This window comes from Alexandromys fortis, unplaced genomic scaffold (genome assembly GCF_014885135.2).
Source record: "Alexandromys fortis isolate MF-2015 unplaced genomic scaffold, M_Fortis_MF-2015_v1.1 scaffold_44, whole genome shotgun sequence".
NCBI classification, from domain to species: domain Eukaryota; kingdom Metazoa; phylum Chordata; class Mammalia; order Rodentia; family Cricetidae; genus Alexandromys; species Alexandromys fortis.
In genome coordinates this window covers 8,123,957-8,196,045 of record NW_026067921.1, presented here as the reverse complement: position 1 = coordinate 8,196,045, position 72,089 = coordinate 8,123,957, and the positions used below count along the sequence as shown (strand labels likewise).

Here is a 72,089-nt window from a genome sequence, read left to right as displayed (position 1 = left end):
TCTGGGCTGCTGGTGTGAAGGGAGTCGGCCACAACTACAGGCTGATGTCATACAGCAGAAGGTGAAGAATTTTGGGTCCGGGGGACACATGGCAGAACCTACATGATATGGGATAAAGGTGTGAGCTTAGGAAAAGCCCCCACTCCCCCACCAGGGACCTAGAACCTGGGCTATCCTTACTAAACCTGCCTGGGTTAAAAGACTAGCAGCTGCATCCATGAGACTTCTTGTTACAGTTTCATTACGCAGCCCTGATGTAATACACATCTTGCTAATACACTTGTGTTAGCACATTAAGAGGTCCTACTCTTGATTCTGCCTTCTATGGGGGAAATCAGGGTAGTGGTTGTTGATGCCCAGTCAATATGGCATCAGGATCCCTTCCAAAGACATTTCAAAACTGTCTGGAGACTCTTATCACTTGCCTGCTGTTCGGTTACTGAATCTCTGGGTCGCTGGCATTTTCTCTCAGCCTCTCTCCTCCTTAGCTCTACTGTTTTTGTCTCCTGACCTACGCAGAAAATAAATGAAGCAGAGTTAGACCAACGGTCAGTGTATCGTCCATTTTAAGGCTTCCTGCCTCCCGTTCTACCCGTCCTTAGCCTTGTCCTCTGGCCTATTCAGTCACAGGAAGGGAGCCTGCAGAGAGGGGCAGCTGTTCGCACACAGGGAAAACGCCTGCTTTAGAAGTCTATCCAAGGGCTGTCCTTTCTCCCGAGACCAGTCCCAACAGCAAAGACGGCTGGCACCCAACTGGCACACTCTAGTGCCTTTGTCATGTCACCTCCTGCCACATCAAGCCTTTGGCACAGTTCTGGTGACTCAGCCTCTGCCAGGCCCACGCCATCTTCTGCCCAACCCATAGCGGGTGGTGTCCAACATGTTCGGGTTGGTACAGGTTGTAGTAGGCCATAGTTTCCTGGACTTCGTTTCCGAGGTAGCGTCTGCAGGAGTGGTAGGTGGAACACCATTCTTCGGGTTTTCTCTTTGACGTCCCCCTGTGACTTCAACCAACAAACTCCTGGTCTACCTTCAAGCCCTTTCACCTCCGGGAGGAGGCATTCTGTGCCCACTGCCCCGGTGTCTCCTCTGGCCTTAGAAGGGGTCGGCCCTGACACAACAAGCCAGCACAGTTTAGCCCAAAGCTCTTTGACCGCGCCCACATACCAAGGCAGTGTGGATGCCAGTGTGTTTCCTGCAATGGCACCCATCCAACGTTTCCTTAGACCAAGGGGGCTGGGAGAGGTTCTTTCTAACTCTCAGTCCCCGTGGGGGTCCCAGACATGCCCATCTGTACCTCTCAGCCTCTCGGCAAAGGGCTGATCACTGGTGGAGCTGCCATCAGAACTAATTTAATATTTGTGGGGTGCCTTTTACTCTGCAGACTCCAGCCCGTCCATATGGAGCATCCCGAATCTGAAATCCAAAATGCTCCCAGTCAGCCATGGGTGAGAACCTACAGGACGCCTCAAGTGGAAAATTCTACACCCCACCTTGTGTGATGGGTTGCATTAAAACATGGCTGCTTTTAAAACAATGTCTGAAATTACCTTCAGGCTGCGAACACACATATGAAGCACAAAATCAGTGCTGGGCATTGACTGGAATCTCATCCACAGATTTTCATTACATGCACACAAATATTCCTCCCTAAGCTCTTCTGGTCCTGTGTGTAAGATGGGCTCAACCTTTAGTGTGGACGAAAGAGAAGGGGGACATTAGGTTACTAAGGCAGGAATATTGACACCGCAGTTGAAGCTGGCACCAGGCACTCTGCAGCATGCCCACTGCAGTGTTATTTCCTGAGTTCCCAGCAGCCTCAGCCAAATGAAGACAATTTAACACCCTAGGACTTGATCTGAGATCGTGTCAGGTCCAGTATTATTATACAGCTGCTTCAGGCCCTTAGAAGATGGCTAATAGAGAGATTTCAGTGTAACCTTCCTTCCCTGGCTTTACCTGTAATGGAGAAAACAGTTCTGTTATCAACTGCTTGTCTGTAGCCCCAAGGACATCACCTTTCTCCTTAGCTTGGCATGCATACGATCCCAGAAGTCACACCGCCTTCCGGTTCTGAAAGGCTGGAAATAAAGATCAGAAGCCCAGGAGGGCGTCTGGGGTGCACAGTAATGTCACGGTGCAATCTGTGGGTTGGCTCGTGTCTCTACAACAGTCAAAATCATCATCAAGACGTTCAGGACAGGAGGCTGCTGCTTAAACCCAGCTGAGTGCCTGCTGGCTGGGCATATGCTGGGGTTTCGGCCCTCTGGCCACAGCAAGGCAGCAGAAGGGTCTCTCCTGTCCCCTTCCACTAGCCAGGCTATCAGCACTCTAAAACAGCCCACGAGCCACATGGAATCCTAAGGGGAACTCTAACTCGACTTCGATGGGCTGAATCCACACCAACACTCAGGCTCTCTGACTTTTTCTGCTTTCTTCAAAACAGGACATTGAAAAGCACTTTTAATAATTTATGAATTCTGGCTTGTAAGGCCATCCTTCAGGTCTATTAAACTTTGCATGTACCGAGAATCATACCGTTAGAGCTAAAAATGGCCTCAGAGATGCCATGGGCCAGGGGCTCTGAGCTATGGCATGAACCCGTGAAGGGCTGTGGACAGGAAGGCATTGCATGCCTGACCCTTCTGAACTATTTAGCTTTAGATGCGCATTTGTAAGGGGCTGAATTAGTTACTTCTCTTGGTGCTATGGCAAAATCTTTGGTGTAAGTAACCTAAGGGACTCAGGTTGTTGGCTCGTGGCTTCAGAAGCTTCCTCTGTCATAGCAGGGAAGGGAGTGTTGGCTGCAGTTCCAACAGCCAGTAGGTATCAGTCAGTAGGTACAATTATCTCAGCTGCTTCATAGCCTCCAATACATGCAACTGGAGCATGAATTCTAATTGTTATTAATAATAAAATCCCAAAGTCAGATACAGGGGTTAGCGCTGACTATCAGAGAAGCAAAGCAGCCAGCCACTAGAGAGTTCTTTTACCTCACCAATGCTTAGAAAGAAGGAGCAATCCTGTCGTCAGATTATCTCCTCAGACCCCAACCGTCTCCATCAAACCTCAATGTGCTCCGTCTCCTCCTGCCTTATATTCCCCTCTCCAGCCAGCCACATCACTCCTGTCTCCACCTCCCTAGTGCTGGGATTAAAGGCGTGCACCACCACAGTCCGGCTCCCAAATGTTGGGATTACAGGTGTGTGCCACCGGTCCCTGACCTCTAAGTGACTTAGCTCTGCACTCTGATCTTCAGGCAAGCTTTACTTGTTAAAACACAAACAAAATATCACTACATGCAATATGCTGGGGATCAAGTATTCAAAACATGACCCTAAACACTAAAACCTTAACGGGGTCACAATTTTCATTAGTCTTAAAAAGGACTCTCCAACGGGACCAGTTCATTTTAGAGATGAAAGAAATGGGCTCCATGAATGTAAAATGACAGACGGCTGCACCCGGACCCACAGCAGGGACTCTGGGTTTGTGTACAGATGGTACTATTATTCATCTATAGATAGATGTATAGATACTACTGTTACATCCATAGGCATAAAGCAAGTTGTGTTCTCATGAAATGTCAAAACATCATAAAGGAGGAAGAAAAGCAGACCAAGCAGGTGCAAGACAGAGTTGGGGATGGGGTGGGCGCGGGGAAAGGGAAGGAAAGGAGGGGAGAAAAGAGAGGGAGAGAAGAATTAAAACAATTTTGTTTCTTACTAATCATCCAGGATTTGGGAATACAACTGAACAGAGATATGAAAATCTCAGGGAAGCTGATTTCAGCCAAGAAGTCAGCTAAGACACCCTAAGTTCCAAACAGAGCAGGAAAACAATGGGACACCAGAGCAATGTCTCTAGAACAATGAACAAGACAAAACTCTTGTGGACAAACATGATGGAACGGGGAGGGCCTTCTGACTTAACTTTGAGGATGCAAAGATGCTCAGACGTCAAGAGCACACACTATTCTTACAGAGGATCCAAGTTCAGTTCCCAGCACCCATGTAGGGCAGCTCACAGCTGTCACAACTACAGTTCCAGGATATCAGATACCTTTGGCCTCTAAGGGCAACGGCATGCACAGACACAAATACAAAATGATGGTGATGATGATGATGATAACAACAACAACAGACTCAGCCAGGTGGGGTGGTGCACGCCTTTAATCCTAGCACTCAGGAGGCAGAGGCAGGAGCATCTCTGTGAGTCGGATGCCAGTCTGGGCTGTACAGTGAGACCTCAAAAACTCAGATATCGCAAAAAAAAAAAAAAAAAAAAAGAAAAAAATCTTTAACATTTGACTGCCATGACTGTAAAAGATTATTCCCATGAATAAGAGGTAGGACAGAGAATGAGAGTGAAGATATCTGTGGACTACGCTTTAACAAACAGGCAGAGGGGCTGTATTTCCACAGATTACACGCCACACAGCATACTATGGAAAGCCCTAAGGAAGATCCCCATACCTGTGCAGGAGGGCTCAGGAGCTGGGGCAAGTGGCAGTGCCTTGAAGTCAGAAGTCTCTGGAACAGAGGTACAGAAGCTCAGTTAAATTCTAGTTTCTCCCTAAGGACTCCCAACACATCTAACTCTTGGGAGAGCTTAAGGCAGAGGGGAGTGCACCTGGAGACGGTGGGCACAGTCAAGGGAGTATTGAGTGACAGGTTACAAAAGAGATGAATTAGAAATCCACATTCGAACAGTAGGACTTGCTGCCCCCTCTTCAATTCAGCTTCCAGAATCTGATATGTAGGTTTACCCCTGTAGGATTGAGTCTCATTTGCTGCCTCTATCTTGTCATGCTAAGGTTGGAACTACATTTCCCAGGATCCTCTTCTCTATGATTCCAGGTTACAATTTGGCAGAGGGAGAAACCTGAGTCAGATGTACAATGCTTACAATGAAGTTATTATTCCAAGGGTCAGACATGGTGGTCCACAGTCCCATCTACCTGCCTCTCCTGTGCAGCCAGCCACTGGTGGGCAGACTTGGCAGCTTCTTGGAACTTCTGAAGGCTCTGACCCTTGTGATACAGGCTCAAGACTTGGGTGAGAATTTCTCCAAGGCTCTGGTTGAAGTTTTCAGGACTCTCTGACATCAAGCACTAGCTTTATTCTTGTGTTATCTTTAGAGTCAGGTAGGTGGGGGCCGAAGAACCCACCAGCAGGCAATGGCACCGGTATACCCCAGGGGATCCAGCAGACTGAACCACAGGTCTTCTGTCTTGCCCTCCCTCCCTCAGAACACAACATTCCTGGCCAGGGCCCTCTTACTCCATCCCCAGAGCAGCTGCGTTGGGTCTCTCTACTTTCCTCCATCCTCACATCTCTGACCACAGCCAGGAAGGGGCTCTGCTTTTAAGGCCAGGTATGACTGGAGAGCTCCTGGACCAGCCAGATGTTGTGGTGCTGACCCACTGCATCTAAGCCCTGTATGGCATACTTTCACAGGTTAGGATTAGGACTTTGTTTCTTAAGATTTTTTTTTAACAAAAAAACTTGTGCTTACATATATGTGTTTGAACACATGCATATGCACATTTGCCCATGGAGGCCATGGGGGGGGGGTGTTGGCTCCCCTGGAATTGTGGTTGCATGTGGTGGTGAGCCACCACACATGGGTGTTGGTAATAGGAACCAAATTTGGGTCCTCTGCAAGAGCAGTATGTGTTCTCAATTGCTGAGTCATCTCTCCAGCCCCACGACAGGGGCCTCTTTCTGTGTGGATGAGAGGACCATTGTTCCAGCACACAGGCTGCAATCAGGCCAGCCGGAAAGTCTGGCCAGTGACTGGAGACCTTGACATTCTACTCCCGTCCCAAATATGAATGAAGAGCCAAGTGAATCCGTAACACCAAAGTCAAAAAGCCCAAAGCACCTAGAAGAATTAGACTCAGCAGAGGGGGCAGAAAACTATCAAAGGACAACAAAGCCAACACCGCAGAAATGGCCATGAAACCTCACGCGGGCGGAAATGACATCAAAACTCATCTTTCAGGTACTGAAGAACATTAGCAGAAATAAACACCCACGGTGAAGTTTTAGAAGACATGGTGTGGGGCTTTTTTCCAGAAAGTAGAACACAGGAACAGAAAGGAGATGAGGAGAAAGGTAAGTCACAAGAGCGAATCAGTGCAGCACACAGGAAAGGTGGCCTGGGAGGAAAGAAAAGCTAAAACAAGGCAGGGGATTAAAAAGGCCTGGGACCAACCACTAAACAAATACATGCGTATGTACATGTGTGTTTGTGTGTACATGTGTGTATGTGTGTATGTGTAACTGAGTCTCCTACTCCCAAAGAGTAAGGTCCAGAGATCAGCTCTGCATTGCCCTAGAGAATGAAATACTGGGGGATTTTTCTTTTCCCAACCAGGAATTCACACCAAGAGTATAAAACTTAAAGAAAAACAAAGTCCCAGCAGTCAGTCTTTCCCAGACGACCGCTGAAGGATGTATACACATCTCTAAACACATACACACATGCACATGTACACACACACACAGACTACTGGACGGGAGCTGGGGTCCAGAGGGTTAAAGAGCTGAGGATCTGGGGTGCGTTAGCCCAGAAGAGGAAGCGAGGGAACCAAACAGCAGAGGAAGGCACACATCCAGGTCAAGGTGGGAGGAAGCCGGGCTCCGAGAAAACAAAGCACAACACGGTGACCGCACACTCGTCCCAACACGCTGGAGGGGAAGCTACAGTCCCAGAGCCAGGATTAGGCATGAATGGGGAAGCACATGGAAACTTTAAAATGATAGTTACTCATTTCAGAATCTAAATAAGGTTTCTCCAGAATGTGAATCTGTTGGGTGGGCTACAAACATCCCTACGTATTACGGACACTAGCTCTTCTATGTGCACAGGTGCTCATGTGTGTGCGCGTGCACCTTTGGCCCCCCTGGGCTTTTGAAATGGGGTTGGTCACTAGTCCTTGATTTAACTTGGGCTGTAATTGCACTGTGAAGGTAAATGGGGTGCAATGTTGCGGTGTGAGGCAGGGCCAGTGTTGAAGCTAAACCCTCACACCCACGGGGAAGGGAGAGGGGAGAAAGTCGGAATCAGCATACCCCTGTAAAATGTATGACATCAGAAGGCACAGATGAAAGAGCTGAAGATGCCAGGGGAAACTTTGGGGGTTAGTGGGCAGCTGCTTGTTGCCATGGGGCTCAGTGCTCTTCATTTAGTCTATGGACATGAACCACATGAACCACATTAAAAGATTAAACTTAAACAGGTTAACTCAAATGCCAAACTGATAAATAAACATGGTGTGGTTATGCCCATAATGAAGTATCATCACACTGTAATGTGGGTGAACCTTGAAAACATCCCACACAGTGAACAAAACTAGACAGAGACTTTCATAGAATGTAGGATTCTGGGATTGTACTAGGAGTCAGAAAGAAGGGAATGAGGGACGAATTGACAGCTGTACAACACCATGGATGGCTTAAAAGCCACTGCATTACCTACTCTAAAATGGTTAAAATGGCAAGATTTGTTTCCTCTAGCGGTTACTTAGTTTTACCTTAATAATAAAAACATGTAAAAGCACTAATGTATTCTATGTCTGTGGTATACTCCATTTTAACTTCAGCTAAGTAAAAAGCTGCTTGCAGTCTGTCTCAGCAGCAAACACGTTCTTCTGCTTCACTCAGCGCCAGGGTCACAGGCTGCGCTGCCGTTCTCAACAGTCGCATGACAGAGGTGAACCATGAGCTGACCTCAGTATGCAGCACTGCTAGGAGCCGCACAGGCTGCTCCAGCAACGCGGCAGCTTGTTCACTGTGACACACAGAAGCAAGGGAAATTTGGATGTGGGGTTCTGGGCACTAAGGCCTAGGGAAGGAGCTTCCTGTTTCGTTCCTATTTCGTGGCTAAATTTCATTTCCCTCTCCCCCTCTTCTTGGGACATCCCCCGCCCCACTTCCATAGCATCTTCTCTTGATGCTCAGTGAGGTCAGGGAAGAACCTGACCTCAGAGTCAGCAGCAAAGCCCAGATTCGTCATTCATTTCAGACTTCAAATTTGATTTGTAGATTTTTAAAAATGGTTTCTTTCAGGTTTCTGTCAGTTGACTAAGAAAAAAAAAAATTAAAACCCCATCTCAGTTAATGGCTTTTCAGATCTGCCCAAAGCTTAGTCACCTGTATGATTCATCCGACTTCTCATTTTTTAAGTCTAGTTAAAGTTCAACCAGGAGGGAATGTAGATTAAGTACCACTTAAAAAATGCTACAAATACCAGTCAAGGAACGTCTAACCTGTGGTTCATGGGCCACACACCAGGACAGCTACAAATGCTGTCCACCACATTGTAAGTATACTTAAAACTTATGCAATTATTTTTTTTGCAATGCCATTGCATTCTTCACTGTGAATTTTGTAGTTGACAACACTGCATCGCAATGTCAAAAGGCTGGACACATCCCCCAGGGGGAGTTTGTCACAGAGACTGCCTAAAACCCTGGCTCACAGGAGGTCCTTCCTTTCCTTCTAGAGTCACAGCACTCACACCCAACAGAGAAGCTTGCAACAGTAAGTCAGGGTCGCAGAACCTGAAGCCCATGGCTGCTCTCAGGAGTCCAGGGAAGAAAGTCACGCTCTGATGGGACAGCCACGTTAGCCAGTGTGAAGGGCCCACAGCAACACGGACCAGCACACATGTGATCTAGGGGTTAGGAGAGTCCCGGAGGATGTAGGCTGAGGAGGAGGAGGGGGGAAGAACATCTGGACAGAAGGGCACTGTACGTGCGCATTCATGGAGGAATCTAGCAGCAAGCTGAGAGAGCTCAGAAGCGAGGTCCTGAGGGAAAGCAGGCAGACAGGGGTGGTAGTGCAGGCTGGGGAGGGAGTCTCAAACAGCCTGTGCCTGGCTGAGCTACTTCCCCGAAAGGCTAGGGAGAAGGAATGAGGCTGAATACATGTTTTACAAACATAACTGGTGGTTACTCAAAAGGGTGCAGCCAGGAAGCCGTGCAGGAGGCTAAGGGGGAAGGGAGGGATGTGAAGGACAGTTCTGAGGGAGAGGGCGGGGATAAAGCTTGCTGAGGGTGGATGTGGGGAAGTAAGGGGTGCTCAGATTTAGCTGGGCAGTATGGGAGAAGTCAGCTTTGCGGAGACCAAGGACATGGCTCTGGTATACTGTGCGAGGTGGGTTTAGAAAAGCATGCTAATCTGCCTAGGAGACACTAAACATAGGGACAGCAGATGTTCTAGGCAGCCCCGGGGGGTTGGCCTCCAGTCTGCCAGAAGCAAGAACTGCCGATGTGTCTGGATCCTGGGAGTGGAGATCTCTCAGGAAATAGAGCAGCCAGAGTCCCAGGGAATCAGGTGGCTGGTGAACTGGCTCAACCACCTTGCTCCAGGGGACAGAATGCCTCAGCTCCACATTGTCTTAACTTGGAGGCAACAACATCCCCAGAGAGATTTTCAGGAGGGCCGAAAGGCAGTAAGTGGGCAGGAGAAAGCAGCTAGGGGCTTCTGGATTGCTAGGGTGGTCTTTGGTCTTCCAGTGGGTGGACCTGTTGGTGACCGCAGCACCTGGGGCGGGAAAGCACTTATATCCGGGAGGTATAGCGGCTGCCTCACTTCAGTTCCTGGACTTAGGAAAGTCAGTGTGGTTTCTACCAAGCATCCCTGTACTGAAGACATTTCAGGACAACATCTCATGTAGAGCCTTCCCCTTTATCCACATCTACTTATTTCTATGCCTGCTAATTTAGTGAAGTCCCAGATACTGGCCCACCCAGTTAGTTAGCCAAACCATCGGCTACACGTAGCCTTTAGCCTTCCTTAGTGAGGATCGCTAACCATACAATCAATAGCCAGTGTATGACTGCCCCCAGGTGAGCTAATAGAAGCTTCTAGAAGTAAACTGAACTTCCTCCCTGCCTGCTCCTCTCAAATTGACTTCGTCAGTTATTGGTTTTGCCCTTTATCCTCCAGTTTTCACCAAGCCCCAAATGTAGTAAACCAATTCTCTAAAATGTAACCACCAGCACTATGTGAACAATTAATTACCTGTCACTGTAACACGTCACTAAACTCAAGTTAATAGGAAGAAAATGCACCTCAGTATTTCTTGGTATTTGTTTTCCTAGTTCTTACCTGTTGCCCTGAAGTCAGCAATCAATTACTCTGTCAGCCGGCGCATGATGCTTTTCCCCAATCTTTATAACCGATTTCAGATGGTGCTAGAAAATTCTATTGACTCTGAACACCAAAAGAAATCAGTCATCCTCTAAGGGGTCACAAGAGGTCGTGTGGATTGGAAATGCCCAAGCCTTCAATCTGTCGTCCAGGCACGATGGAGTCTACTTCCAGAGAAGACTTATTACATTAAACAAGTATAAAATTCTACCAACGATGACTAACTAGCTACACACAACACTGATGTCAGCAGGACAAGGGCAGGCCCGCTGCGACTTGAGCAGGTCTTGGTTGCCTGTTTTCCCCTTTGGATACTTCAGGGCTGCGGAGTTGTTCTCCACCAAGAACACTGATTTCAAATGGTGCTAGACAATCACTATTTAAATCTAAACCACCATATGAAACCAGCTTCCTGAAGAAGCTTTATCGTCTGTCTTCATGTTCTTCCAACAATCTCCAGACATCCTACAAAGGGAAAAGCTGAAGTCTGTGCGTTACTTGCCAATTTCAGGCATTTGTTCCTGCGCTTACTTCATCCGGCTGGAGGTGGGGGTGGGGTGTGCCAGCTACTCACTACATTCTTCCCCCCAAACGGAAACGGTAAACCGCAGCCTTGGCCTGAGCCCTGAACTCTCCTGAGGTCTTGGTCACTGGCAGGAAGCTTCAGCATGCACAGCCTTGAGTGAGCCAGCACAGATGAACTGAGGACACTTCGGGTACTTTCTACTTCCAGATCATTCCATTAGATCTGACCAATGAGTGCGATCTGGGATTCTGAGGAGCTCAAACACTGGGCCAGCCACAGAGTGACTGGGAGATGCTAATGAGGCCCCGCCCCTTCCCTCCAGAACAGGATTTCTGGGCAGCAGTGAGCTCAGGCCTTTCCCTAACCTTCAATTCTCCTCCAAAAGTAAGGCTTTGAGTCGCAGATCTGACAAATTATCACTAATTATTTCAAACAGGGTTTTACTATGCTGCCCTGGCTGTCCTGGAACTCACTCTGTAGTCAGACTGGCCTGTTAACTCAGAGATCTGCCTGCCTCTGCCTTGCAAGTGCTGGGATTAAGCTGTGGCCACCACACTGTTATTTTGTGTAGCTCGTGTCTCCCTCCCATTAGCTCTTGACCCTGTCTTGCTGGGCAGTTTGCTGTCAATCCTTCTAGAGTGCCAGGAATCCTGCTGACTACGGCATCTACCTTCTTTTAAAAGCTACTGGGGAACATTTCAGATATAAAACTGTTAACTCTTGTCTTTAAAAAAAAAAACTTAATAAAGTTATATAACTTTTAAAAATAACTTTTTTTGAGATGTACTGAAAATATGATTAGTATCATTTTTCTCCTTCCCATTCATTCTCAAACTCGTGGCCTGTTTTAAAAATGCCCCTTCTCTCCTCCCAAATATGTAAGTATAACCTGCTCAGTCCATATAATGTTACTACTATGTTTTGATTTCAGGGCCAATCACTTGGTATTAACTTTCTACATGACAGTAAAACAAATTCCTAAATTTTTTTTTTTTTTTTTTGAGACAGGGTTTCTCTGTAGCTTTGGTGCCTGTCCCGGAACTAGCTCTTGTACACCAGGCTGGCCTCGAACTCCCAGAGATCCGCCTGACTCTGCCTCCCGAGTGCTGGGATTAAAGGCGTGCGCTACCACCGCTTGGCCAAATTCCTAAATTTGTAGCTCCTGAATTCAACAACTGAGCATTTTTGCTTCAAATATGCTAACTAAATACAATCTATATCATTACCTAAACGTGATATACATGGTTCTTGCTGCATTGTTTGAAAGCAAGGGATGGGCTAGGTTCTCTGCTCCTAGCTGCTGGGGCACAACACTGCTTCAGGAAAATCGAGATCACTCTAAATTATTTTAAAAAGGAGGAATACAATACACTGTCCTACCTGAGAAAGTGAACAGTTCCTCAGGACTGTGAGATGGTCAGCATAAATTCAAGTCTCATCAAGGCTACCGGACTCTCTAGTCTGTATCCTCAACACTGCTACCTTTAACAGCAAATCACCATCCGTGTGCACACCAACTTCCCACCCTGGCTGTTCATCGCTTGCTCCACCAGTGCCTGCTCCATCAGCTTCGCTAATTCACTGACCCTTGATGTCTCCTTAGCGCTCCACTCCACACTCTTACACCTCAGTCTTGCTGCAGTACAGAATCTTAATCTAACAATGTCCAGAGGCTGGGCTACAGAGTCAGAAACTCTTTCAAAAAGAAAAGAAAACCTAAATATTAAAAACAAAAAAAGAGGGACAAATCTTTGATTAGCTTAAGAAAACCTTTTTGTTCTCTAAAAAAGTACCAAACTGAAAGAAAATGTTCACTGCAGATAAATCTGAAAGATCCTAGGTCTAGAATCTATAAAACTTTTTGGGGCTGGAGAATGGGCTCAGCTCCCAGTGCCCTCTTCTGGTTTCCGTAGGCACCTATAGACATGTGCACACACTCATAACCGGACAAGCATACAATACAAACATGCATGCACACATGCAGGGTTCTTGAGTCTGGACCATTCTCATATAACCTCAGCAAGTCCACCATGAGCGGCAGGGAGACGACAAGTGGGGGCACTCTGTCAGTCTCTTTTCAGGAGACGCACAGAAGATGGAGGGACAGCCAGTGGTGTGGACTCGGATGCCTTAAGTGGCCCTCAGCTGCAAGCACAGCCCTCCAAGAAGAAAGGCTTCCTTCACTCAGTAAATACTGTCAGGCTTCCTTTCTCCCTACAGACAACTGATCATGCTTTGGGGCTAGGACGCAGGAGAGCTATGTTTCTGTAAGCTGAGATTATTGTTATTTTGAACTAGCTATAATTTTAAAGTACTACAACACTTGAAAAAAATCACCTTTAAAACACACACTTGGGATACAAGAATAGACTCCTAGGCACCTCTCAGTCCACCAGTCAGGAATACGTGAGCCTGATTCACAGCCCACTCTGCATGCTTCACACCGCTTTCAACACACTGCCCTTTGGTGCACTTCTTCCAAATCTGACAGCAAAGTTAGCCTGGAGTGAGTCAGTAACCCACAGCAGGACGCATGTGTGGTGAAGTTGGGCACTGCTCCCATTGACGTGAGAGGCCAGTCTGCTCTTGCGTGAGCAAACTGGATTAAGGTGAGTTCCCTCAGGGCCTGGGGATTGCACAAGAAGGATCCCATCCAGAACTGACACCTTCTGAAGACAGCCTGAACATGCTAGGGACACTGGGACTCGGCAGCTCAGACCACAGACACTTGTGCTGCTGTGGCAGCTGTGCTCACGCATCTGGAAGCCATGCTCAGATGCCTTCATCACTGACTGCGATGCCTTCAGTCAACGTTATCGCAGGAGATGAGCATGGATCTGGCTCTGCTGCTTACCTGCGGCGTCATCTTGGGCAAATCATTCAATCTCCCCGATCTAGGAAGAGAGGCCTACTCCTATGTGCTGGCAGTTAGGCTGACAGGTCGGAACCCTGGATTGTCTTTTCAGGGAGAAGGCCAGAGTGAACAGCAGAGGGAGGAAGGGTACTCTTGAGAAATACTTGCAGCATACACCTTCAGAACGCTGACTCTGGCTGTGTGCAGAGCGCCACTCTGGACATGCACAGTCATCTGAACATAAAGATGCAGATTTCTTGGTGAGGGAGAGCACAGTGAGGGTGTAGGCTCCACAGCTTGTCAACAGCAAGCCTGGGTCTCTGTTTAGCTAGCCTAGTCCCAAGCCACGAGGGCTTTGCTGCCAGAGCTTTTACAGTTCCTGTAACTGCTTATCTTTGCTTGACACGGGGAGCATCCATTGACTCCAAATCCAGGGGTTTGCCAGCTAACCATTAACACCAGCTCTGGCCCGATTCAAACACCCCCCCCCCCAAAAAAAAATCCAGCCACCAGTGGGAAGGAAGACTTGAAGTCAGTAATATTTGGCCACACCAAATGATCAGAGACTCTCAATCATGCACCTGACTTGCAGTGTGTTCCTGAGCGTACCCCATCTTCTCTGTAGCCTGTCCCAACTGATGTTAAGCAGCTCAAGTGAAGGGAGTTATCATGTCTGGTTCCTAAGTCCTAGTCCACATGTAACAGTAAATACTGTGTCTCTCCAAAGCTTCTTGTTTCTACCCTGCAGTCGGGTGGCGTGTGGAGCCATGCCCAGCTCTGCCCGTCCCTGCAGAGCCCTAGGTTAGCCAATTCCTTGTTAGCCAGTTCTTGGGTCTCAGTCTCCTCGCTGTTCCTGACCCACCACACTAGACATATGAGGGTACATCAGGGAGTCGAGAGGTGACTGTAAAGCAGTATAAACCTTTTCTTGGGTACAAGAGTGGGATGAGGCTAAGAGGTCTGCCTCAGCTGGCAAATGAGACCGCTCTCCCAGTGTACTGGAAGAGCACCTGCAATACACTCCGATTACCTCTCCGCTCAAAGGCCTACACGAGAGGCCTGCGCTGCTGCTGCCGCCACTGCTGCTGCTGCTGCTGCTGCTGCTGCTGCTGCTGCTGAGCACAAGTTTATGCAGATCTTTCCTGACTGTGAACTGGCAGCTGGGCATGTAAGAAAAGAATGGACATCAAATGCGACGGTCACTTACAAAGTTTACTGAGGATTCACTCGTGAACAAGGGACAGCAATAGCTCTTTAAAGGTCATTTGCAAGCATGAGTTTTTACTTCCATAGGGCCACAGGCATACCCCAGGCATGTTGGGAAGCCCTTCTTTAGAGGAGCAGTGTGTGGTATTTCAGTGACGCATCCCAGGGAAGCACAGGAGGTAAAGTGTCTCTTTTTTTTAGTCCGTCACTCCTCTGGTCCCTCAGAACATGAACTCTAGAGTCCTTTCTCTTTCTGGCCTGAGAGAGTTCCTGTCCAGTGAGTCTTATCTGCCTCCTCATGCAGACCCTGCTCTGCACTGGAAATCTGTCTGTATCTGGAGACACGGCGGGGGGAAGAGGGCAGTGGTGGTGGCGGCTGTAACTAAGGAAGCTTGACCTTCCTTCCATTCTGCAGATCCACAAGGTGTGCTGTGCAGGATCAGGATTAGGAGCTGCAACTTTGTAAACTGATGGATCCAATCACGCAGGAATGGAGGAAAAACACCCTACACAGAATGGGTAGTTTCTATTTTCAAGGCTGATTTGCAGCCCCCAAATTTTAGTACTGCAGGATGCAGAAGGCCCAGAGGGAGCACCTCATTACACGTGTCTCCAAGTGCAGTTTCTGATTACTTCATAGCCAAGCAGAGGGCAATCTGGAACTCAAACTACATTATACTCTACTCTTTCCTATGTGGTCTTACTTTAAAACTCAAAATACCTTTCACTAGACAGCAAGCCAAGGGCGGAGACACACTGTAATTCCAATATTGATCACTCAAGTTAATAAACTGAGAATGCTGTCCCTGCAGGCCCACACAAGATACTTTACAAGGGACTTAACATCTCAACAAAAGAGAGGCCCAGTGACTCAGCAGTCAAGTTTCCAACAACAGCAATTCCTAAGTTAATGATTGTAACGCCCCCATGGAACCTGGGACAGCAGAAGCTCAGAGCTCAGGATGGTGTGGTCCAGTCTGCAAGCGGGTCAGGCTGGCAGAGAGCTGCCTGTGCACCGCAGGCAAGGCCCTGCACGCGTCTTTCTACTGCTAGCATTATCTCACCGTGCAAAGGGCGGCTTTCACCATGCCATCTCCACACACCTCACCCGTCTCTCCTTCCCAACACTCCCCTCACGCTGTCCATGTCTTTTATGTAAATGTATGGATTAGGTCAGTGATTTTTGTTGTTGGTTTGAGACAGGATTTCCCTGTGTACTTCAGGCTGTTCTGGAACTAGCTCTGTAGAGGACACTGGCCTGGCACTCAGATAATTCCTCTGCCACCCAATGCTGTTTTTGTTTCTAAATTTAGATTCCATATGTAAGAGGACACATGCAGTATGACTTGTCTTTCTGAGTCTGGCTTGTTTCACTTAACACAATGACCCTCAGTTCTATCCATTACCCTGAAAAGGCCTGTGGGAGAATTGTCTGTATTCTGTCAATCATGTTATAAATAAACGCTGATTGGCCAGGCAGGAAATATAGGCAGGAAAACCAGACAGGAAATAGAAATGATATAATGAGAACAGGAGAATTCTGAGAAGGAGGAAGCTGACTCCTCCCACTCCTACCCAGACCACCGAAGCAGCAGGATGTGATCTGCCCCACAGAAGAAAGGTACTGAGCCACATGGCTAACATAGATCAGAAAAATGGGTTAATCAAGATGTGAGAGTTAGCTAGTGAGAGACTAGAGCTAATGGGCCAATCAACTTATAATTTATGGAGACCTATGTGTGATTTTCTTTGGGGCTAAACAGTTGTGGGGCACCAGGCGGGAAAAAAACCCAACAAACAAGCAGGCCCGTCCATGTTACAAATGCCCATAGTTTCTTCTTGTTGTAGCTCATACCCTTCAAGATAATTTCCAAACAACAGAAGTGTCTACTGGGAGGGTTCTTAGAAGAAGCACTGGGATTAAAGTCTGAAGATGCTGGCTGGTGAAAGAAATATCGAGAAGTAGCTATGATTATGTTCAGTACTACGTTAACTATATAACAGCCTTTGGAAAAAACACCCTCAGGTTCAAAATTAAGGAAGGAAGGAAGATGTGTCAAGACAACACAAAGTGAGAACCAAAGTGCAGGTAGTAAATCAAACGCTGGCCGCAACTATCTATTCACAAGAGAAAGGAGAGGGACCAGTGTCCCGGAGGGTGTCCTGCTGCAGCTGGTCAGTGAAGAGTCTGAGCATGCCTAATTACAGAGCCATGTGTAATGCATCCTCTCCCCCAGGACCTGCGAGCCCAGTGGCCACTGCTGTGCCCTGCAGCTTCACAGGCTGTGGGTCACATGTGCAGTTTCTTTAAGAAGAAAGCTGCAGGGGCAGTGAGTTTTCTCCTATCTAAAGGTCTGACTTGACACATCACCTGCAGTCTCTCCCACCTCCTGCTGTCCCCATGAGGATTGGCTGTCAAAGCAGCTCCTGACGGAAGCTTTTAGCAAGGCTCACGCTGTACCCACCACCAGCTAGAACAGAGCATCACGTTAGCTCAATGGAGACACACCCACTGAGGGTAGTACCCTGGCTGCCTCTGGCAAGGTGGCAGCCGTCGCAGTCTGGACTCTACAGACGGAGGGGCTGACCCAGGAACCAGACCTACCGACAAGCATCTTATCACTCCTGTTCCTTGGGAGTATCAGTGCTTCCGAGTGCCTGGACATACACATACATGTTCCCCTTTGTCAAGTGTCATAAAGGGATCTCGTGACTGATGGCACCTCTAACCTGGGATTAGAAGGACAAACAGCTTAAGCCCTGGATTAGAAAGATCTAGATGTCAATTTCTCTTCTGCTGTTTGTTATACAGCCTTGGGCAAGCTTCTTCACCTTTTCTTTAGGATTAATTCTGAGAGCTGTGAAAACTTAGAAAAGAAAATCTGTGGATGGCAGCAGACATCTGCAATCTCAGCACTCGAGGAACTGAGGCAGGAGGATCATCTGGGCTACACAGAATGATTGTCTCAAAACAAATTCTCACTCCCTTTCTCGCATACCTCCCTCCCCACCTGAGGGGTTTTCAATAAATGTGTCTTTTCTAACATTTCAGTTAAAACATCAAGATTGTCTCTACTTACAATCAGGATGTTAAGATTGCAGAAAGACTACAACAGGACTGAGCATTAGTAACTAAATGCTGTGGGTAGGTCTGGAGGTTTCTTTGGAGGCCAAGAGATGTCAAAACAAAAGATCAAGAACTGAGTAAAAGAGATTAAGATCAGAAACAGACTGAGGTATTCTGGCCATTTCAGCCCGCCTACTCAGGTCCCACAGCTTTACTGCCTTCATGGTACTCCAGGGGCTGGAGGAGTGAAGCCAGAGTACAGGAAGAGGTGCCAGACTCCATAAACCATGCACATGGAAGGGACATGCCACGTCTTCTGTAGACAGATTAGCCATATGGTGCTAGTCACCCTGGGGTTGTAAGACACACAGATGACACCAGGATTGGGGAGAAACACTGTGATAGACACAGGCCAGGACTAGCCGGTGGGGCCTGGGTCAGCGTCCCAGGGTGGCTGGGATAGCCTTCATGCACAGGGTATGCACATGTCTGTCTCTAACATGGTTTGGCTGGAGGGGGAGAAAGACTGTAGCATATCCTCTAAAGGCCCTTCAGCCCAACACCGGTCCTCTTCTGTTTCCTGACTCCTTTTACAAGTTATGTCACCAGCCCCAATCACACTCAGACTGACATGACTTTTGAAGCACAACCAAGATGCAAAGAAGTGTTCCCTGCAACTTTAAGTGAGGACATTTGGCCTCACAAAGAATGGCAAAGGAAGGGGAGGCCAAGACCCAGGAGCAGGCAACGCCTCCAGCCTGAATCTAGCCACTCTGCAGGACATGGCCATGATAAGGCCCTGCTCTGGAGAAAGAAATGAAAACCCTAGGTATGGGCTGGGTATGGCCCAAGCAGTTAAGAGCACTGGCTACTCTCTCAGAGGCCTGTAGTCTGGTTTCCAGCACCCACATCACACACACACAACACACACACACATACACACACACACACACACACACACACGGGCTGAGTGGAGTACTACTGTGATTATTTTATCTCTTTGTGTCATGACAAGACCTACTTCCAGAAAAGGGACTCCTGCAAAGGCCACCATGAACAGACACACGGGTGGCTCACTTTGCCAAGCTCTTTCCTTTAGCGGGTCTTTCTGTAAAAATAAAATCATCTTAAAATAAATTTCCTATCCTAGATATTTAGACAATATAGGTCCTAAGAACTAGGCAAGATGGTATCCCTCCACATCCCTTCCATGGGCTCTGAGGAGGGAAAGCCAGCACTGAGTGTCACTGGAGCTACGAACAGCTGTGTAGGAGAACCTCCCCTTCACACTGACAAGCTAGGTTTACACACTCCAGGGAATGCAAGCTTTGCAATAAGGGGGCCGCTATGAGAACTAAAGCATGAATGACAGCTGTTTGAAATCCTACCTAGAAGGACATGCAGATTTGCTCACAGGGCTTCCTGGCAGAGATCTGGGTACAAATCCCATGCCTTTGACTTTATTTTCTCCTTAGACAAATTATTTAATCTCTTGGCTGAGGTTCCTGCCCTTACACAAATAGAGACAGCATTACACTGTCTTACGTGCTTATGAAGGAAAAGCTGGTGGCTGAGCGCCAGCGTGCTACGGGTGCTGAATGTCTTGTGTCCTCTCTGGCTGGGGCAGCTCAGCATGTGGTCTGCTGTCTCCTGGGGCAGGGGCAGCTGGTCCCTCAGGTTTAGGAGGAAATGAGTCCTTCCTCCCTGTAGTCTCAGCTGGGCAGCATGGGTCAGTTAACTGCTTTCCCTAAGCAGCCCTCACCGGCCCCTGCACGATTTCCTCCTCTGCTCTATCTTCTAAGTGCCCAGAGCATCTTCTACATGGGATGTCTACTCAGGCCCTGGAGCTCACCATGTTCTAAGGACATTGCTCAATTCTTTCTCCTGTGGGAAGGCTTGTTTTATTAAGAACTACTGTGATATAAGTTTTCATCTAAAGGGAAAACCCCACAAAGGCCTGTGAGGTCCAATTCTGGCAGACAGACGTTCAACACTCATTTTTCCATTTCTTTCTGCAAGAGCTAGTAAATGTGTAACACACAGCCAGGCCTTCCCAGGTTGTTGAAAAGCCTGCCGATAGCACACACACATCTGTTCTACTTTGTTTTAAACAGTGGCTTTCCTTTCCCATCCAGAATTTTCTGCAAAAGCCAATGACATGCAGGAACCTCTTCTGTGGTTTGGACTGGGAGTCCCGGGCTCCAGACCCGGCGGCCAGCCTGTCTGGGATTGGCTCTACTCCCAGACCTGTGACCCCAGCGGGCCCAGGCCTACTGATGCCGTCCTTTGTCTGAAGTAAGCAAGCCATTTTTCATTTCCTCCAAAATGAGACTTTTTTTTTTTAAACCAAATGACATTAAGTGTGAGGCTGGGTTCTGCTTTCAACCTCACCTAAAGAGATTTTACCCATGCCTGAAAAGCTGTTCTGCCTAAAAAAAAAAAAAAAAAAAAAAAAAAAACCTGAGTTTTCTGAACATTCAAAGCCATTAAGGACATTGGCTTCAACTTCAGAAAAGCAAGATAAACAAACCCATGCCTGCTGGAGCCTCTGCCAAGCACACTCGAGGCCCCTTGGAGGCCTCTGTATGGTCGGTCAGAGCCACCCTCAAACATTTCGCAGGTACAGGAGACTCACTTTGGGTCCACTGCTCAGTGATGACATGTGGTCACCAAGACTGGTTCTTCTGTAACCTCTATGCAAACAAGTCAGTTCTCTCATAGGTCTCAAAATAGAGCAGGATGCTTCCTCCCTCCCCAGACCACACTCTTCCAGTTCAGGGAGCCTGGAGAGGGAGGTCTATAGAACCAATTGGCCCCAAACTTCAACTGTGATTAACTCTGGATGACCTGAAATCGAAGGTACAGGAATTGGGTCTGATTCTGGATTCTAGAATTTCCCCCAATTCTGATTTAATAAAACTAGGAGGAATGGGTTTCATGGACAGTACTGCAAGGAGGAAGGAGGGAAGGGGGTATTAGGAAACCTCTTGGCCATTCTTACATTTTGTGTACACGACACTACAAGACAAACAGAAAAATAAGGTGCAAGTCCCAACTTCTGGACCACAGGCTACACTGTAAGCGTGCACCCAGGCATCTGAACTCAGTGGAGCAGCAAAGTTCCGGCAGGCCCCAGGCCGATCCCAGTGCTGAGAAAGGACTAGTCAATCAAGGCTGGCTTTTCCCTGTAGGACACTTGAGCTTGGCAACACAATTATCTGTCACATGGTGTATGTGGTCAAAAACTGAAAAAAAAACCTCAACTTTCAAAAGTTTTAAGAGGGTCAATACTTGGAAAGCAAAAGCCCCACTGTTTTCCCTTCCCTTTCCGGAAGCTCTAGAGGGGACATCACAGTTTGCCATGGTGGAACATTTGCATCATGCACGTTTTGCTTGTTTGTAACAGTTTTATTGGTTTCCCAACAGTCACCACTCAGTCAGGAGAGCTTTTGTGTTGTTTTTGGGAAGTTTGGCTGACATGACTGGTTGGTCAGTCAGACCAGCATGTTTTCTTTTGTTGTTTGCCTCTCAGGCAAAGAGGGAAGTAAGTTTCCAGCTACAGATTCGGTAAACTGAGACCATCTTTCTCTGCTGCGTGCTGGGTGTCTAAGCCAGATGGCTGTACGAAGGAGCTTTCAAAAGGAACTTTTTTCTTCTCTTGCTTTGGACATGATAAGCATCTGAACTTTTTAAAGCAACCAACAGAATGTCTATAAATAAATAAATGAAAATAATCCAGGGTGGGGAGATGGCTCAGCGGATAAGAACACTTATTCTAAAAGCGTTAAGGCTCACGTTCAGACCTTCAGCACCCACATAAAAAGCTAGGCGTGACTGTGCATTCCTGGAACCCCCTCATTATGGACAGGTGATCCAAAGAACCCGCTAGCCAGCTAGCTTAGTAGCTTAGGCAAGGGGGAGCTTCCATCTTACTGACAGATCCTGTCTCAAACCTGTAGGGTGGTGATAGGTGGCTTCCACGTGTGTGTGCATGCTTGCCTGCATTAACACCTCCCCCCACAAAAACAACCTGAACCTCACAGCCATGTTTTATTTTAATACAATACCAATGGTCTCTATTTCTCCCCATGCCACACTAGTCTTCACTCTCTCAAACCACAAGTTCAAACAAAACCCCATTTAAGAATTCCCTCCCTCTATTTCTAAAAGACATCTGTAAGTGTATAATTTGGGTGTACTGAAATAAGATGGCCAACCACGGACCTTAACTGCAATTATGGGAAAACCTTCTGTGTGTTCTGCCAGAAATTTCCCATGTTCTCTGCCCATCCCTGTCACACTGAAAGAGCCCTCACAGGCTTGCAGGCCAAATGGAGAAGACCCAGTCAGCCTGGGACAGCCTGCCCAGGGCACTGTTCCCAGGGTGGTGACTCAGCTCTGGAGGACCACCTGCCGCCGGCATGTTGTTACTTTCCAGGTCATTACAGTCACGAGGGCAGAGGGACCCAAAAGACAGCAAAGAGAGCCAGGCCAAAGGCCGTACCTGAAGGAAAGTCTTTGTTTCAGAAGAGCCAGTCCTGTGGTTGAGGGGCTTCACACCGGCAACAAGACCCAAGCCACAAGGTCACAAGGAGGAAACTGAGGTGAATGCCATGACAGGAAATGAAGGCAGGCTCGCAGGGCACTCTTGCTTATAAAGAAGACTCTGAAGCAGCATAGAGTAGCACAGCCATGAACTCTAGCACTTTGGGGTGTGTGAGTGGGAGGATTAGGAATTCCAGGCCAGACTCAGCCACATCGTAAGTTCGAGGCCAGTATAGCCTACTTGAGACCCTATTTCAAAAGGAAAAAAAAAATGACTCTGATAATCCATCCTTGCAAAACACCACGGGGAAGGCTTTGGTGAGTTCTAAGATGTGACTGACACTGGCTACAAGATGTCTGAGTGTGCCCACGGCCTCTCTATGGCGAAATCCAGCTACCCCAGGGCAGCTGCTGTAAAGGAACCCTCTGCTAGGGAGATAACCTGCTGCTTTCACGTGGGCTTCTCCCCTCCTGGTCTGTTCAAGACAATGGATGAGTTGCCAGAATCTCAGAAACTGAGTTTTTCCTCTGGGAAGTCTTTTTTTGTTGTTTGTTTTGTTTTAACTCTTTCATCCTTTAAATGTAAAGAACTTTAGCTGTCCAGTTCTAACAATTCCTACTTGTTGGGCAATAATTACCCAGATCCATTCTGACATGCTGCCTCTTCTGGACTCCCAGCAATCACGCTGATGGTGTCGAAACAACTCATGTTCCCTGGCTCCGTACGTGTCAAGTACTTTCAACCGACAACACTTTCAAGTCCACAGTGCACACAGACATCGTGTCAAGTGCTAGGGCTGTAAAGAAAGGATGGCATGGTCATCAAGGGAAATGGGGCTCTGAGAGGAAGTGGCTGGCTCTGTCTAAAGCAGCAGAAGCTTCTCTGTGAACTCAGAGCTGTTTGTACAGAATTTTAAAGAAGAGGTCCACAAGGAAGGGAGCGAGGTGCTGACTGGTACCCGTGTGCTCAACTTCACACGGCATTTGCTGCTTTCTATCTGCAACCTGAGTGAGGCCTGGGGGCCACAATCTTTTCATGAAGGCTGAGCACTCCAAGGTGTGAGGGGAGGAGACTACAGGACGGGCCTGGAATGGGGCATTTCATAGGAGAAAGGCATCTTCTATAGGTGTTTTCTTAAATCAGTACCATATTCCCCAGCCATGGTCTTGGCCACTAGTCGCAAGCTGCCTGCGACAGTCTCTTCTCTGCTGTCACTCTTCTGAATGGCTCTTGTAGCATGCTCCAACCTCTTTTGATGGTTCCCATGGTGACCTGCACAGTGTCTTATCCTCAGAGAAGTTCAACCAAACGCTCCAGAAGTGCCTTTGCCACACCATCTATCAAATGGGCATCCAGTTGCTAAGCCCTTAAGTTCAGGTACAGACCACAGGGAGTAGGGTGGGTCATTTGACGGGGGCCAGGACTAAAGCGCTACTGAAGAGGTCTGGAAAGAGGGTGGTAGGAACAAACTTTTAAGCAATGCGCCTGCTGGCACTGGGGGTGGCTGAGGACACTTTCTATGCAAAAAGGCGGGGTTTGTGAGCAGTGCTCACCAGTTAGCTTCAGCACCCCCACTTGGTTCCTGGCCAGTCCTCTAAACCCCGTGAGCACCCCCAAGTTTTTTCTGAGCTCCACCACTTCAAAGACAGCCTCTCTGCCTGCTTTGATTCTCTTTCCTTTATTCCTTCTCGTAGCCAGTGAGCAATGGTCAGATGCCAGGCACGATCCTATTACATAGAGACCCAGAGACAAAAGGGAGTCTCTACTTTCAACTAGCTTGTGGAAGAAGGAAAACATCTGATTATAACACAGTTGTTAAATCCTCTCAGATTTCCTCTCTCCCTCCCTCTTCTCCTTCCAGCCATTTGGCTTTCCATTTCTTTCTTTTTCTTCCAAAAAAGGAGCTGAGGCATGCTGAGGGAAGTGAGCCAGGCGCAGTTAATAAAGAAGTTGATACTGGGGGGCGGGGGTTGAGGTGACTGTCAGATCAATGTTCATCAGCCAGGTAAGTTGGAGGGGAAGGCACTGTGGAGCAGAGAGGCTGGCAGAGCTCCTGACAGCTGGGTTAGAGCCTGGGACCCGAGAGAACTGATTCACCTTTCAGACAGACTGGCCTGGAGCAGAGCAGAAAGGCGTATGGAAGGCGACTCTACAGCCACAGAAACTGAAACACAGACTAAAAAATGCCAAAGCAGAAATGCTAAATCCTTAAGCTGGACTGATGTGTGCAGTGAGTGTTGGGATCACTGTTAAATGTCCTTCCTGGAGCATGAAGCAAGTCACACATTGCCTGGCTCTGGCCACAAGGTGGCAGCCTTGCACAGCCATTGCAATGGAAAACAAAGCCCTTTAAAGGGGAGGGAATGGGGCTCCCACCCACCGTAGGGCAGAGCCCCCACCACAGGGCAGGACCACATCAAGTTCACAGGAATGCCCTGGAGGGTAATACTCGAGCAAAGCTCTCACACTGAAAACGCTGCAGAAGCACTGGGAAGTCAGCGGGTCTGGGTGTTACAGGCTGGGCCTGTAAGCAACACTCAAAAGTGGGAAACGATACAGGGAGACCACAGAGAGCTCCAATTAGAGCAAGGCAAGCAGGTGAGAGTCGGCTCAGTCTGAAAGCAGCAGAGTTAGGACTTTTCCAGTATATATTATGCTAGATCTTCTGAGCATACTCGACTCAGGGAAGTGGTTATCTGCTCCCAATTCCACAAGTAGGGAGAGGTGGCGAGTCAGAGGAAGAGGCAGGACCAGGGGCTCCCAGTCCTGTTCCAGCACTTCTTCACTGTGCCACAGGCTGGGCCGCCCAGCAAGGCAACCACCATGCAAATAAAAAAGGCATGGTAATACAAAAAAGGCATGTTAAAAGCCCTCCAGTAGGGATGTATGCTTTTCTTGTTACATACACTAACCAGCTCACCATTGCAAGGGGCCCAGGGACGGTCCCCTGCACTCATCACCCACTGAAGCTGCACTTGTACTGCCAGAGGGCTTTAATCAACACCCCCAGTTGCTTACGTCACTGCACCCAAAGTACTGTAGCAGCCACACCATTTCTACGTCAGGGCCTCAGAGCAGACAGAGGAATGGAAACAAGAGTTCTCCAGTCCCCAGGTTTTTGGGGGCAACCACAGCTCTGAGAAAGAACTTCTGGTCACACCACACACTTGGCAGAAAGGAGGGACACTGGACGCACGGAGGAAAAAAGAGATGCCATGTCCACAGATGTCAGTTTGGAAGCTACTTCTTCACATTGACCATGCACACCTTTCTCCTGCATGTCCGAAATGGTAACACATCCAATCAGAGTGAAGGGCACTCACTGCTGACTCTTCCATTGGGACTACAGGGTGGGGGAGAGACCTATTTCACAGCAGCCCTGATCAGCTAAAAATACCCTGAACTTCTCAAACTTCCTCTTGTCCGGTTACAGCCCCAGACGCAAGCTCAGCACAGCCTTCCCATACCGTCCGCCGCCGGCTGCTTACGGCCACGTCTGGCTGGAGGATGAAAACTTTTCCCACCTTTCTCCTCAAACAGCAGAACAGACGGTCTTAAAAAACAGCTGTCCAAGTGAGCACTTTAGCACCTCAGGAACATTTTAAAAGGAGGGATCCTACCACCACCACCACATGTCCTTCCTGTCACTACAGATGGCACGGCCACTCTTTGAAAGCCCAGCTGTAAGCTTTACACTGGCATGGAAATCACTTCAGAGAGTCAGGCAAATGAGGTCCTGTAAAGCGAAGAGCTCAGCAGAGCGAGCTCTGTGAAGGAGCTGCCCTGACCTCCTCCTGCAGCTTCAAAGATGTTCGCTATTGCACAATCATAACCTTGAAAGAATTTGGCCTTCCCTGCCAGCAGCAACTCCACATCCACCTGTCCCTACAGGTAGTAAAAGATTAGACGCTCAGAACCACAGTGTTGACACAACACTTTTGGGCTCCACGGCGCTTCCTTTTAGCTCCCACCCCAAGCAGCCTCGGAGGTCGAAGTTCACCACTTCTAAAAAAGTGGAGCAGTGTACTTCCAAAAGGCAGAATGGGAGGGGGGGACTGGATGGAGAAAAGAAAATGGATGCTCATGGGGTCTGCACATGAGGGTGCGCAGGACTGTACAGGGGTGTCTCAACCGTGCTGAGGTTGCAATGCAGAGAAAAAAGGTCCTTTTAATTCTGTGGACGCTGCTAGGCTTCTCTTTCCAGAACAACTGCCATCTGTGTTTGGCATCCTATCACCTTTCTCTGGTTTCATCACCCTTGGCCATGGGAACCGCAGAAGAACAATCTGGGTCCTCTGTCCCCCAGCTCTAACAGCCTAGTAGCCACTGTTGCACTCAGGGGCACCTGACATGGGGCTGGCTTCAGATTCCTTGTTGCAGCTTTCACTGCCTTCTTTGTTTATTCCCCTCAACAAGGGACAGTCATAGGAACAGGAAGTGGCAAGCAGTGGCTTAGGGTGGGGCTCTCCTAAGAGCCTGGAAACTTCCCAGGGGCGTATCCAGAGATTCCATGAGGCTTCTGAAATGGAGGCACCCAGTGTACTGCCTTCATTTTGATCCTCTAACATTGAATTTGCCCCTCCGTAGGGCAACGCTTCTCAACCTATGGCTCTAACGACCCTTTCATAGGTCGCCCAAGACCATCAAGACCACACAGACATTTACATACAGTAGCAAAACAATGAAGTAGCAACAAAAATAATCTTATGGTTGGAGGTCACCGCATTAGAAGGTTGAGAACCACTGCTCTAGAGCCTTTTCTACAGGCTCCCCGTGACCCCTCTGTGCCAAAATCTCCTCCTAGAGCCTCCCTTTCAAGGGTCACCTAGGTCCGCACAATGGTAAAGGCCACACTGCTGCCCTGAACCACTATCCATCATTCTCAGCTCAGTGCTGACCGGGGACTGGCACACAGCACAGGACAAACACAGTCAGTTAGCCTTGGTCTTCCTGAGCTGAAGGCCTCCAATCTTCCAACACTAGAGGAGGAAGGTCTCTCTAGAGAGCGAGACATAAAACATACAATTTCAGGCCAGTATCGCAATCACTGAAAAAAACCGATTAACTTTGGTCCTGTGTTCTACTATGGTGGCAATATTAATTTCTCTGTGAAATTAAAAATCCCCACTTTGACCAATATTCCCTAAAAGAAAGCCAAGTTGAATATTGGGCTGATTCATTCTTTCTTTCTTTCTTTCTTTCTTTCTTTCTTTCTTTCTTTCTTTCTTTCTTTCTTTCTTTCTAATTTATGAACTGCTGCCTGGACTCTCCATCCTTCAGCTTACCTGCTTGTGAAAACTCGTGTCTAGCTCCATGTGTCCAAAGACATTTCCAGCTTTCTCGCTTTCCCGGTTCCCCTGCAGGCCTGTGGAGAACACCGCCCTGCTGTTGGTAGGACCTGTTCAACTGTTTAATTACACAGCTTGTCCTAGCCAGCAACCTCTCAGGCCTCCTTTGTGCCAAGCACATGGGCCGCCCACGCACATTCTCTTGCTCACTTCCTCATTGCCCAGGTATACACACCTCCCATCTTCACTACTTCTCACTAACACAACCATGGTTTGCACATTCAATTTGCTCTTGTGCTTTACCTAAATGTCATAGCTTTCTACTTTGTCAAATCTCTACAATAACAAGATGTAGCCGGCCTGGCCTAAACAAAAGATTCAATGTCACTATCTTGCAATTTGGAGAGATTCTACCACTTGGGAGTGCACAACTTTTAAGTGAAAACGCGTGGGGGAGGGGCAAGAGGCTGCTAATTGGGGGAGAAGAGAGCAAAAAGGGAAAAAACCAAGTCCCGTTGATTGGGACAAGAGCAACACAACACATGACCTTTGTAAAAGACTAAGGAAGAGCCACAAGGGAACCAGGAAACAAGATGTAGGCCTGCAGAGTTGAGGCCCTGGCTGTCACTCACCAACCAAGGGTCAGCATGGGGCAAGCTGCTACCTCCTCATCAGTGAGATGGGGACAGAGAAAACTATCCAAGCAGCTGTGAAGATCTACATATGTGTGAACATGTTACACAGATCTGTAAGTTCTGACTCTCATTCAAAGGCTGGGTATTTACCCCAACTCCTAAGTCAGGAAGGCAAACACTGGTGAGTCATAAGACATCTTGGGAGTACCCAGAAGGGGTGTGTTCCTCTGAGGTGGCAGAGGGAGGGACAACTTCAGCCCTTTCCTACTCTGTCTATCTGGTGGATAACATCACTGCAAAGGGGAAGCAGGCCCGGAATGCACGGGAGGCCAAGCTCCCCCCACAGAAGAATTACATAGGAACAGGCAGCAATCATATCAAAAGACAACTGATTTCTGGGCTGCAGTGCTGCATTTAAATTATGGGACCTGAACCTGCTGGAAGGCGCAAGAGTAGTGAGCTATCATTTGCTTCTAATCATGAAAAGGGAGTTGGCCCGCCATGAGCCACACAACTTTTCTTACTCTTGGCAGTTGAGTCAGCTACTCTGTGACCTGCCTTTGTTGAAAAGCATCTCTTATGGTCACGGCACATTCTGTAGAGCCCACAGGCAGAGAGCATTCATCATTAATAAGCGGTCACAAGGTGACCTAGAACAAGGAATGCCATGAGGGCATCCAGTTGGATGAGAGTGTTCTTCCGCAATATACTGAAGATACGTGACTACATCAGACTGAATAATGGTCCAACAGATAAAATCTAAAATGAGTCAGGAAACCAAATAGGATACAAATTCAAAGCTTGGGTGTATCTGGCAGACCACTGCGATTTGATTCCTGGTTCCTGCATTTGTTGGCTGTGTGACTGCCAGGAAAATGACTTTAGTTCCCCAACCCTTAGTTTTCTGTGTGTGGAGGGTACTGCAGTGGTCTCCTGCCACAAAAGAACATGGTACAGTGCCTGGCCCACGGTGCATGCCTCTGACATGTGTTGCTGTCACGGGCCTCTTCTATCTGTGTTGAATCGGACTCCATGCTGAGGACAGTTTACATGAATGAGGAACACGAACACAAAATGACTTTTCCCTATTTACTCTGGCCCCGGAACACTGACCATAGGAAATGTGCCCACAGTAACTTGTTCTGGGCTTGACACCATTACCACGTGGTACATTATGGGTGAGTTGGCAGTTTGGCACATGGTAGTTACATTTCAACTTCAAGTGAGGAAATCTCACAGTTAAATAAAAACATAAAAATGCCGTCCTGGAAAATATTCATGACTGGTCTGAAATGCTAAAAGCCCCCTTTAATTTTTTTTTCTGGTAAGTATTCCAGAGGTAATAGCACAAAATACCCCATTGCAGTTCCCAATACCAAGTTTCTAAAATAAAGTCACACCTCATAATTTATATTCTTTCTGCATAGCTGGTCTTGTTTCATTTTGAGACAGGATCTAGCTGTGTGGCCCACCTGGCCTTCAGCTCATTCTGCAGCCCAGGTGGGCCTTGAGCTCTATGCTCCTGCCTCAGCTACCAACATGTTAGAAGTACATGCGTGCTGACCACACATGGTGGCAAATGAAGAGTCTTATTTGCTTTGTTAACCTGCTATGCAGCCTCAGGGTCTATGAATACACATCCCAACTTTAAGTTTCATCTAAACTTAAAAGCTGGTGGCAGGTTATAGTATTTTATCCAGGTAACACTTGGGAGCTAAGGTTCCATCCACATGGGCATGACTCAGCCTAAGAGCAGCATTCCTAAGACACCCTCCTCAGGATTCCACAGGGCTTATGACCTCATCAGTCTTATTTCCTGCACATCTAACCTTGGAGCTAACTCAACCCTAGTCATGGATTTAGAAGGTGATTCATATAAACTGTGCATACCACGGTGATGAGAGGTGTGTGTGTGGGGGGAGTCTTTGCATCTATCTTTATATTTTAACACTAAGGAAAATAATATGCAAGAGAAAAGTTGTGTATGTCCCCCTTTGCTCCTGGATAATTTTGTAAAAGCCAAATAGTGTCCATTAGCATCTGGGCCTCTGTAAAGCTGCTGGCTGCCCTGTCCGGAGTCCTGACGCAGAGGGAGGTAAAGAAGCGAGGTGAGGAAGCACAGAGTGGGGCGAGGGGGACATCAGCAGGAAAAACAATGTATCAGCCCCCCCTGAAAACCATTTGCTCCAACAGAATGCTGGTCTGAACACTGAACCTGCTAGATCCTTAATTTAGGTGATATGATTTCTCTGGGTATTCTTGGAGTTACAAGACTTTGTGGGCTAAAACACAACTGTCCCCTCTGTTGGGAAGCAGGGGATTTAGAGCCCAGGTGACGGTGGATCACAGTGTGTCTCATGGAGGAGGCCATGGCATAATGCTGGTTAGCAATCACCAAAACTCCTGCCAGAAAAGGAACCTTCCCCGTTTGAGTGCAAGAATGTCACCCATTCTACTTACTGGACCTCACCCCACCCCCCATCTCATGGGCAGAGAGAGCCTCACCTAACAGCCTCAAAATCCTAACTCCAGAGCAAAGTCTGGTGAACTTCACCATGACAAAGTGATGCTTAGGAAAGTGGTGGTGGGGGAAATCGTCCCTCAGGTTTCTAAGAATGGATACTAATCTATATTCAGTGGTTTATCATAGAAGTCATGCATTGTTGATAAGGAAACCATCGGTGTAACCATAAATCCAAGGCATTTTTATGGATGGGAAACTGAGGGAAACTGGGGAAAACAGTATGGTACACTGCTTTGGTGAGCATCTGTGACTCCTTCCAGGCAGGCTGTGTATTTTCTGTTTGGCTGGCTGTGTGCTAAGACAGAAGCAGAGGCCAGCTAGCTGTTACAGCAAGGCTACAAACTGTCTCCAGGCTGTGAGCCCATCAAGGGTCATGACCTCCTGGGAATCTATGGTGGTGGCTCTCAGCCTGGACAGAGGGCTGGAGCTCCTTGACCTGAGGTCTTTGAAGACCTGCTGCTCCCTGTAAACAGCTCTCAGGAGGAACAGTCTCCAGGACAGTCTGCTTCCCTGAGAAGGGCTTCCCTGCACAGCAACATCGGGCCAGCAGGAAAGGAACCTGTGACATGGTCTGCTTTTAAGGCAGCTGTTTCTGCCCAGCCCAACCTCCCATTCCCCAGCTACTGTAGCATCCTGGGAAGGACAACCACTGTTAGCAGAGGACACTTGTGACAGGGAACCAGGTTTAAGAAATACATGTATCACCTCACAAGCCTTGGAAGTCAAGTCAGCAAGTTAGACCACAAAAATATGCTGGGAAACAATTTTCCTCGATACATACTGAGCTGTACACTATCTACAGTACTATAATATCAATTCCAAGAGTCCTCAAAAGCAAATCTACAAATTAAAAACAAGCCAAATATAGATTAGGGAAAACTTCTTTAAGACTCTTTTTGGAGTTAAAAATCATGGTTTAGAAAGTGTTACAGCAATAAATACATGTTTTGTTTGTTTTTCTTTCTTTTTTTGTTTTTTTTTTCAGACAGGGTTTCTCTGTCGCTTTGGAGCCTGTACTGGAACTAGCCCTGTAGACTAGCTTGGCCTCGAACTCGCAGAGATCTGCCTGCCTCTGTCTTCTAAAGGCTGGATTAAAGGTGTATGCCATCGTTGACTGGCAAAATACATGGTTTTAATAAAAGAGTGCTAAAATACGAACTGTGGAAGGGTTTACTATCAAACTCTTTCGACTTTGCTGTACACTTGACTTTTTTACAATAAAACGTTTGTAAAGACTATGCTCATGCCCTCTACTCGAGGGCTGACATCCAAGTGCTTCATGGCATCCTGCTGCAAAACCAAGTGTGGAAACAGAAAATAACGGGAACACCACAAACGGCTGGGGAAGACCGATGACTCAGTGCACCACGCTGGGGATTTACTCTAAAAACCCATCTGAATCTAAATCTTTGCTTCATGCTTTCCTTTTAATGTGTCAACTTTAAGGAAAAAGATGAAAATTACTTCTTAAAAATAAAACAAATACTGTCTAATTTTTGAGTAGGAGGAAAGTCCTCAGTATAGAGGAGCAAGCTTTAGCCAGGGGAAAAACAAAACACCACTAATACACCCAAGGGGGAAAAAAAGCTTATGTATCTTGAGGAAAACAACAACCAAAAAAAGGGGAAAAAAAAAGAAAGAAATTAGAAGGCAGAAGGGAGGGAGAATAGATCGCCCAAGTACTTCACATTCAGGATTTACAAACTGTATTTCAGGAAGTCGTAGTTCCACAGAAATACAGGGAATGAACACTGGCCGTCATCCGCAGAAGAAAAACAGAGTGGGGAACACGTGAACAAAGCTGGGCCTACTGGGAAAAACACACAGGGTGGGCAAGCATCTCATACCTGACCTGTTGTATAAGTGAAACAAAGGTAATGTACTGTTTTTTGCTAAAGACCACCAGAAAAGGTGGCAACAGCACCTATAGAAATGGTGAGAAATTCCACAGTCTGCTAACAATGAGTCTACTATGCTGCAAGGGCTTGAGAAAACCAGTCAGCAACCCTTATCAACATCTTGACTTCGGTCCTTCAATACGCACTATTAAGCATAGTCTAAGGTAGTCACAAAACTAGTAAAACGAGGCAAAGTCTCACTATATAGCCTTGGCTGGCCTGGAACTTGCTATGTGGGCCAGCCTAGCCTTGGTCTCGAGTGCAGGGGTTAAAGGTGTGAAACTACCCATACCCATACCCACAGGAAGCAAATTTCCAGGACTCGTGTAGTTTAAAGGATAACTATTGAAATATGAAAAAAAATTGAACCTCCAAAGGAGAAAACAAGACACCATTAAAATGCTTTAATGGAGAAAATGCTCATTTACAAAGTGGTATAGATCGAGGATCAATAAAACTCATGCACACAGTGTAAGGAGGTAGCTATGGGAAGAGAGACACACAAGCATTAATGTGTGACATTAATACCAAAGGATCTTCAGGAACTTAAGATAATTTCACTTCCTTTTCATATATGGACTATAAAGAAAATCAAGTATATAGAAACAAAACAGAATACTGGCAAGGGGGTTGAGGGATCTAGGTTAAAAGGGATATAGTTTCTGTTATTTGAGATTAACCAATGGGAAGTATGGCAGAACAGCAGTCAATATTGCATGACAGTGATGTGGGAGTGTCATATATCAATCCGTTGATTTCATTGGTTAATTAAATAGAGAAACTGCTTGCCCTGATAGGTTAAAACATAGGTGGGAGGAGTAAACAGGAGGAAGAGGAAGTGAGGTAAGACTCCTCAGACAGACCCGACAGCTCTGCTCTCCCAGGCAGCCCTGACCCAGGATGGACGTAGGCTAGAATCTTCCTGGTAAGCGCACCTTGGGGTGCTTACACACATTATTAGAAATGGGCTAGTCTAGGTGCGAGAGTTAGCTGAGAAGAGGCTAGATATAATGGGCAAGCAGTGTTTAAAAGAATACAATTTGTGTGTTGTTATTTCGGGCATGAGCTAAGCAGGCAGCTGGGGTGCTGGGGACATAGCCCCGCCGTTCTTATTTCAACATAACAGGGGAATTTAGGTGCTTTTATATACATAAACTCAACCATCTGAAATGCACATATAAATTTATTAGACTGTAAGTAATTATAATTCTATCAAAATGTCATACCGTATACCTTACACATATACAACGGGAATTGTTATACTACCAATAACTTTGTACCAAATTTAAAATTACAAAGGCCAGGTGAGGTGCATGCCTATAATTCCAGCATTCAGGAGGATGAGGCAGAAAGATTGAGTTTCATGCATGCCTGGGCCACATGGTGAGTTCAAGGCCAGTGAAGGCTATTAAAGGTAGACCTTGTCACAAACCAATAAAACAATAAAAAAAAAATCAAGAGAATGACCACTGCTTTGGAAATGGTGTTTACACTGGTCAAGACCACCTGCTCATTTGAACTGTTTGCTCATCAAATTTGAAGTCCACGTCCATTAAGCGGGCTTCCCTCTCACTCTTTCTCTCACATCTCCAGTTACCTGGCCAGTGTGTGCTTTGCCATGCCCCACTGCCACCTGTTCATTCCAGGCCTGGACTTCCCCTGGCATGTGTTTCACTGTCCTACACAGCAACTAAGTCGCTGTGCTGACTTTACCTTATCCGTCTGCTGACTCTTCTCTTGGGAATCCACTACCTTCAAGTGCAGGAACCTCTTTATCTTGCCTGACCTGTCCCTCTACCCACCTGCACAACACTCCAACAAAGTTGCCTTCAGTGTTGCCAGGTCATCTTTCTAAGTTGTGCATCTATCCGGTCATCATGGGAGGCACATCAGTCCTGTGTAAACAGCTCCCTAGAGTCTGCTCCCATCATTCCTTTCTGGACCCAGGGCCCCTGTGTACCGGGTCCTCAGAGGGACGGCTCACCACTAACTCCTTTATCTTGCTAACCTCAATGGCTGCCCTGTAAGGAGGCAGTGTGGACTTCACCTCCATCAGGAAGCCACATGAGGTGGTGGTTGAATGCCACAAGCCCCTACCGCATGCTGCTTTACGTCCCCACAGTAGTGTTAGCAAGCACTGTGATCTTCCTTTTGTACCCGCCTACCACAGTCGGCCCAGGCTGACGGCTGAAATAAATGTTCTACCACTCAAAATAGTTCCTTTCTTTCATCTTTAGAAAAATCATCACCAAAGATTTTACTACATCCCTCAGCTCAACTATTTTATCACCTTATCTATTCATTACCACCAGAAAATGTACTATTATTCCCGGGTCACACCAATAGTTCCTTGGATTTATCTGGATGTATTTACTCGTGGTGAGTTTATTATGGAAGTGTTACAAAGCATTCCTACTCGGTAGCTACGCACTGTGCTGCAAGTTGAGGAAAGCAGGCAGCCTGGAGGCCAAGAACACAGGAGAAAGCAAGCAGTTAGTGCAGAGGATACCAGAGACAAAGCCTCCCTTCCCTTCGGACTAAACCCTCTGTTTCGTTATCTTTTCCTAGAAGGGTGGTGTGCAATTCTGTTGATTGTGTATCAGCACTTCACAGTCGCCCAACATCTTTTTCAAGCATGACTCAAACTGAGTATGATGTGTCTAGCGCCAGTCAAATAATCCATCCCTTTCAGCCTCTGGGTCACACTCCCTTCAACACTCAAGATTCCTGTCTTCTTGTCCACGATGGCCCCAATGGTATTTGTTTCAATGTAGCTACTGAGAAATAAAGACTATTCTTTTTCAAACACTGTTCATTTTGCATTCAACAACATCCTCATATACTTACCCTGCTACGTTTCTCTCAGGAGTATAACCACCTCTCCAATTTGTTATGAGTGTTAGGAGTTACATCCGGAAGCTCAGGTGACTTGTGCTCCTACCTGACTTGGTGGCATACTAACTATGGAAAAACTAACAAAGGTGGGGGGAGGAGGAGGAGAAGGCAGGAAAGAGAGAAGGAGGGAGGGAGGGGGAAGAGAGGGGGGTATTTCCTAATTTTATGGTGTAAAAAGAGATGATTTAAAAAAAAACTAGCCAAAGTGGTTTAATACAAGTCTTCAGCTCTCTACCTGAACTGAACAGAAACTCTGGGCTCCACACTTGACACCCCTGATAATATCAACCGCTCTCTGATATTTACTGTTAGTCATGTATCCTCCACACCCCTTTGTCCTTTTTTCTCTAGCTCTGATCTCCACCCAGCATCCATATGGAGTGACTTCTGGCCTGGTTATTTCCTGTTTTTAACAGCAGTAATTTGGGTAGCACAGCCCAGATAAGGCCCAAGAGTCTAGTTCAGCCTTCTATATCTGGGGCATCTACAGAGGCTTCTCTGTGTCAATGGATATCTCCAAGTGCAAGCAAATGTTGTGTATCAATGAGGTTAAAGGAATTCATGGTTTCACCAGAATTTAAGTGGGGTCTAAAATACAGAACAGACTGATGACTTTAAGGGCATAATTCAGTGCGCAATAGGAAAACACACTACGACAGGCTCTCCTCCTACTCAGACCCCCGGCGGGAGAGTAAGAACACTCACAGCAATTACCCATCAAGCACCCTGAGGATGTAATCTGAGGATGTGATTGGGGGTGACAAACAGCACACCCAAGACAGAGGCAGTTCTGTATCTGCAACGTCACAGCTATCTTCCCTTAGTCTCGGTGTACTTCCTATGTTCTCTTCTGAAGTCCATGCTGACAGTGGACATCCGAGCATCAGAACTTACCAACCTCTCTCACATAAATAGTACATCACTTGCCACGACTGCACATCTTTATTTTTTTGCTACAATACACTGATCTATTTCCAATTATGCTTTAAATAAAGAAGCACTTACTATACCAAAATTGCAACTGCATTTCTAGACATATGCTGTAAAAATAGAAGTAAGTCTTAATTCTCAACTTCCATGGCTGCTGACAGGTTCTGTAGTTATGACCACACCCATAGTACATGGTTAAGTGAAATATATTACAAACACACCAGGAAATGTGGCTCTTGGAAGCTCTTCCTCAGACACAATACCATTTACAAGTTTCTAAGCAAGATTCAGTGAGCACCAGAAACTGCTGTCACACATACTCACGGTTGATGGGTCGGTTGGACTTGTCCTGGAAGCAGGGGACTGAGTTCCACAAGGAGAGCAGACACGGCGAGTGAGTGCCAGCACCACCTTCCTCCAGCACATCTTAACTGCAGACAGGCCAGGGATTCTGCAGTCTTCGAGCATTAACAATAAACCACACTAGGTTGTTTTCCTAATTCCTATGAAATGAGTCAGTAGGTCAAGCAACTGATCCACTTGAGAGAACAATCCTTACAGCTACACTCCCTATTTCCAGTAACCCAGCTCCTTCTCTCTGTCCTGACCCAAGAGCCCAAGGGGCCTGGCAGACCATGTATCCACTGACAGATAGCCAGTCTGCCCTGGGTTTAGCATCTTCCTTTGACAGAGGGTACCGCTGATATAGGACCATATGGTTAGCATAACTTCTCTGCTGAGACTATGTTATTTATCTCTGTCACCCCAAAGAAGGGTCTGGTGCTTAAAATAAACATAGAAACCCAATTAATTACACCTCTAAAAGTCCCCCCCCCCCGAATAAATCACTTCCTTCTGCAAAAATACCTTCTCCTCCTCAAAAGATCTTCATATTCAGAAGACTGGACTCAGTAGCCACTGTTAAAACACTCCTCTGGGTCCTCCTGACGTCCGGCAGAGTCAGCCGCTGTACCTCAGAGAGCACAAGTGTGTGAAAGCTACCAGCTTTTAAATCCTGCCTTATAAATCCATGACTCAAGCTGTTGAACACCTTTAGAAACTACCACCTACTCACCAGAAGAGAGAGAGAACTGTCGTGTAGCTAGTGACCTTCTACATCGGAAATCACCAGCTACTACTGGTGAGCGGTTGGTAATTCCAAGAACTCATCCATGCAGGCAGATCTAAGGACACACAGCTCGACACGGAGGTGGCTAGATCGGCTGTGACAGTTCTTCAGGGGGAGACTTTTGCTTTCTGAATCCACAAGGGCTTACTTTCTGTTTTGTTCTTTTTTTTTTTCCTTTTTCCTTTTCTTTTAAAAGACAAGGTCTCGTTCTGATCTTGAGAAACTGCCTGTGTGATCAAGCCACCAACTGAAAACCTGCCATTATAAGCGAGGGATTTCACAATGCTCATTCCAAAATCTGCGGCTATTCATTTCTGGAAGTGACTCATTGAGGAAGAGCGGCTGTAGGGGGTGGGAGGGAGTGATCACTTTTAGGGGGACAGCCTGCATTCTGAGAACCGACCCCAGCTCAGCTCCTGAGTCACCTCCCTCCAGATGACACGCAATGACCAGTCTCCTCATGAAAGCCACTTGGTGGATAAGAAACTCCTTGGGCTGTGCACCCACCCAGCCTGGCGCCTGCCCCTCTGGGGGCTATTTTCACATAAATCAGGAGAGGAGAGGAGACAGCAGCACTTGCCACCTGTCAGGACTTCGTGGCTGGTGAGTAACTAGCACACAGAGACTACTTCCTGTGAGTATTTCCAAAAGAGCGCATGCTATTTCCTTTAGAAAAATAAGAAGTGAAAAGGAAAGCTACAGACGGAAGAGAAACAACTCCAACAGTGAAGCTAAAAGCTTGCAATGTGATCGCTGCGCTGTTTACCCAGACACGCCTAGTTTTAATTTGGTTTCCCAACCCCTGTGTAATTAAGACAGCCAGAGAATAGCATGGGGTGGGGGTGAATCACAAATGCGTAGACCTTCTGAGCGCGTGACCAGAAAAGTAATTTTAAGGTTCAAGAGAACCAAATCTGAAGCTGGCTAGGGCATTAACCCTTGCAGGAAAGAAAAAGTTGCTTTTGTCCCCAAATTTCAAACATGAAAATCCCCTTTCCTCTCAGATGACATTAACCAGACATTAGCCATCCCCCTACATCTGTGAAATAAAGCATGTTTCCAGGCCTGTCTGAAGGGAGAGTCACAGTATCAGCAGCCCACATGTCACCCAACACTAACGTGTCCTCTGAAGCTGCCAACAAAATATGATGTTTTGTATTTTCCAAACCGATTACTTTATGTCACAGAATGGAGTGGGAAGTAGAATTCTTTCGATTCCTAGGAAGGGTGGAGTATCAATGGCGACGGAGGGCAGCGCTGGAGCAAGAGCAGCTTTAAAGCTGCTTTTATCTGCCTGTTAATTCACAGGCCTTCACCACTGGTGAGGAGGTCAGAGAGGTGTGGGGAGCGGTGTGAGCCAAGGCCAGAGGAAGGAGCAGTGTCTGCTGTGGGCAGCTGTGGATAGAGACAGACCATATCCCACCCGCATGTGCGGCAGTGCCTTTGGATGTTTGTCCTCTTTTCTTCCTCATTCTTGCATACTTAAGATGGAACATACTGTTTCTGTAATTTTTAGTTTTGTTGTTGTTGCTTGCCTTTGACAGTACTGAGGACTGAGCTCAGGGCTTCACACACTCTCCTGTGGGGCTATATTCTCAGGCTATCAAACTGATATTGTTGAGGAGCATGGGATCTATTTCCACAATGCAAATACAATTTACAAGTTGAGGGCAAGCCAAATGGATCTACAATTGAAAGTGAGAATATACTCTCACTATACAAAACCATACTCATCCTGTGAGACCCAAGGAGACCTCAGTGAGAGATGGCGATTTCTCTAAAGGGAGAAACAGTCAGTGTTTCAGAGATCCTCCTGCTACTACACTGGGGAAGGAAAGCATTGATGGCATTCTGAGGATGGCTCAAATGCTCACATAGCTCATTTCCCCTCTTACCAACAGGAAACTTCCCTTCCCAGAGGTCTCAATGGCTGTGTGGCTGACCAGGCATGTCTCTGCTTGCTGCTAACCAGGAGAGTCTTGGGAGGTCAGTGAAGAGATTTTAGGAGGAGAAGGAGAAAGCGAAGTCAAACTAAGAGATCATGAGGCAGATGCTGGGGGAGGGGGGTGGCAGAGAACACGCCTGAGCACGAGGCAGTGTCGAAGGTCACTGCTGTCCTTGGTATGCTTGCTTGGGTATTCTAAGCTGGACACTCAGAATGTGACTGAATCCCAAGGCTGTTCCAGGTCTCGCTGTTACCTGCACTGTTGTGAACACCATTCAAGTATACAAAGTCCACCCTCTTCAAACAAAATAAAACCCCGACACAAAAGCGCTTCATCTCCTTAACATTTACTCAGAGTCCCTGTTAGACAGCGCAAACAGGCGGATTCTTTTCACTGCACTTTATGGACAGGAGACACAGAGGCCTCATGCAGGTAGGATGCCAGCTCTGGGTCCCAGCACCTTTTGCTGATCTGCTCTTAAAAATGTCATCCAACCTATTCAGGTCATTTTCAATGCCCATGACACACAGGCCTGGCTCGGGCATTACCCACACAATTCTCAGAGCAGCCCTATAGGCTAAGGTCTATTATTACCCCATCCTACTACAGATAGGGGAACAGGGAGCTTGAGGACTGGCCTAAGGTTAGCCAATCAGGGGACAGTGGAGACAGCACTCAAGTCAGGGCCTGAGGTGCACCTCTAGTCAAAGAGCCCCAGGAGAACCACCTAAGGCCACAGAGGGCCCTAAGGAGGCGGCATTTTTAACATGCCACTTGCAAACATAGTTTCTACAAACTCCAATCAAAATTTCTAACAATTAAGTGCTAACACAAGTCTAGAATGAACAGGTCTGTCTGTCTACAGTAAACAGCTTCATGTGTCTTACAAACTTTGCCTGCCGGATCAGTGACACTAAATTTGAGAAGCAGAAGGATTCAGAGGACCTGTTTTCAATCAGGATGGATAAAGAGGACTTAAAATCAGACCTTCGCATCTATACCCCTGTTCACTGAGATGCAACAGACGCCTGGCCAAGGCTGCGAATGCATAAGGAGCTGGGCACCTTAACCTCTCCGATGTATGCTCACACCTTGTTAATGTGAGCCGTACATTTCCCCTTGCCACACTCAGGCCAAAAGGAAGATCTTTCGTCCCTTGTGCATGGTTTTATTTCAAGGAAAAGCAGGTAGAAGTCCTGCTGACAAGGAATACACTTGAGTTTTATGCAATTCTTTCCCCTTTGAACTTACTCAGTTATGTCCTTCCTGGGGACCCATCAAACTGCTGTTCCCAAGGACCCGTAAGGCAGGTTGTCTAAGGTGGCACCTGGGAGTCTCCTTGGTCTCAGTGCCATTTCAGTCCTCGAGCAAAAGGCCATCCCTCATTCCAATGCCATGTACATCTGTACTTGGTCTAGAATGTTCCCCAATCATTCCTAGTACTTGGTAGCACAGTGCTTGGTCTGTTTGACACCCTTATTTTATCTCCCTCTCCTTACCTGCTCTGTATCATGTTGGGTCACAGGAAAAAAAATTTCAAAAGATACGAAACAGACCACTGTGATATTAGCTTCATTTAAGACTGAGTAACAACTATCTGCAAGACTCTGGGAAACTGATGCGTGTTACATTTACAGGTCAGAACGTTCCCCGACCCACGGATTCATTTGGTATTAAAAGTTCCTCTCTGTACTACAGTCACAAGATCAAGAATATTTATTGCTATCTTAGCCAGTCACATGTACTTCCTGTCATAAAAAGCTGAACCTGGATGGGATAGTAAATGTGACTACAGGTAGGAAGTGACGACAGGTAGACGTTTCAAGTTTATACTCTAGTTTACCAAGGGTGATTCACTCCCTCTTGGGGAGCCTATATCATACTCTGTCACTGTGGTGACTAATCCCATCATGGCGCAAAAGGAGCTCTCCTTTTCTCCCCAGCATTGTCCCTGGGGGGCTCGAGAGTGGCTGCAATTCACTTCCAGAGTCCATGGGCCAGATGGAAAACTGTGACAACTCAAAGATTTCTATGGGGTATATGTGCCTATTTTAAAGGCACAGGCAGAATTTCCTGTCTATTTCTAAAAGAAAACGAGCTTCGCAACTTCTAGGCTTCTCTGTGCTGGTGGGGAAAGCAGAACCAGTGCACACATGACTGAAAATCCCTGCGCTGACAGGTTTGTTTACAAAGCAGGCCTGGTGAAGTCTGTCCCTCAGTGCCACAGCAGCATGCTGCCAATAACACGTGTACACACACATGCACGCAGGCACGCACGCACGCACGAAGCTGGGGACAAGCTTGGCTTTCAGAGGAAGGTATGAGCTTGTGATTCCATTGGGCAGTATGTAATCCTGGGCCCAGAATTGAAACATACACATTCACACTTTCATCCACAGGCAGATACACACTCACACAATTAGACACTCACCCACAAGCACACACACACAGACACATATATTCACACAATCAGAGAGAGACACACAGGAAGACAAAATTTCTACTCTCCTTCTTTGACAACAGATTCCAAGTTATTTTGGTCCTGAATTTATCCTATTTTAATGTGGAAGTCATGCACATTTACCTGAACTAGAACAGTCTTTTAGCCAGGCTTGGGAAATGGGCGCTCACCTCCATCTTCACTGAGTCGGGCCCATCTGTCATCAAGTCTAGCCAGCAGCTGTCCACCTCTGCTGTCTCTGTCTTCCCTCACACACCTTGTCACCTGTTCCTGATGAGCAGGCTGGTCCTTTTAATTGGTCACTAGCCAACCAGGGACTGTGACGGAAGGCAGAGTAGGCAATGAAAGACGAAGTCCTTGTGATTCCCACGGAAGTCGCTGAGTAGTCACACCTGTTGTATGAAGAAAACGGCTGTCAAATGACCCACTCCATGACATAGACTCACATCCATAACCTCCTGAAACTTAGTTTCTGTGTGTCACCACACAGAAGACTCTCTATTTTGCTGAGTCTATAGAAAAAAATTATGTCCGTCATCTTCCAAATTTTCATTAAAATTTTAAGTATGAAAGTGTTTTATATAAAATTAAGTCACTACTAAGAAGCCAGAGTATTTGGTGAAACTTTCTCAAAAGAAAAACAAAAAACCACACACACACACACACACACACACACACACACACACACACACACACTAACTGATCTCAGAAGGACAATGCTTAGAGCTCTGCTTGATCTATGAGCACTGTGCGTTTCTTGGGGGTTTTACAGACATGGGCTCTAGCACTTTCAACCAGAGTATATAGCTGTGTTACCCACTACTGTACATTACAGATCAAGAACCTGAAGTTTGAGGCAGGTGAGATGCACGGTGGGTAAAGGTGCTTGGCTTGCCATCAACCCTGATTACTTAAGCTCGATCCCGGGAACTAGCACAGGAGGAGGGAAACTGTTGACTTCCACAGTGTGCTGGACCATGTGCATACCCCTCCATACATGACAATAAAGAACACAACGAAACCCTGAAGTTCCGCCACATGCCCAAGACCGCATTAGCTATAGCACATCAGGAATGACGTGCAAACTGACGTGAGGATGATCATACAGGTCATTGAAGCATATCAAATCCTTTAAAGAGCACAGTTTTCAGAATGCTGGATAACAACCGAGCTCAGATCCCTAGCACTCACATAAAAGCTCAGCACGGTGACACCAGCACTAGAGGGTGGGGAGGGAAAGGGGAGACAGGCATACTACGGTTTGCTGGCCAACGAGCATAGAAACACAGAAAAAAATAACTAGGCTAAAACTGATGGAGGAAGGTCACTGGCTAATAAAGAAACTGCCTTGGCCCATTTGATAGGCCAGACTTTAGGTGGGTGGAGTAAATAGAACAGAATGCTGGGAGGAAGAGGAAAAGCTCAGATGCGAGGCGCTGCTCTCTGGGGCAGATGCGATGAAGCTCCGACCCAGGATGGACATAGGCTAGAATCTACCCAGCAAGCGTACCTTGGTGCTACACACATTAATAGAAATGGGCCAGGCAGTGTTTAAATGAATACAGTTTGTGTGTTGTTATTTCGGGGCATAAGCTAGCCAGGCAGCTGGGAGCAGGGCGACAGGAATGCAACCCACAGCTCTTTCAACAGAAAAAACTGGAAAGCTCCAGACTCAGTATGAATCTGTGTCTCAGAGGGTATATAGCAGAGAGTGATAGACAGAAAACACGTGAAGCTCTCCTCTGGCCTCGGTGGCCAGCACACGTATCTGCACACACATATGTGCACACACATACAAAAAGAAAAGGGTAAGACAATACTATATACTTGGGTGGGGGCTCTTAATTCCTGAGGAATCACCTCAATTCCTGCAGCTGCCACTATGCAGCAGGGAAGTGAAGTTCACCCTAATTATAACGCTGACACACACAGTCACGAGTGTCCAGGCCTTGTGCTACCAGTGTCTCTTCTCCTTCACCTTCTTGACTGGCTAACACCACAGAATAGAGTGCAAACACAATATGGTCAGTTTGTCATCCCTACAAACGGGAAACTGTCCTCAGATTGACAAAACGACACTAAATTACACTGCAGGTGTGTAAGACCTCTGCAGTTACACAGTCAAGAGTTTGAATTACACTGCAGGTGTGTAAGACCTCTGCAGTTACACAGTCAAGAGTTTGAAGAGTCAGGCTTAAGGAAGAGAAATTTCAACACGAAGGCTAGATTTTCTTTTTCTTAAATTAAGAGTAGCTTGTATATTTAAAAATTTCAAGCGCTTCTACAAAAATCTTCCTCTCTAAAGTCTAGAAGCTGACATTCAATCTCTGACCAAAAAATAACATGACTATCATATCTCAAATCTTTTTCACATAATAAAAAACAAATTATTTTCTACTATGACATACAGTCTTAATAAAGCAGTTGATTCAATTTGAAGTCAGTTTGTATTGGGATACCTTCAGATAATGCCTCCTCAAACAGTGTAAGAGAAACTGCAAGCATCTGTCAATCACACTCACCTCCAGCACAGCTGCAAGGTGGTACCCTGGTTGTCTCCTTCATTCCAACAGCCGCAGGTAGGCCTACTCCACAAGTCTGAAGAAACCAAGCTCACAGGCTCCAGATACCACACTACTTCTATACCGACAGGGCATCTGCAAGCTGTTAGGCTGGCCTTGAGCAGGCCCTGCCTGCAAGCACAAAGCAGACTTCACGTGGCGCTCAATCATCACTTGATGTGGTTCACGGATTGCATCTAGTCTGTCTTTACCCAACCATCTAGAGATCTCCACTTCCTTCCAGAAGAGCTGGGGACCAAGGGAAATTTCGTATTATAATAATCTGAGAAAAGGCCTCACCAGCAAGGGGTGATGGCCTAGCTCTGTAATCTCAAAACCTATGAGGCTGAAGCAGGAGGACTGCTGGGAATGTGAGCCCAATCTAGGCTACACAGGAATCTCTAGGCCAGGCTGGGCTACTGAGCGAGACCACCTCAGAAAACAATCTGGGGTGGTGTCACAGAACTGTAATCACGGCATCCTGGAGGCTGAGGCAGGATGATCACAAGTTCCAATCAAGCTATGCAAAGCATAGGGAGAGCCTATCTAAAAAAAAAAAAAAATAGAACCACAAAAACTAACCCATATGTAATTGGCGCCAGTGAACCAGGTGTGTTGGCTCACACCTACAATCCCAGCATGAAGAAGGATTAAACTCAATGTGAGGATAGTCTAGGTTATATAGCAAGATCCTGTCTCCAAATCAACACCTCACTTTATCAAGATCCTGACATTAAATATACATATGTATTTGTGTATGTATTAGATTAAGTGGTTTTGCTTTCTGCCAACATCCTTCAGTCCAAGGTTTACAGAAAGGGTATTCGGAGAAAGGCTGAATGGGATTTCTAATGCAAAACCTCAAACACAGTGACTTGTCTCAAACAACCCTGAAACATAGTGTGGTTTGCCATACCCATGCTTTTCCTAGTGACTGAAACACTCACTTCTGAGCTCGCCAGAAAGAAACTCAAGGAAGCATGGCTGAGGATGACTCAGTATTAAGTTGGTAGAGCTGAGGCATCCATTACTGTAAGGGATCAAAACATGATCAGGGAGTGTTTGGTCACCCGAGATTACTGTGTTTGCAGTAGAGGAGCAAGCTTTTTCCTAAACACTCGGTTCTGATTTATAGTCTGCTCCTTCTCCCCTAAGCAAAGCACTGCTCTTCATAAAAATACAAATAAACAAGAGCACATAAATGCTGAGAAGATTAAAATATGCGCACATATCTTCCTGGAATTCAAAAATCTGAGACTGGGGGTGGGAGAAGCTGGGGGAGGAAAAAGGTGGCCTGTCATTCACCAGATGACATTTCTGAGTGTGATTTCGAAAGGACAGCACTTGTTTTCCAGAAGGGATCCTGCAGTACTGACCTGAGGCATGGTGATGACGCTGTGGAGGAGGCTGCCAATCAAGGCTGATGCTAATGGTATTCCTGTCTCAGAGGCTGCACAGGAGCTGAAAGAACAGAAGCTTGGGCCCAGCCATTCAGTCCTTGGAAGCTGTGGGGCCTAAACTTGAGACGCCTGGGGGCGGGGGAGGGGGGGAGGTTTGTCTTGGAGACCATTCAGGGAACAGCATTTGGTTTCCTCCATTTAACCAAGTCACCCAGGCATGGAATGCACAGCTTTGCCAGACAGAGCATTCTGGATGCCTAGGAACAGCGGCTTGTACAGGCCACTGATGCAGAGAGAGGCTAACTGTTTCCTATTGCTCTCTGCTGAATGGCAGCCTTGACGTCACAACTCGGAATTACTGGAGGGACAAATAAGGCACAAGCCAAACGGGCTTCACTCTGTCCCAGTGGCAGGGCTATTTTAGTCTCCTTCTGACACCTTCTGGGGCTGCAGACACAAATGCATGCCGCTTACACAGAGAGAAAGTCTCTAGACAAATCAAATAGACCTCTGGTCAAAACCCTGGACCAATCACAGTTCCTGAGTTAAACTTGTTTCTGACAGAGTAGCCTTTCCTGAGAAAGGCCTGCAGCTATTCAGATCTCTGCAGGGTTAAACTTCCCCAGTGTGTACAGGCCAGCCTCGGAAAGAGGGATGGTATACACATTCTGGGGATACTTAAGCACTCATGAAAGCGGGCAGTCTCAGCAGAACACAGACATTGTTTCAGAGATTTTAAGTTTGAGCAAGTAAATATGCAGGGTAGCACCCTGCTGCAGGGGTCTAAGTCAACAGGTCAAAATGCTAGATGCTGGCGGCACAAACCCGCCAGCAGTTGCAAGTTGTTTGTGTGAGTCAGAGTTGTTTGAAAAGCAGTCTTCTGTGTTTCACCTTTCCACAAAAACTATGAATTATGTTTAGCTACACGAATGTCAGGTCATCTCTTTTCAATATAAATGCACTGCTAACTGTGGACACCCCGTGCAATCTGCAGTTGGGATACGAAAGCCATCTTCCACTCCCTTCACAGAACAAGATGGAACTTTCTGTGGCTGCTCAGTATCTGCCCCACACTAAATTCCCTGTGTCTGTGGCAATTTGCAGCTTTTCCCAGCCTTAGGTTGAACCAACAGTGCTCGGGCAGCTAGAGGACAACTCAAGCTGTAAACCCAGGTCTGGAGGGGAGGACGGACGGTGCCTGTAGGAGGGTCTGAGCGCAGCACTCAAAGCCAATGGAGAACTCTTGGGGGAGAAACACTTCTGAGAAGCTCTGTCATTTTTAGTAGCTTTTAAAAAACCCAGTGTTCCCAGAGCACTCTCCTCTGAGGTTTCCATGTCAAGCTTATTTCAAGAGAAGGCTCTGCTATGGAGAGCAAAGGTTTACATAGCCAGAAGTGAGATTATAATCCATGTTCCCCTCAGGTGGTCCTGTCAACCACTATCATCCCCTAGATGCTAATGACCTAATCTAGGCAGGTAACAACTGCTGGGTTCTTGGTCCTGTTGCCTAAAGAAACACCCAAGTGTGTTTCTTGTTCACTGATAAAGTAAGCAAGTAAGGAAAATAATCATTTAAAATGAGAAGGAAAACATGATTTTATAACTGCAGATTTTTTTTTTTAGATGGTAGTCACTCTTGAGAGGTCAAATTTTATTCTAGCTGCATGTGGCTCTTCTATTTAAAGAGGTGGAAGTTACAATGGCCCTACCCATTTCCAGAGGCTTACAGTTTAAGAACTATAATTATATTTCTTCTGAACTCATTTATTATACTCCAAGTTTTCAAAAAGAGAACGACGGGATTTCTCAAACCATTACATGCCCAGAGGGGGTATGTCAATTTATTTTTATAGTTCTGATGTAAGGGAAAGAAAATGTACAGGAATTTTCTTCCAAAACTGCATTCTGATTAGAACTGTTTAATGTTCAAATCCCTGGTATAAACTTCAGTAAACAATCAGTCACTCATTAAGAAGCAACTACTGTAAGGTGATATTTAAAGGGGGAGGGTCCACAAAAAAAAAACCTGTGATTAAAACCTTCCACACGTCTTCATCCCAGAATCCCCCAGCTGTCTGGGTACTTAGCAGTGGCAAACAACCACTGGGCTCTAGATGTGATTCCTGTCATAAAGTGTCCTGCTTTGTTTGTTCACAAAAGACCTAGAACTTCATGTAAAGAACGCTAGTAATATTAAAGTTTATTTTTAAATGGATTAAACACATGATCAGACACAAACCTGAAAGAGCGCAATGTCCACCATTCTTCCTTAATAAAGAAAGGGGCTCACAGATAATTCTGGGCTTTACTGAGTTTCTGCTCCAATTGCTGGTTTTGGAAAGCTTTCTAAATGGGTTAGTTCTAAAGCCCTCGTTGTTTCCACTCAGAAGGACCAGGAAGATGAGCCACTTTGTTCTGAGAGATCCTGAGAGTCCAGACTGACTATGGGAACCAGAAATCTCTTCCTTAGCTTGCTTCCTTGGGGAGTGGGGTCTGCAAAGAACTCAAGCTCCTCAATCCGCCCAGGAACAGGAAACACACCAAGCTGCCCTGAAAAGCTTCTGGCTTCAGAACCTGCCAAGTGTCCACATTTACAAACTAAGGTTGAGCTAGCCCACCTGTCTGCTCTTCAGCAGGGCAGGGCAGTGGCTGTTGTGTCCAGTGTCCCTGTCGTGCCCCGCCCCCCACTCTCCTGACTGTTTCCAGTCTGATGGCACTGCTGGTATTTCCCCTTAGTCACTGTACACATCACAGAATTAGCCCCCTCCCCCCCCCCCCCCCGTTCCAGATCCTCTTCTGAAGGAACACTGAATGAAGACATTCTTGCTCTAATTTATTTGTGAAATAAGTAACGTTTGAAAAGTTTTTCAATTTCTCACCCAAACAAATCTGGTAATGCTCACTCAAGTGTTGGAGAGACACACTCTACTTGCCTTCCTATCCATAACCTATCTGAAAAGGGAAACCTCTAGCAGCAATCTCCACAAAACCTAGTGTTTGTGTTGACCGAGCAGGCACAGAAGAGCTGTCCTGAGTGCAGGCGCCCAGGTTATGATCAGATGCCCTACGGTGCATGCTCCATCATAGCCTCCGACTGCATGCATGCTGTGCCTGCACAGTGAGCTTCCCCCACAAGCCTGGAAGCTTCCTCAAGTTAAAGGAAGAAAGAGAAAGAAAGTGGAAAATGAGGTAAAGGACGAAGGGTGAAAGGAAAGGAGACAGAACGGAGAACTAAAGTAAGGAAGGAGGGACAGAAGGAAGAGAACAGCTCTGCTCACTTTTGTAATCGGAACCTTGATGGGGTTTCCTCTCATTTCTCATACACACAGCTTATACTTCCTGGCAAGTATGAGTGCACGAAACCATGAAGACCCCAGGACCCTTAAACAACACCCTTTGTGACAGTGGTACAGAGATACAGACCTGGGGGAATCTCCCGACTGCTTCTGCTTTATCCGCCTGCCACCGGCTACCAGTGTGTCTATGAGTACGAGACCCACACTGCATATGCATTTTTACGAAGGAGGATTTCTTAAGCAATTTCTTTGTATTCTTACCATCCGCATGCACAAGACTTCACTAAAAGGATGCATTAGATTTAGATAGCCACTTATAAGCAATCAGTAGCGTCAGTGGGAATGGACAGTAACCTCAGGCAGGACAGCCAGGAAGGCCGGTCATGTCACCAGGACAGGATGCTCTTGGACACTCAGGTCTAGACGAAATGTAGTGTTTGGTTCCTCATCGTAAGACTTATTCCACAACATCATAAATAGGTCACTTTGTGCCAGCATAGACCTCAGAGATTATCAAGTCTCAGTTCCCCATTCAGATGACAGATCCAGAGGAGAGGTTTGGGTGCCTGTGCAGGTCTCCCGGCTTCTTGCTCTTGTCCATTCATTCACTATTCCTCAGCACAGACAACTCACTGGTGTTCTACACCCAAGAACAGAGGCGGAAGGGAAGGGATAGCCAGGCAGATGTGAGCTCACGCCACTCGCTAAGGTCTGAAAGGTGTGCAGTCTCCACAACGGCAGCTGCTAGGTCAGGCTGGAGCATCGAGGGCAAGTGACAAGGGCTGCAGAGAATGGCAATGAACTCACCAAGAAACAGTTAAAGGCATGAACCTGACCTGCTGGGCTGTATACTGCGGTAGGCTGACGCACCTCACACCAATGGCAGTGTCAGGCGGGTGTCACCCCACCCATCTGTGCTGCCCTGGGAACTGTCCGAGTCAACAGGTAGGCTACACACACTCCCTTCCCATAACTGCATTAAAACCCATGTCAGTCAGCTCTCACATGGAGGAAACCCTCCTAGCAACGATGTTTCTCCACGAACACATCAACATGTGTGATCAGCTCAGGGGACTCTGGTCTCTCTGGTAACCTTCCACTGACAAAGGTAAAATATCACTGTGTATTGTCCTCAGATGGTTTACAATTCCTATCCTGTGGAAACTACCATCTTTTCCTCGACTGGTGAAGCTTTCTCATGAACACATGAAAACTACCTGCCTGGTACCCGTACACACAGCAGTAAGGCGGGAGGCACCAATACAGTTGTCCTCCCTTGAGCCACCACAGTGCACCTGCACATCTCCATCTACCTTACTTCTTTGGTAACAGTGGGTGGAACCATGCATTACAGAAGGAACGACCCCCTTCAGCATCTCCCAACAGATGTAAAACACCAGGGCCAGCTCTCTGATCTAATCCTAGCACCCGTCAGGGTCAAAGGTCTTCAGAAAAAAAGCATGTTCGCTCTCTGTTTACTGCTTGGCTTCATATATGTATATATATGTTTGTATGTGTTTGTGTATGTATCTGTGTGTATGTGTATATATATATATATATATGATCCTAAGTATTTTATGAAATAAACTCAAGTGCTTTCAGATTTCTGCCAGATATCCTGGAAATACTTGGCTTTACAAAACAAATGTGCACGTGAGAGGGGTCAGGCCCTGCTTATCACTGGGTGGGGCAGGTAGTTTAAATCCAGCTTTTAAGTTAATGTTTTAATTAAAACAAAATACTCACCATCAGCTCAGCAGGGTCAATCTTGTAGAACTTGAGTGTCACTCGGGAGCTGGGCTATGTGTGAAGGACTGAGGCTGTGTTCACAGGAGAAAGTATAATATATAATAAGCACTAGGACCATGTGAACAAGTCTACAGGAACATCAGCACTCAGGATGTTTCTTAGCTGGACTCAAGGCAGACACTCTGAAATGTGAACTTGAAATTTCTCCATTCCTGAAGCTGCAGGGCTGGTAAATACTGTCATTCAAAGAACAGCACTAGACAGGGGACAGAACACAGTTCTCAGGAACTGCTCCCAGGCATTCAAATGCCAGTCCACCCTTTATGCACTGCTTCTACTTCTAGCTTGAGCAAATACTTGCTGGAAAGGTTACCAAGGGGAAATCAGTACACAGTGGACAAGAGGAAGCAGACACTGAAATGAAGGAAGGTGATTTTCCATACAGTATGTTTCACCTGACAATGTAAACTTATCTGCTGGCTCCATCTCACTAGACTCTAGGAGACACAGTAACAGCAACCCCAAGGATCACGTCACCCTTTAGAGCTTACCTACACTTCCCTCCTCCTTCCTTGAAGCTCCTTGCTCTTCTTCCCTAACACTGCAGCAAGGTGTCAGCACATCCAGAAAGACACCTCATAAGGAAGAAACAAACACCAACACACAAGTCTCAACAGTGCCGTCTACCACGTTCCGGACACTCAATGCTTCCTTCAGATGCCATCTTCACTGCTATCCTCATCCGACATGGGCCACCTGCAACCAAGTCCTACAATTGTTTTTATAAACACAGCACAGGAGAAAAACTCAAGCTGCAAAGAAGACCACATACAATGTAGTGCCAAATTTTTGTGTCTTAAGAGTGTTTTTACCAATGTGTATTTATATGATAGAAATGGGTATCTGTTGAGCACCAGAAGAATGCTGTAAATAAAATCTTCAGCAGTGTGTGTGTGTGTGTGTGTGTGTGTGTGTGTGTGTGGTAGTATAGTAGAAAGCAGAGAGGAAGATCCCCAAATATTTTAGTGTGCTGATTTTCTTAAGCTAGACCATGATTCACCGACATTCATCTTTAAACTGTACTTCAGCCACCCACAAGATGTGTTGAAAGTAGCTCCTATTTCAAAACAATAAGGAAAGTTATCCTTTTAAAAGATGAGGAAATTAATTTATTGGTGATATTGCTTGCAGGATACCATCGTTTAGTAAGTAAACAGAAAATGCACAAATCAACTACCAAGGAGGAAACTGCCAGGTAAGATCAGAACCTACATACTGACTGAGAATCTTGTCTGGTCTTCAAGGCTGCTCTTAAAAGGCAAAATTAACTGGTGCTATTTTCTCTTCAGTTAATGCTTTAGCAGGTAAATGATTCCACTTTTTCTTATCCTCAGAGGCTGACACCAGGCTCTGTTGAGTGGCAGTGATTTTTAGGCCATTCTTCCTTCGCCTTCAGCATGCGCAGTAGACGATTTGTTACAGCAGTTCTTACAGTGAAACGGGCGTGAATGAGCTCAAAGCAATGCTAGGCATGACATGCCTTGTTTATCTGTTTGAATAGGTGTTAAAAAGGGGTGGGGGGAACCATAGGATTCTTGAACTTCTTATATAAGAGCTGGATCTCTCTGAGCGGCCAAGGGGGAGAAGGCAGTTTGATTTTGGCATGAGGTTTAGGGAAAGAAATGCCTTTGTAGCTGGTCCTAAATATTATGGTAACTTGGATGAGTTAGCCTCCAAGGAAGAAGTTGCCACATGTTATAACAGAGGCCACTGGGCTTGGCAAGACAGAGAGCGGAAGAATTACAATGGAGTGGCAGTTTCTCCATCATGGCAGAGGTGTGTCAGGACAACAACCCAGGACCAGCTTCTTTTTCCACAGCGTACCAAAGCAAGTGTTGCCCTTTCAGCCAAGGCTTGCTTGCACCAGGCTCCAAAGAACACAAAATGCTGGTGTTAATTTCTAGTGAATTCCTAAAGAAAAAGCTTTTACTTTCTCCTAACTTGAGAGAAAACAGATTAACCCTTGAAAATGGGGGTTGCCAGCAAAATTTAGACTCTGAGATCTTTGAGAAGGCAGACTTTTCAACTTTGAATTCTGCAGCTCCTAAGGATGCCTTTGCTTTCCTGCACGCGCCAGTCCTTGCCACCTCTGTGAAGAAGTGCAAGTCAGGTATGGTGGCACTTTGTGGGTTCACTGATGGGCCATGTCTGACTACTCAGTGAGCTCCAGACCAAGGAAAAGTCCTGTTTTAAAATACAGTGGTTAATAACAATGGCAATGGGTTTTTGATCCTACTGCACGTATTGGCTTTGTGGGAGCCTAGGCAGTTTGGATGCTCACCTTACTAGACCTGGATGGAGGTGGGTGGTCCTTGGACTTCACACAGGGCAGGGAACCCTGATTGCTCTTTGGGCTGACGAGGGAGGGGGACTTGATTGGGGGAGGGGAAGGGAAATGGAAGGTGGCGGTGGGGAAGAGACAGAAATCTTAAATAAATAAATAAGTAAATAAATAAATACGGTGGTTGATGGTTTTGAGCAATGACATCTGAGGCTGCCCTCTGGCCTCATATGCACACACATCTGCTCACAACAAAAAGGAAATAAACCTAGGGGTTATATAGGAAAACCTAGTTTTTTTATACAGGAAAAAAACAATATTTTTATTCTGCGAGAAATCAACTTGCACAACTAATGGTGAATGGATTGTGGGCAGGTGAAGCACTAAATCCTATCTAATTCTGACTTACACTTTTAAAAAACAAACTTAGTCATAATTACCATTTCCAAGAGGAAAAATAAATATATAACTGGTAGTGAAAACAGTACCATGCATCCCCAGTTTTAAGAAACAAAACCAAAGTTAACTTTGAGGAGAAATAAATGGTAGGAAATACACACAACTGGTTTCAGTTTGTCTGGTTTTCCATGTGCTTCATTTAAAAAGCAAGGGGAGATAAGAAATAGGTAACAAATAGAGTCTGTGTCAAGAAGAGAGGCGGGGGAAATAACTGCAACACCAGGAATTGTTTAAAAATGCAGAATTTGCTGAATTCTTAAGAGCACTGGCGTCACTTACATGTCAGGGCAGACCAGTGTGGAGTACAAGTCAAAAACGTGGTCCTGGCTGTGGGCAGCAGAGAGGCAGGCGTTATCATCTGAGTTTCTCTGGAAGGAGAGCCAGGCAAGTGTGTTCATCTCAATGTGTGGATGGAGAGGATACCCTAGAGGCAGGGCTGGATGGATTGACACATGAGTCTGCCATACCCTCACATGCTTGTGCTCTTTCCCTGGCCCCAGCAGGAATTAGAAGCAACATGTATTCCACTTCACAGCCATTTGATATGATCACAGACATGGCAGTCAGTCCATTCAGGCTCAGCGTGTGAGCAGGGAACATCAACCATGTGTCAGGAATAGCACTCTGTAATGTGGTGAACACAATGAGAAAGTTCCTGCCAGGCATAAATAAGGACGGTGCCTAGCACGATCAGAGAGTGGCCAAGAGCACTGGAGCAGTCACCCTAAAGTGGCTTAAAATCCTGTTCTGCCACTTAAGCTTGGAAATGTTAGCTAATTCCTCAGTCAGTGACTTCCTTACATGTAAAATGAAACAAGGCCAGCCTCTTGCACTGAATGTGCTTTTACCACTGTAGCTTGTTAATACAACAGGTCAAATAACAACGATTATGGTGGTCATTCTCCCAGAGAATCAAAGAAAACACATGAAGGGCATGTTCTCTCCTTTCCCAAAGACCAGACAAGGAGCTGACCCTTGTTCACCATTCTGTTACTTTGTTGGCCCACTCTGGGTAAACCAGATGGCTACCAGAGCCGCTAGGCCTAATGCTGCTGTTGAGGAAAACTTTTCTGGTGAAAAGAACCAAGCATGCTCTCCCACCAACAGCACCATGATGGTCATGTCTGTCCCAGATGAGGCTTTTAAGGGAGACCATGCAATATGTACAAGGCTGAGAAGCAGCAAGGCAGAGGGTTCAGGAGTCCAGCCCTTGGAGCCAGGCTTCCTGGGTCTCCGGCGCTGGTCTATCACTCATTAACTATGTAGCAAGGTCCATAATGCCTAGTGGACCTTAGAGCTTAAAACCAACACAGTAGTGGTTAGAATAATCCCTATCCCATTGCGTGATTGTACGAACCAAATCACTAACACAGTAGCTGGAATACAGCAAAAATCCCATTAGTAATAACTACACAATGCAAACCCAGCAACTGTATTACCTTGCTAATACAATCCAGAGAAACAAAGAGTAAATAGGCAGTCAGATGGCCCCAGAAGAAACCCGTGGCTCTCCCATCAACTCTCTGAACTAGTGTGAGTATGTCATGTCCTTCCAACAATTCATCTTTCTTGTCTACACAACAAGTCATTCACATGTGGGTCAAAGATGCTGAGAGGCCCAAAGCAGTTACTTTAGTGAGCCAGGCATCTCTCATTTAGTAACTCAAGACCAGAATGTTTTGGTACCACACTGGAGTTTCAGATGGAAGATGTTCATGTGTGAGAATATCAGTTTGTGTCTTAAGGAATTAGAGGTTTTGGAGATTTGTGTCTGCATGGTGTAGTGCAGGCTAGTGACCCTGGGAGAAGAGCTTCTATTTCAGTCTCAAATACATTAAATTCAAAGTGCTTTCTCCATAGACTTTTTTTCCTTAAGTTTTTTGTTTTGTTTTGTTTTGCTTAAAGACAGGGATTCTTTGTGTAGTCTTGGCTGTCCTAGTACTCTGTTGACCAGACTGGCCTCAAACTCGCAGATATGGGCCTGCTTCTGTTTCCTGAGTGCTGGGATTAAAGGCGTGCACCACCACCTGCTGTCTCTTAAAGTCCTCAATAGACTGGGCCAACTACACTGGGGACAGTAATGCGCTTTAGTCAGAATTCCCATTGACTTGAATGCTAAAGGGACATCTACCCTAGTGTTTGATCAAACATCTGGGTTATATGCCAAATTAGCAATCACACCGTCCTTTCAATAGAGGGTAGTAATTCAGACGGTTCTCTGCTAAGGCAAAGCCTCTGGGCTGTACAGTGACTTCACTTTTTGTTACATAACCAGGTAGGTCAATGAAACCATGTTCCCCTGGAAGTGCATGCCAAGTCTACAGAAAAGCTTCAAAGCACATCTAGAAGACCTGATGCATGCAGGGATGAGTCAGAAGGATGCATTCACAATCCCTCAAATGTCCAAACACAGTGCTCTGAGTACCAAGTTGAGTCTAGGAAGAATGGGCGTCATTAAAACAGTGCTCTCCCAGGCTGGCAGAGCCATTCCAGGCTTCCTGCTGTGATGGGCTTCTAGTCCACACTTCTTCCTGCCACATCCAAGGACACAGAGAGGTCCTGTGGGAAAATCCCTGACTTCAGGGGCCAAGGGAGATGGTCTCTCAGTGCAGATTAGATGGACAGCCACTGGAGCTTGGTCAGTCAGCCGCAGCAACACCTGTTTATAAGAAGAAGCTGACAAGACTGCACTGCAGACCTGCCTGCACATGAAGGGAAATGCACCTAAAATGTGCCATGATAGTTAATTTTATGCACATACACACGTGCATACCCAAACTGATTATGCAATGCTTACTATGTTAGAAACTATACTGTAACTCATTGAATTCTTAGGACAGCCCTAAGAGAAAGGCGTTCATTTCATAAACGAAGACTCAAAGAGTAAACAATTAGTTCAAGGACACAGAGCAAAGAATTCTATTAAAGGGGACTGTCTGAGAAACAGAACACACCAAGACTGGTAGACACTACCATGGACTCATAATCTGCAAGCCACCATAGTCCTCTTTGTTAGTTCTTTCAGCACAGAATGTACTATGTGGGGGCTGTGCTTCACTTGTTTATGTCTCCGCACCTCTTCACTTGGCAAGCCCCTTCTACCTCCACCACCCCCTCATCTGCTCTTGGTGTCAAAGTCTGCTAATACCTCCTCCATTCGCACCAACTCTGTGGTCCCCCAGGACCCAAACTGCACTGTTGTTTTCATGATCTCTGGAAGCTCTTCCTCCGACCCCTTACCCTGAAGCCTACTCAGAGGTTGGGTCCTACATGCTACTGACCCTTTCCCTGGCTCCACCATTCCAATTCCCTCTCCAGTTGTTTGTGCCATCCTTAGGAAGCATACTTGAAAGGCATGCCTCAGTCCCAAGTCACCATATCCCTCACTAGTGACTGATCCTTCTCTACCACCTTGACTTCGGCTTGCACATGAAGAAACCCTTCCACATCAGCCTTTGGGCTTCCTGACTCCTATCCATAGCCAGCCTCTCCCGTGTCCCTCATCCTCCAATGACGAAGCTCACTAGGTCACTGACCTGCTTTTACTTCTGCACTTAGAAATGAGGGCCTTCCCTGGCTTCTCCTGGTACCTTAGCCGCCTTTACCACCTACTCAGGCAGGGTAACACTCCTCTGCCTAGCTAACATCACATGACCCAAGCAGTGCTCAGCTCTTGCCTGCGGACTCTGTTTCTCCCCATTGCGGCGCTTCTTATCTTGGCCTTTCTCACCCGCGTCCTGGACAATCTCAACCGAGTTCTCTTTGCTGGTCCTTTCACTGTCCAGGCCACACCCTTTCACACACACCAGCACAGGGCTTTGCCTAAATTCTTCTGATCCCTTGTGACTCAGTATTAAAACTAATTTGTTTAATCACACGGCAAATGGGGCCCTCCTAGAGCTGGCATTCATGGGACCTCTGCTCTCTTGATAGTCTCCTAGTCACTTTGAAGTTCACTGTTGCCAGCCACCATGAGACCTAGGGAATGACCACTCAGGCACTGCTATTTCCCATCACCACCAGCTGCTCCTGTAGATAAGGACTCTTTCTTTCCAAGTCTCATGCCCAACACCACCTTTCTCTCTACACTGAGCTCAAAGTTCCTTTACCCGGAAGCATCCCTTGATCCCTCTGCACTGATTAGCCTTTTATGCTTCCAAGTTGCCACGCGGCTAGTTTATTTGTCTCCACTTTTCTACAGCTTTTTCTTTATTTCTCTCTAACTTGACCTGTGCACAAAATCTTAGCTTTAGGCTCTGCAATGACAACATAAGGCCCTGGTGCTCAGACATGCACTAAGAAAGCCCTACACCTGCAGTGTCTCTGCAAGGAGCAGCAGCCTTCCATGTCCAGAGTCTCCGACTTAGCCCTGGTCACTCCTCGGACACTGCCTGGAACCGAGGGAACAGGGCTATGTGTAAAGATTCTGTTCCAATTCATAAATAAGTGAGTAAGTAAATACATAAATAACTAAATATAGAACCGAGAAAACATAGTCAGACTTGGTAGCCCTTAGATATCATTATGTAAACCAGGCTGGACCTCTAAAGTTTAACATATTTTTAAAAAGCAATTACTCTGTGTCTTCTCAGAGAATACAAAGTTATCCCAAGAATATCAGAGACCTTTTGGACATCAACAATTTAACTAAGGTGAAAGAAAACTTCTTATTGATTAGCAACTGTAGATCAGAAATAAAGCCTCAATATTAAAAAGGGGTAGTGCAAGGCTTTCACAGTTAAGATTTGATTACATAAGCAACTCTAAAACAAACACACAATTTTCATTTTCCCCCAAGTTTCTATCATAAAATTTTATTTGAACCTGATCTGGGTTCTAACATGTCCCTCAGCCATAGTACCCATCCACCACTCAGCAGTGTGGCCACATGGTGTCATTTATCCCACTATGAGTGTCCTCCTGGAGTGTTGGATCCACGAGCTAGCTACTTCTGAACGTGACACTAACTCTAGGGATGAAATACAGGGCCCACCGGGTGCTGACAACAAGAAGTACAGACATAGCTCTGGAGTCCGATAGCCACACTATTCATCAGTGCTAGCAAAAATGGCTCCTACTACTCCAAAGACAGACAGACAGACAGACAGACAGATCAAACGTTCTCAAAGCAAAGGCAGGCAGATGTGGCGTGCTCCAGGGATTCGGCATCGCACTGGTACAGTCTAAACTCTTCCTGGCTCACGTTAACTTTCTGTGTGTCTCTTGCCACATGAGTTGAACTAGTAGTCACATGGTGCTGGGGGGGGTCAGTGGGTCAACATCATGCACCTAAAGATGCCTAGCACACCTATAAATGGGGGGAGGCACAGGCATGCTGGCCTGCCTATACTATAATTCTATAGCACTCAGATGAAGACAGGACCCCCAGAACAAGTGGCTACCTAGACAAGCAGAATTGCCAAATTCTACATTCTGGGGAGAAACCCTACATTCGATGTTTTGAGGGGGGTGCGCGATTCAAGGAAGACAACCAATATCACCCGCTGGCTTGCCTACACACAGACACCTATCGACATTGGTGCAAGCATGTACTCATATGCCCACATATACACATAAAAACTAACCGTATTACCTCATAATCACACTTTACAGACACACGTCATTTATTTTAGTCCCCTTGAAATGCATACTAAAAGAATTTCAATCACACTGTACATAGCTAATGCAAAAATAACTAAACATCCAAAGTTCTTACCTATGAAACACGGAAACAAAAACAGAGAGCTGAAAGCTGCAGAAAGGACAAGGACGAGCTGCTCACACTCGCTCCATCCCTTCACTGACAGGCCTATGCTTCCAGCTACACTGGATGCTTGTCTGCAGATGCCTACACCTCATCACCAGACGTCACAGAACAAAGCGCACCCAGGCTCCTAAGAAAGCTCAGTACAGGTTGGTGGGAAATCTGAAAGGAACCCTGAGAGAGACTACAGGGCTAACCCCACGTCTGAGCTTCCCACCTACATTACCACAGGGCTAAGAAATACCACATCTCCCTGCCACACAGACAGCATGAAACCTGGCACTGGTTGTGAAGTTCAAGTCAGTCCTGGTACGTTTAATATGGCTGCTACAGCGTTTTGCCAAAGTTTATTAAACTGAAAATAAAATCAACTAAACAATTTACAATTTCCCAGTTTCAATAAAGTTTGTATGAAAAACAAGTATTATTTCATAGTCTCTCAAACACTTAAAGCAAAACATCTTTCTCCGACCGAGCGGGACATTAAGGCAACAAAGTGAAATCATCTTGATGCACATCAAAAACAATCAAGTCCTAACTCTAGCTGAATTCTCAAGTCCATTTTCATGAGACAGGGCTAACCAGCTCACTGCTTAACCAGCGGGTGAACAATGTGAGTACTCCAGCGATCACGGAGCCACACCACTACGCAATCAAACATCTGCTAACATCCTTACCCATGTTCTCTCCCCCAAGGTAACATACATGCGCTGTAATTAACAGGTAGACACATCCCCCGACCCCTGTACACAGCCACAGGTTGCCATCTTTTGATTAAGCCCAGGGGAATGTAAACTATTTTCATGAAAAAGTACAATCAATAAAAATAAAATTCCCCATTTTTCCTACCAGGAGTAACCTCAGGACCAGATGGGCAGACAGCCACATGGAAATCGCAATATTCTGAGACATAATTCAAGTGGAGTTCTAAAGGGATAAATGCACTGCTATGAACTTCGTTTTGCAAGTGCCAGGCATGCTTATAGTACTATTCATACTGAGACAGACAGACCATCAATGATCTTCTGGGTCACTGGCTAGGGAGAAAGCTAACTATAAAAAAAAAAAAAGAGTAGGAGAAAAATAAAAGGGGAGTTTGCTTCCTTCCACTCCAGTCCCCCACTGCCTTGAGTGAAAAGAAGACAGATGGCAGCCACCTTCCCCTTTAATTAGGAAGGGCGTCTCACAAGGGACCGGCAGGCTTGGCACCATCCTTAACAAGAAAAGTTTCGATGGGAATGTTCTGCTCGTTCACCCTTCAACCTGGTCCCCATTTTTAGTTTACAAATTGAAGCCCTGTAAACTGAACTGCATAACATCATAATGTCCATCATGTCACTATCATAAGGAAGATATTTAAAAATGTTTGCTGACTCAGGGATCCTCAGATGTTCACACGGGGTGGGGGTGGGGCCTGTACTGTTTGAGATGATGTCGTCCACCCTCAGTCTCATCTCTACAACTTAGAGGTAAAGGGGATTCTGTACCACTGCTGCTAACTTAATCCCTGCCACAGGCCACAAGAGACTCAGACGCGAGACACCTCTTCAGCTTCCCACTCTGTACCACAGCCATGCTGCCTCTTCCACCCTCAAGAGCATTCTACAGCAACGGCAGTTCCCTCTATAAAAATTTAATTACAAATCACAAACCATACTGTTGCTGTGTTCTGCTTGCAAAGTCAAAGTCACAGAACTTTGTATTAAAATTGAATCAAGCCACCCCCGGAGACAGACTCATTCAGAAATCAAATGGGATCACAGATACAGGCCTGCTGTAGATTTAAGCTGCCGTCACAGGCTCCTACGCAGGTGACGACACTTCTTTGTATTCCAAAGGCTAAAAATCACATTCTCTCCAGATCTACAAGGTACGAAGCCTCCTAACAGAGAAAAAGGTGTTTCTCTCGACAGACTAGATCTCTATCCACTTTATCCTAACTGTAATTTTTTTAAACATCATTAAATATTGTGTGTCCCTTGGCACCTTTCGATTTCCTTACAGATTTTAAAATTTTTCCCTCCTGATTGCGAACCCCCTCCTCACTGGTTTTGGCACAGTTCCTCTTAGGGGGTCAGAGAGAATGCCTGTACACCTGCCCTGAGGACACACACCATTCCTGCTTCCAAAGGAATCAGGCAGTGAACTGGGCTGTTTAGCTGAAGGAGCTCCGGTACAGCATGTGAAAAGCTTGCCTGTCATTGTCACTTAACTGAGACAGAAGAGCCAGTGGGGTGGGGAGCGAGCAACTGAGCCTGTCTTCTTGATAACACTCAGTCTCTAAAGCAAGCCAGCATCTTAGATACAGGAAGACAGAAATGATTAAAGAAGCAATTACATCTCCCATCTCCAAACAAAATGGGGAAATGCGGCCCTCGTCAGACACCGAACAGCTAACATTGTTAAAAACAGAAAACATGTTTTTAATAACATGTTTTAAAGACGAGGCTGAACAAACAACAAAATCCCAACATACTTGGCTTTCCAGCTGCAAGCGGGTTGTGTGCCAGGCGGCCAGCAGTTGCTTCCTCCAGACCCTGGTCTCACTTTAGAGGCTGTGTGTGTGCTAACACAGCCGGGGGTGCTGTGCATCACCAAAGCACCTGTGCTTCTCTCAGTGCCTCAAGCTCACAGTTCTGAGAACAAGGAACCCCAGGGCAGACTGAGATGACCTCTGGATGCCACGTGGCTCCACCGTTGTTGTTACTACACAGACACACACATACCCCTAGACAACCACTTGTTACCTCCAGTACCCTGAGACCAACATATCTACCCCTGTGACTCCACTCGCTGCAGTCTCAGGCTCAAGGATGGAAAGTGCCTTAAGACAAGAGCCGTGCAATCAGCAGTGTTCTGCACCATTAGCTTTCTTTAGCTTGGACACTGTCCCGGTAAAACCATACATGACTAGAGGAACCACATTGCTACTGAACGTGACTGCAACCTACCGTGATTTGAAATCTACCATATATTTAAAATGCTCAGGTCAGAAAACATAAATTTGGGATGTGTAGAGGGGTGGGAGATGGAACTGGAAAGAGTTATTGGGAGAAGAAGGGATTAGATACAATAAAAACACATTATGAAATATGTATGAAATACTCAAAGAATTAACAGAAATATATTTTAACAAGCAAACACGAAATAGAATTCTAGATTATTTCACTCATTAAAAACAGAAAAAGTAATCTTTATAATATAACCAGTAACGAAGCCCATCTGGATAATTTGTTTCTTTTTAATCCAGAAAGAAAAAAACCCATACATATAAATGTGACGTTTGTTTGGAAAATTACTTCATCCATGTGCTGTCCAGCTCGTAAAAACAAGCCTCCTTTCCAGCAAAAGGGGACACTTTGACCTTGTTTACTGCAGTGTTTTGAAACCACGGTCTCGTAACTCCTGACATCACTGGCCATGCATTAGCACCTTTGCTGCTGCTGGCTGCACAAGCTGCTCCAGCTGCCTCGCAGAGCCCACGGGGGAATGAACACCACAGCACGGCCAGGACGGTGGCAGTAGCATTTGTACCCACAATGCACACACGGGACCATCGTGAAATGCCCCAGTTTTCTGATCATTCTTACAGGAAAGCAAAGGCAAGCATGGGACATTAGATTATAAGTCCATACCCCGTCCTGCCTGTTCTCTTTCCACCCAAAAGACTGGCTTCCTCCTTCACCTCCGCCATATTGGCAAGAATTCCTGTCCAGAGCTTCACCAAAGGTCTGGCCTCACTTCTATCCGCATGTAGCTCCCCACAAACTTTCCTGATAAAGATTAAATTTTTACAGTATTAAAGTAATTCACGGAGTGCTGTGCTGAGGTCTGGTAACTGACAGAACACACGTCTGGTGCTGTATTTAAAGCTACTTGTTTAAGTAAGGAACTGCCTCTTCTAAGGCTGACACAATGTTCTCTTGCCTTCCTCAATTGTTAACGTGAATATGTTAAAGCAAAGAAATGCTTTAACTGGACTCGCACTGTAAGTGCATCTGTGAAAACCCTGTCCATCACCCTCCTGAAATAAAATTAAACCCTGACCCTTAATGCTCATGCCGTTTTACACAGTAACAAGAAGCCCACGTTAACTTACGTGATGCCAACTGAGAACTATCTTGGTTCTTTTGCTAAAGGCACCTATAAGCCTCAAGCCCTTAAACTACAGCCACAGAGGCTGAGAGAATACAAAATACGTACCAGAGCCCAGAGCCGTGAGTGGCACTGTTCCTCAGAGGGGTAAACAGAAAACGCCAGTTAACAACATAAAGCCAGGCTGAAGAACCGAAAGCCCCAAACACCAAGCTGCTATGCCACGCAAACTTCAAGTCTCCTGCCAGCCAGAAATGAAGATCGCAGAGGCTCCATGGCCAAGCACACTTGGGAAACAGAAATCGTTACCTTCCGAGAGCAGCAGGCCCTTCGTTTGGATCATGAAGAAGTGGGTGGCTCTCTTGGTAATCAGAACCGTTTTGATTTCCTCCAGCGGAACCACCCCCACAGCCTATCTGGTTGGCATGTTACTTTTTATAATGAAAGCAAAGTCTGATTCAATCTCAAAGGGAAGGGATAAAAACAACACAACAACCTACCAGCCTCTTGGCAAGGGAACCACACATTCAGGGTTTAGTACCAAAACAGAACAAGAAAACAGCATTTTCCTCAGAAAGTTTCTGCTCCTAGTATTTAGGCCGATTTACACTTTATGTAATCTTGATGGCTCAATCAGGAAGTGAGAATTTTAAGTGCGTGTGTTATGGGCGGGAGGAGTCACATGACCCACAGCAAAGACAATTAGGCAGTAGATTAGCACAGCGAGAAAAAGAAACTTAACAGGCATGTATAAATAGTATCCTTGGGATATACGGAGCCACGAATGGACCGTGGCCTCTGTGAAATAAGGATTTGTTTGGAAGCTTTGAAAACACGTCCCCCAGACTGTTTAAAAAAACAAAACAAAACAAAAAAAGTGAGATTAAAGCAGCGCACAGAGAAATGAAAGCTTAATTATCAAAAGGGTTGTTTCCTTGAAGATAATGTTCATGGAGGTACGTACAAGGCTATTTTTCAGTATTACTTGCAGACCATAGAATACAGATTGTCATCAAATGAAACCAAGTTGTAGTTCCTTATAAACATGTATTATTTTCTCTCTTGCAGAGTGCTGTGTAGTCCTGGCAAACTGTTCAGATTTATCTGGGTTCTACAGATTCGAGGAGGCACTGTACAGTACCATGGCAAATACATTTTCAAGTGGAAAATGTTATAAAGTCCTAACATTTTCACTAGAATATCTGAGTCCATAAAAAGGCTTCATTAAACAGTGTGAACCACCCTTGTGAGTTATCCAAGTTATACCCGATATCAGACCACATCAATCACTCCAAGACAAAAAGCACTGAGTATAAAGAACAATTGGCTTTGCATTATAAAAAAATCATCTGAGGTATAGTCTGTGTGCCACTTTTCTAAACGAAACATTGGAAATGAAAAAGATTTGGCTGGCTGCTGTTTCGTTTCTCAACGCGGTTCCCACTACTAATACATCCCTCAGCAGTCACCTATTAATAGCAGGCGTTTGCTCCTGGCCATTCCTTCTATCACTCTAATACGTCCTGTTATAGTTTTATCTTAGCCTTTGAGAAACATTTATGATACAGCTCTAGGCAAGAGGCAGAGCGGGTGAGGAAAGAGCCATGATCAGTCCTGGATCTCCTCTGCCATTGGTCCACCTTTCCTTACTGCTTATACACAAGCAAAGAAATAATTAGGGGAAATCTTTCAGAGGGGATGTTTATGACAGATTAAGAGCAGCCAGGGAAATTAAGCAGAAATTTGCCCACGGTGAGTGCTAGGCGACACCCAGCCTCATCTTACAAAGCTTGGTCTCATACCCATTGATTGGACCACAGCAGAACATGTGGGCCTGGCTCTGAACCCTGCCTAGACTACATACAACTTTAGAATCAAGCTGAGCGTGCATAGCTCTCCCCCTCTTCTGTATGTCAAGAGAAATTAGAGAAGTTAAACTTTCCTGTTACACAGAGCTGGCAGACAGCTGAAATCAGAGCCAAGATGTCTGACTTCCCTAGGCTGGGGCTCTGTCACCATATTCTACTTCTTCCCATCTGCCACAGTTACCACAAATACCCAAGTCAGCTAAGGTGTAGGTCTGACTCTACACACCTGAGGTCTTGTACCCAGCCCTTTCCCTCTTCCTACCCTCTGGCTCCACCAGCCTATTCTCATGGTTGGGAGGGGACAGGGTAGTTATGAGCCAAGGGAAGCCCCTGAAAGGGTTGGTTACAGGGCCCTTTCTCCAGCTCCTCCTCCCCTTTGGGATGCAGTCTCATCTTCCCCAGTGAGACAAACAAGACACTTCAACAAGAAAAAAGAAATTTTGCTTTGCTTTGTAACACACCTAGGCTGGGAGTTGGAAGGAAGTCAGGAATATAATATTTTAGCAACTTCCACTCCGTAACACTCAGCAAAAATATCTCTATAGAAATTGATGCTAATGGTTATCTTATAATTATTTCTCAGCTCTAATAAAATTACATTGTTTATGCCTCTTTAAGACCTTAGGATATAATAATACATGAAGATTCACAGTAAAAAGACTAAGAGAATAGAAATCAAAATGCCACAGTGGCTGCCTCTGTGTAGTGCTATTGTGTATTATACTTTTCCTGTAGCTTACAAGTTAGTTATAACTGTCATACCTTTCATAACAATATTACAATTTTAGGGCTGACAAGTGAAGAACCTGTTACTATACCAGTTCAACTGCAAAATGCAAGATGTAGCCAGCTGTCGATGGCTGCTCTACTGCTAAGGTGTTTCCTTTGACTTGTGGAGTTTCAGTATGCCTTCAGAGAGCAGCAGCCAGCACTGCGGGGATGGGAAGTAAGCCTCTCTCTCCAATAGCCTATGCTCTCCACAAACTCTGTGAGAATCTTGGGAACAGAACATTACTCTTGGCCCCCAACCGCCAGTGTGGTTTTCTGACTCGGTGGTATGAATACTATGTGCACATGGTGGAAGACACACTTGGAACTTTGACCTGGTCTCTAGTCAGAACTCTCCTCTCAGGCAATGCTGAGCCCTGCAGCTCCCTGCCAGCCATGTGATTCTAAGAGCAAAAGACGACACTGCATTGCTCAGTGATGATGTTCATTGGCATAGCAACGGATGGCAATTTTTTTGGTGTGTAATGAAGGCATGTATATGCAGCCACATATGTGCCTATGTGCACATATGCTGATCACAGAGACTTCCAGCTATGTTCCTCTGTTGCTCTCCATCTTGATTCTGATACAAGTTTCTCACTGAACCTGGAGTTTGTTGTTTCAGTGATTCTCCTCCCTGTCCCCACTGTCAGCTGAAGTTACAGGGACATACCACCATGAAAAGCAGCTATGTGGGTAATGAAGACTCAAATTCAGGTCTTCATGCTGGCACAGCAAGTCTATATACTCCTCAGCCACCTCCACAGTCACCTTTTCACTTCTTACGGTGAGACGGGAGTTCACTAAGTTGTCTAAGCTAACCTTGAATGCACCGTAGCTGAGGCAAACCGTGACCCTGCATTCCACTGTCTCAGCCTACAGAGTAGGCGGGATTCCAGGCCTTTTCTGCCTTTTCAACTTTCGTTGAGTTTATGCACATATAAGTTTTCTGTTTTAAATTTAAGGTTTTTTTTTTTTTTTTGTGCTCAGGTAATGTTCTGAGCATCATGTGGAAGAGACAACAGACAAAAGAGGAAGACGGGAATCCATGAAAAAAGCAGGTATGTTAGGATCCGAGATCAGGAAATCTTAGATCTAATTAACTTAAGTCAAGGAATCCAACACTCACCTTCACAATTACCACCAAAACCGGAGGCTACCTGGCTGTGCATCAGTGAAATGTGTCGTGCACAATGGAATATTACTAAGCCTTAGGAAGGAAAGAATCCTTTCATCATTACGGGGATGGGCCCTGAGGATGTCTGAGTGACATGAAGACAAACGTGTTGTGATCTGATGCATATGAGGTCCCTATAATAAAGTCACTGAGTTGGCACTGGACCGGAGATTCCTCATGGACGGAGTTTGGTGTTTAAGAAATACATACATCATGTTCTGATGAAGAGAACTCTGAGAAAGAAAAAAGTGTAATATGTAATTCAAAACTTTTTAGAAGTGTTATTTTCAAATGAGTAATTTGGAGTTAAAGTGGGCAGTGGCTATGGTTCAAAGCTGCCAAGGTTTGGGAGAGAAGCTGATGACTTATCTCAAGGGGCTGAGAAATGGTAAAACTGGTGAGATGCTAAGTACAGGGAAGGATGCTGAAATGGGAATTTTGACTCAAGAGCAGGACTGGTGTGTGATGCTCCAGATGTGAGGAAGCTCATGCCTGTCTATGAGCAGCACGGTGGCTCTGTGGGGGAGAAGTCAAGCCCAGACAACAGAAATACAGAGGCTCTACTACATCCGTGTTCAGGAATTGCTCCAAGCAGGTGTGAGTTAAGGGGCTGAGGTCAGATGTAAGGAATCTTGTATGCAAACCTGGGAGGTGAAGTTCAGTCTCTTGACCACTGAAGGTTCAGAGGGGAATGGAGATGAACAGACGCCAATTAGGTGGCTCTGGGGACAGGAGAGGCAGAACCATGGGTATTATCCCAGAGTGAGGAGCTCTGCAGAGAGGGCTGGCAGTTTAAAGCACGTAAGTGGGGGCACCCATGTGGTAGGTGACCGCTGTGCACAGAGGTAAAAAGACATAACGCACAGCGGGAGGTAAGAGCTACTAGTTAGCAGCTCTGGAGCCAGGGCTCAGGAGCACCAGACAACTCTAATTCTACTACTCCCCACCTCAGTTCTCCATGAAATATGGAAAATTGCCTGTGTTTCATGCTATGCACTCTGCACACGCATGCACTGGGGCAGAGGTGGTGATCCATACTTCCAGTTATCTTTTACATCTTCAAAATCATTGCCAGTCACAAAATCCCTGAGCAAGCACAGGTCATCTATTGAATCAGCTTCATGTGTCCAAATAAATGGCACTTTCACTTCTACTATTTGTTAATCAGAGCAATGAAAATCAAACCTAAGCAGGTCAGCAGCAAAGCTTTATTTGCATCTCAAAAAATAGGTACTGTATCTCAGCAGAATATGTAACAGAAATGGTCACCAATGAAAACATTTGACCTAGAATATAAAGTTCAATTATCAAACTGCTATGCATTTGCTGTGTGCTTACACAAGATTAAAAGACAAATGGATCCTAAATATTTTTTTCATTTAATGAAACACATTTGCATTCCACAATTAGAAACAATACAAGCATTGTGTGTGTGTGTGTTCGCCCATGTATGTGCACATGCAAGTCCATCTAATATACACACACACACTTTAAATTTTATGAGCATTGGCGTTTTTGCCATGGGTGTCAGGTCCCCTAGAACGGGTTATAGACAGTTGTGAGCTGCCATACGGGTGCGGGGAACTGAACCTGGTTCCTCTAGAAGAGCAGTCAGTGTTCTTATAGATGAACTGGTCAGTGGATCCCATGGATCCTTATCTCTGCAGCCACGCACCCCACCCCATAGTGAGTGCTGCAGACACAGGTATGCACCTCCTGCCACTGGCTTTTATGTGGGAGCTGGGATCTGAACTCGGGTCCCCATGCTTGCTTGACAAGCACTGTACTTGCCGAGTCACTTCTCCAGCCCGGAGACACATGCACTGTAAGAGCATAGTCACACTAATACAGATGTCCTCTCTAAAAACGGTGTCTGGATGTCTAAGGGTGGTTTCTAATTGGTACAAGAGAAAGTCAATGGTGCAAACATCAAAACAGTATTTTTGATACTAAATTCTTTAAACGTAATTACACAAGTAAGCTCAGAAACACTGATGGAAAATGAAATAAGGGGCACTGTTTAACTTGAGAACATTCAAGACTTCCCTGTGGCTTTTTGCGAGCCTTTCATTAAAGTCAGCTTGAAAATTCCCCACAACGAGGAAAGAACCTTCAAATCCAAGCATGAAAAGCGCAAGCACGGGGAAAGTCTGACTCCCAGCCCACTCCATCCCTTCATTCCCAGCTGCCAAGCACTGCAGAGCGGAACAAAGGGACCCACCCCCAGCAGCTCCAGGGATGCGAACCCACTATGGACCAAGCAGGGTCACTGATGTCCGAATCAATGTATTATAACCGTCTTTGTACAAGGTGCCTGATACCTTTTAATAAAGACTAACAAGCTCACAGGATATAACTGCATCCCAGGCATTAGCCTTGGTCCTGGGTGGCACTGTGATGTCACCAATCTTTCTCCAATGAACTTGCCAATACTGTCTACAGGAGACACGGGCTGGAGGCACAGATGCAAAGGAGCTCTGATCTGGTCTGACAGACAGATGGAAGTCCGAAAGTGACAAGGTCATTGGTATCACACTGACTCACTCCCTGCGGCACATAGGGCTACCCATCAGACATCTTTCAAGCCCACAAAGCTGCACTCTAAATTCGAGGGACTGAAGTGCAGAGCAGTCTCATGGCCTTAAAGCAGTGGAGTTGGGACAGAAAGCATCCTTGTTTAGTATCTGCTTCTCCAGAAAGTAAACAGGCAGAGATGAAGCTTGTGACTTTTCTGGGAATATTATGAATGAGAAAAAGGGGAGGGACAAGGAAAGGTTTCTCCAGGAGGGAGGGTTTGGGAAGGGCAGGAGTGGGGGATGTCCTGAGAGGGTCTCATGAGGTTATGCCGTGTGGCGTGGAAAAGAGCACTTTCCTCCATCACCCTGGGAATACTTCAAGCACTGGGCAGGTGACCTGTGTGAAGACATCACAGAAACATGACGCTATAGGAGGGTTTAACAAGCATCATGCTGCACACACAGAAGAATGGTCCAAGAGAGAATATCCAGAGAATGGACAGGGCCACTCCCATGGAAATTTTGGTCAAAGACAATGGATACACTGGAGACCATAGCACTTAGATGTGGGAACCATTGGTACATAGAGTTTCGACCAGATTTGACTTCAAAGATGAAGAGAGAAGGATTTAAAGGGACCCAATGGATATAGTAAGTCACAGACCATAGGCTTGGGTAATTCCGTCAGTCGGGAACCAGTTAGGTGAGAGGCACCATGTAAAGCACCTAGGGAGATGCCCACCTGGATTTAAGCAGGTGGATCAGCAGCATGTAGAAAGACCCACCTTAGCCACTTCTCCCAGACACCACACTCATTTTGCTTTTGCCAGACACTGCTCAAGAGAGAAGAAGTAGGCCAGGAGCTAAGCACGGACATGCAAGTCCAAACACAGGCTCGGAAGGTGGTGTTCCAAGTTGAGTGGATGTTATTTTTCTTAAGCACAAGAAAAGATGTGAACTTAGACTCCCTGTTTCCTCGTAAAGTCCTTGTGTAGAGAGAGAAGAAATTCCAGTGATTAATATAATGCTCTCCTGCTGTTTTCAGGACATGTATCTCCTAGGAGCGCTGAAAGAAAGCCTCCAATTCCACATCCTCTGGGTGAGAAAGGAGTAATACCAAGGCCTGGCTTGCTCAACTAGGAACAGATCCATGGATGCAGAGGCCAATGTACAGAGCAGTCCACACATTCTTGCTTTCGATCCTCTTAAAGCACACCTTCTGTTCTTTCAGCATGAAAATAACATTCATTTTAAGAAAGACAGGCTGTGAACCAGGGATGACTCTGTGCCCTCTGACTGCTTTAACCCACCCTGGAAGAAGGCACTCCAACTGTTCCTGCACTGGGTGAAGTCCCGAGGGGACACCTCTATTCTAGCCAGCACAAGTGTGCTATCTCAGCCTGCACTGGCCACTCCATGAATATGTCAAGTTGAAGTCAAAAGCCCAGAGGACATCAAAAAAGATGGTTCCCTGCCCATTCGCTCTTCTAACACTCAGGGTGCTAACATCCTCCATAGGTCATGGTTAAAGTGGCCATAAACTAGAGCCTCCAAAACACAAGTCAAAACAAATGTGTCCTAATCTTAAGTTACTCATTTGAGGTATTTTGTTTCAGGCTTACTTACTCTAGCAGAATAGTTTTGGTGTCTTTCTTACACTATTATTAATACTCTATGTTTCAAGTCAAAGAATCTTTTAATATTAATTTATTCAAATTTTAAAAATCCTGAATTATATTTTAAGAATACTAAAACTTGTATGAAAGTTTCCCAGTCAGTATACAGGGTTTGTGTAACTCAGTTCTGCTTTTGTACTTGCTATTAAAATACTCTGTTTCAGAATCTGTTTTATAAGAAAAGCACTTTAGGAATAAGTAGATTTTTTGGACTTGATCATTTACTATATTAAGTATCAAATCAGTTACTTTGCAGTCTACATGCATCTAAGTTTTAAAAGATGAAACCAGAAGTTGATATTTTTGTTTTTCCTGAAGACACCTGCAGGCTTGGGATGGATCTAAGCTTAC

The 72,089-nt window shown here is 46.1% G+C and overlaps 1 long non-coding RNA gene across 2 annotated transcripts; it reads right to left on the bottom strand.

The window, feature by feature from the left end:
- Positions 1–15,572: 15,572 nt before the first annotated feature.
- On the bottom strand, positions 15,573–42,452 carry LOC126501161 (uncharacterized). 2 transcript variants are annotated; one of them, XR_007591550.1, is made up of 4 exons: positions 42,239–42,452; positions 37,400–37,499; positions 23,000–37,035; positions 15,573–22,610 (listed from the first exon to the last, which is right to left on the bottom strand). It is a non-coding gene; the product is annotated as an uncharacterized lncRNA (long non-coding RNA). The 2 variants fall into 2 exon arrangements; XR_007591549.1 differs by lacking the exon at positions 42,239–42,452 and having other exon boundaries at positions 37,400–37,517.
- Positions 42,453–72,089: the final 29,637 nt, after the last annotated feature.